The sequence below is a fragment of the Castanea sativa genome, chromosome 4 (genome assembly GCF_040712315.1).
Source record: "Castanea sativa cultivar Marrone di Chiusa Pesio chromosome 4, ASM4071231v1".
NCBI lineage: Eukaryota > Viridiplantae > Streptophyta > Magnoliopsida > Fagales > Fagaceae > Castanea > Castanea sativa.
In genome coordinates this window covers 25,400,107-25,459,537 of record NC_134016.1, presented here as the reverse complement: position 1 = coordinate 25,459,537, position 59,431 = coordinate 25,400,107, and the positions used below count along the sequence as shown (strand labels likewise).

The 59,431-nt window shown below is 35.5% G+C and overlaps 4 protein-coding genes across 6 annotated transcripts; all 4 read right to left on the bottom strand.

Annotated features, from left to right (window-relative positions):
- Positions 1-8,750: 8,750 nt before the first annotated feature.
- LOC142632189 (uncharacterized) lies at positions 8,751-9,548 on the bottom strand. The gene has a single exon (XM_075806603.1). It carries the CDS (start codon positions 9,402-9,404, stop codon positions 9,015-9,017), a length of 390 nt encoding a protein of 129 aa, XP_075662718.1. The 5' UTR covers positions 9,405-9,548; the 3' UTR covers positions 8,751-9,014.
- A 2,135-nt stretch (positions 9,549-11,683) lies between these two features.
- On the bottom strand, positions 11,684-31,648 carry LOC142631780 (uncharacterized). Of its 3 annotated transcripts, none has more exons than XM_075806092.1 (11): positions 31,247-31,648; positions 30,240-30,308; positions 29,812-29,907; positions 29,463-29,587; positions 28,809-29,004; positions 28,267-28,442; positions 27,745-27,874; positions 18,903-19,063; positions 14,421-14,512; positions 14,154-14,268; positions 11,684-12,018 (listed from the first exon to the last, which is right to left on the bottom strand). In XM_075806092.1, exons 1-11 carry the CDS (start codon positions 31,562-31,564, stop codon positions 11,787-11,789), a joined length of 1,710 nt encoding a protein of 569 aa, XP_075662207.1. In that variant the 5' UTR covers positions 31,565-31,648; the 3' UTR covers positions 11,684-11,786. The 3 variants fall into 3 exon arrangements, with proteins under 3 accessions (XP_075662207.1, XP_075662208.1, XP_075662209.1); XM_075806093.1 differs by having other exon boundaries at positions 14,421-14,503; XM_075806094.1 differs by lacking the exon at positions 30,240-30,308.
- A 3,466-nt stretch (positions 31,649-35,114) lies between these two features.
- Positions 35,115-37,864, bottom strand: LOC142631978 (uncharacterized). The gene is made up of 7 exons (XM_075806381.1): positions 37,438-37,864; positions 37,127-37,337; positions 36,117-36,187; positions 35,948-36,025; positions 35,547-35,634; positions 35,316-35,371; positions 35,115-35,230 (listed from the first exon to the last, which is right to left on the bottom strand). The coding sequence occupies exons 1-7, from the start codon at positions 37,739-37,741 to the stop codon at positions 35,148-35,150; spliced, it is 891 nt and encodes a 296-aa protein (XP_075662496.1). The 5' UTR covers positions 37,742-37,864; the 3' UTR covers positions 35,115-35,147.
- Positions 37,865-48,960: 11,096 nt separating this feature from the next.
- On the bottom strand, positions 48,961-50,875 carry LOC142631250 (nudix hydrolase 4-like). Its single transcript, XM_075805373.1, has 5 exons — positions 50,127-50,875; positions 49,870-49,966; positions 49,672-49,755; positions 49,448-49,576; positions 48,961-49,355 (listed from the first exon to the last, which is right to left on the bottom strand). The coding sequence occupies exons 1-5, from the start codon at positions 50,501-50,503 to the stop codon at positions 49,257-49,259; spliced, it is 786 nt and encodes a 261-aa protein (XP_075661488.1). The 5' UTR covers positions 50,504-50,875; the 3' UTR covers positions 48,961-49,256.
- Positions 50,876-59,431: the final 8,556 nt, after the last annotated feature.

Genomic DNA, 59,431 nt, shown 5'->3' with positions numbered 1-59,431 from the left:
AGTGCATCGAGGCAAGAAAAAAGGCTAGAGAGTGCATCAAAATGACTTAAGCTGAGAAAAACAAGGAAGGTAAAAGATCCCCAAAAAAAGTTCATTCAATCAAGAGATGAGAGAGATAAAAATAAATAAAAAATAAAAAGAAAGAAGGAAAAAGAAAAGAAAACAAAGCCCGCTAGGTTGAAAACTCGAAAGGGCAGCCTAAGCAAAAATTAGGGCCAAAGAAAAGAAAAAAAAGGGGTCAATCTCCCCAAGTTGGAAACTTGAAGATGCAACCCAAAAAGAGAAGAATTTTACAAGATAGAAGTCTAGAGGTATGATTCAAGATCAATGAGCATAAAAACAAATGTTGATACGAGTGACCAATGAAGACTAGTGAGAAGGTGACAAAGAAGAAATGGAAAAACTCCTCCAATACTTGATTTTTGAGTAATGTATACTTGGGGGAACATCATAGGGAATTTTGAGCATTTTTATATCATACATTTCATAACCTAAACCTGGCCTATATTACAACCCGTGAGTAAAGACCTCCTTGAAGTCTTGCTAGTTGTAGGTGCATCTTAAACTCTAATAATATTTTCTCTTGAATTTAAAAGGAAAAATGCTTAAAATTGTCAAACTCCACTAGATGATATGTCTGAGGCCAAAAAATTCAAATTCTCAAATCCTCAAATGACTTAAAAGAACTTTCAAACTTGGAGCACTCTCCTTGTTTGCACCCAACAATGTGATTCCTAAATATTATCATATTTCATTTATTGATTGCTTTTGGAGACTTACTCTGACAATGTTCAAAAGAAAGAAGCAAATTTTGATTACATGAGTTTAAAGATCTTGATCCTTCATAATCATAGAGATTTGTTTGGTTCTTAAACACTATGATTTTCCAAAATGGTTGTTCAAAAGATCACATCTTGTTCCAAAAAAAAAATGAATTTAAAAAAAAAAAAAGAAGAAAAATCTCATTTCAAACAAAAAATTCATTATTTTTCAAAATCCAGTTCTCCTGAACTACGTCTTGACCTAATCCTTTATGAGATAGGTACATAGGCAGCCTTTCAAAGGCCCAATCCCAATCGCCCAAATAGCCTTCGGGTTTAGATTCAAAACAATGTGACAAAATCATTTGGGTACATGTTAGGCTAAACCCATTTGTTTTGCATTGAGTATGCTTAAACTTGGGGCATTGGCCTATTTATATTGTATGTGGATATGTCTTTCTCGCATGAAAGCATATTTTCATTTGAGGCATCAATCCTTTTTTTTTTTTTTTTTTGCAAGCATTGCACACTAGGGGCATTGGCCAAAAATGTTTTCATGATAACTGGTATTTAACAAGCTAGAGAAAGAAAGCCATTATGTAGGAACCAATGATGGCAGACCATGATCTTCTTTCATGTTCCCCAATGGTCGCAACATCAAATGAACTCAGCTTCAATCTAAGCATGGAATATGCCTCAAACTAGGTTCATTGGGTATACTTCATTTCAATGAAAAAAATCATTACTAATTGAAATTATCTTTTTACAGGAACTAAGCAAGGACTTATCCAGTACTCCGCATCAAATTACAACCAAAGTTATTCTCATTCAAAGGATAAGTTTTCCAACGAAAAAGAAAAAAATCATCATAAATAAATCTTCATCACTTTTACTCCATCTTCATCTTCATCTTCTTCACTTTTTGATAATGAATAAATCTTCAAATATAAAAACTAAAAAAAAAAAAAAGATAATATTTTCAAAATTAAAAAAAAAAAAAAGATTTTCAATTTTTTCTATAAAAAAAAGAAAAAAAAATTTCCATATCTTTCAAAAAAATAAAAAATAAAAGAGAGAAGAAAAGAAAAGAGAGAATTTTCAAAAAGCCTTGGGACTAGGGGCATTGGGCTTGTACTTCTAAGGCAGCTTTCCAAAAAAAAAATCATCAATCAAAATTTTTAATTCCTTAAAAAAATTCAAGATTTCCAAATTTTTCAAAAAAAAAAAAATCATCAATCAAAATTTTCAATTTCTTCAAAAAAAAAAAATTCAAAAGTCCCAGAAAAAAAAATCTTCATTAAATTCTTCTTCAGGAACAGAAAGTTATGATCTTCTTCCATATTCTCTAGTGGTGCAACATCAAGTCAACTATCCACCCTCAGCATTCATTGAAGTAAGGAATATGTCCCAAACTAGGGGCACTCGCCAGGTATGCCGAATTCTTTTCAATGAATAACTCTACTACTAATTGAAAATATTTATTTTGTAGGTACTAGGGTAAAAGGCCCACACACATCGGCATGAATAATACCTTCCAAAAATCCTTGGTTCTCTGAAAACATAAGGCAATATCCAAAACCTTTGGTCCTCTGAACACATGGGCCAAAGCCCAAAATCCTTGGTCCTTTGAAAACATGAGCCAAAGCACAAAAATTCTTGGTCCTCTGAAAACATGAGCCAAGATCTAAAACCTTTGGTCCTCTGAAAACATGAGTCAAAGCACAAAAATTCTTGGTCCTCTGAAAATATAAGCCAAAGCCTAAAAACCCTGGGTCCTCTAAAAACATAAACCAAGATCCAAATCCTTGATCCTTTGAAAACATGAGCCAAAGCCCAAAATTCCTTGTGCCTTTGAAAACATGAGCTAAGATCCTAAACCTTTGGTCCTCTGAAAACATGAACCAAAGCCCAAAAATCCTTGATCCTCTAAAAACATGATCCAAGATCCAAAACCTTTGGTTCTCTGAAAACATGAGCCAAAATCCAATAAATCCTTAGTCCTCTAAAAACATGAGCCAAGATCTAAAACCTTTGGTCCTCTGAAAACATGAGCCAAAACCCAAAATTCTTTGGTCCTCTGAAAACATGAGCCAAGATCTAGAGCCCTTGGTCCTCTAAAAACATGAGCCAAAACCCAAAAATCCTTGGTCCTCTAAAAACATGAGTTAAAGCCCAAAATTCCTTGGTCTTCTGAAAACATGAGCCAAAATCCAAAACTTTTGGTCCTCTGAAAACATAAGCCAAAGCCCAAAGACCCTTGGTCTTCTAAAAACATGAGTCAAAGTCCAGAAATCCTTGGTCTTCTGAAAACATGAACCAAGATCCAGAACCTTTGGTTCTTTGAAAACATGAGCCAAAGCCCAAAAAATTCTTGGTCCTTTAAAAACATGAGCCAAGTTTTAGAAACTTTGGTCCTCTGAAACACATTACCAGAAACTCCATATTCTCTTGACCTCAGGTAAGCATGTCTTGTACTCATTCAAAGAAAAAAAATTGCATGCATAAACGACATTTGGACCTGATCCTCCCACCAAGAGGTACGTAGGCAATCTCCCTCGAGATTCAGTCCACATTTTGATCCACAATATGACGGTCTGCATTTTTATCTACATGCATCATACATTCACCACGATTAAATACTGATTGCAAAGTCAAATGTCTCTTTCATACATTGACATTCGCTTTTCAAGCTCTACCAATGAGGGGCATTCTGTTGACACCCCATTTTGCAACCCACATTTAACCTCACAAAGAAGGTAAAAGGGTAATTTCACCTTGGAAATATGCATCTTGATTCTGGTCATTAGATCATTAATCTCATTTCACCAAAATGATCTTGATATTGTAACAATCAAATTGACTAGTCATAAGCTCTAATCGGACCATCAAATTGAAAGTTATCAACAAATCATGTTTTAATGGCCGAGATGCATTATCACATATTGAATCCGACTATATGTGATTATGAACAATTGATTCCAATTGGTTATAATTATAACCAATTTGAGATTAATGATGTGTCATAATTTGACTGGCTAGGACTACATTTTATGATAAGGTTGCACCTACTTAATTAATTAGATAGTCAAACATCAATTATTCAATGAATCATTTGTGCAACTATCTTTAAATTAAGGTAAATTTGGAGCTAATTAAGTCTGAAATGAGAGTGATTGAAGCCTATTAATGTTAATTGGAAACTAATTTGGGACCTATTAATGTTAATTGTGCTGAAATTATTTTCTAACAAATGACATCTGCTCACTATTTCGTTGATATCACTCAAACTATTTTGAATCTATGAATGAGGTTACTTTTCCCAGAACCTAGACATCCGAGGCTTCAATTTAAGCACAAGAAGGAGACAATTCCGATCATAATTGAGTAAGATATGATTTTTTGAATTTGGCTTTACAAGCTGTTACAGTAGCTACGGGAAAACCGAATTTTACTTGCTCATCACTCCCACTAATCTTTACATTTAGTGCACCCGATTTCCTCAAAGTCTAAAATAAGGTATAGGTTCATGATTCTTTGGCAACTCTCATTAAATGGCCTTCCATTCATATTTTCTCCACCATTACTATATAAACCTCACTCTCCTCCATTCCAAAGGACACAAAACTCCTTATCTTCTCCTCTCTTGAGTTCTAGTGAAGAAAAGTAGTCTTGTTATATCTTGGTCATCCTGAAACTCAAAGTATTGAGTGAGACTCACTCTCCCTCTCCTAGCTCTTCTTTTCCTCCACCCTTAGGACCTCTACCAAGAGTCCCTTCCTCCACCATATGGATCTTGCATGAAAGTATAATCTCTTTCCCTAACTTGTTTTTTATGTTATCATGATGAGAATTTAAAATTAAAGCCTGATTGTAATTATTTAAATTCCCTTGAATATGTTTGAATGTTCTTAAATGTTCTTATGTGTTCTTCACCTGTTCTTGATTGTTCATCACATGTTCATGCATAACACTAGTTTTGATCTTAAATCCACATCAAAAATATGAAAAAGATGTTTGTTTCATAATTCTTTCAAATCCTTGAATCTAGGATATCACCATCCATACACATTCACTAGAATTTATTTTTCAATCCAAATGCAACGCTCACTAAATTGAATTAGGGTTTATCACATGCACACACATTAAATTCAACATGCAAATTGATTGATAACATTTTGGATGATATGATATGAATGTTGGCCACCATAGTCTAGAAGACCGGTTTCACTGAACAAGGTGGGTGCTTAACACCTTCCCACTTTGTAACATAGCCTCCGAGCTTAGATCAAGGGTTGATAGATCAATGTTTATCCTTGTAATTTTCAATTTCTAGATTGTAACTAGGAAACAAAGCCATGTACTTTATCTTAGATTGTATCTAGAACCAAAACCATGTAATTTCTTATAATCAATGTAAATTCAATTTCAAACTAATAAAATGATGAATTTTTCAATTTTGGTTTTCTTATTTTTTCCAATAATTATATAAATGGCAATTCCATTGTAAAATTCTTAATCTAAAGAAGAAAATATAATCAGTTGAACCTCCATTTTGAGAGGCAATAAAACGACTCCACTCATTTACATGAGTTTGACATGACACCATAAAAAAAAGGGCTGGGGGTGTGGTCTCTCACACAATGATACTTTATACCAACCACAAAACTCCCTAATTTTCTATACTCCAGTCTAGAGCAACTCACCTATTCCTTCGTGAATAGAAAATGCCAGCTTTCATCTTGGCGCAAGATGGGCATTACATTAGTTAAGGGCTCATATGAATTATTGGGCATAGACCCAACCTTATTAATCTTATTGTGGAGTTTTTTTCGTTTCAAGATCTCTAACCCAGAAAACTCAACCAGAGGTGCCTCATCGAAAACCATGAAAACTAATTTCTCCATGTCCCTTTGAGTTTTCTTAACATATCCACACATGCACATCGCTCATCATGCCCTTAAATAGGGTCTCCAACATCCCTTGTCGATGAACATAGTAAATGTTCCTCAAAATGAAAGGACTCCAACAGTCCACCTACGAAGACACCCAAACTCATATCTAATTTCATAACATGCTTGTTAACTTGTGAATGGATTATAAGAGTTACACATGGGACTACCAAGGGTAAGTTTTGTGCAAAAGTAGCTTGTGTGTAAGATGTGTGTAATAGACATATGTGTAATAAACATTGCACTTTTGGGGAAATGTTTCACATATCATGAATTTTTGTGCAAAAGTGTTGTGTGTGCAATAAGCATTTGTGTAATAAACATTTCCCTTTCCTAAAATTGTGAATTTAGGTACACTAATTACAAGGTGACCCTTAAGCATGTTGTGGATTTAGGTGTGTCTTGAGTTTTCCATCCAATTTTTATCCTCAACACAACATTAGAGTCTAGGTTACAACGTTTTGCTCTGACCACAGGGGCGAAACTATGCATAACATAGGGGGCCATGGCCCACACAAAAATTTTTAAAAGTTGATTTATAGTGGGGTAAAAACAAGAGATATCATATTTTTTTGTAAGACCTCCCCCCCCCCCCCCCCTCCTCCAAGAAAATAATTGCTCTCCCCCTAGTTGTGACTTTTTCGTGTCTATCTCTTACTCTCTCTCTCCTTCCCAATTTGACTCCAATTCTTTTTGAGCTTCGACTATTTTTTTAGCTTTTTTTTTTATATAAGTTTCAACATCTTTTCCTAAAAGTTTTTACAACTTTCACTTCCCTTTCCTATAACTTAAGGGTTTACTTGGTTGTGAGTATGGAAAAGTAGGAAGATAAAAAATGGTGGGAGGATGGAAAAGTGGGGGAAAGAAAATATTTAGTTTTCCCTTAATGTGTGTTTGGTTGGAGGAATGAAAATCTCTTTTGTGTGGTTGAGGAGAAAAGTGGGTGCATATAAAATGTAGTTTATATAAATTTACTCTTATACTCTTTTACATAATATGTAAAATAAATTTGCTCATATTTTTTTGTAATACCTCCCCCCCCCCCCCCCCTTCCTCCAAGAAAATAATTGCTCTCCCCCTATTTGTGACTTTTTCGTGTCTATCTCTTACTCTCTCTCCTTCTCAATTTGACTCCAATTCTTTTTGAGCTTTGACTTCTTTTTTTTCTCCTCCTTTCTTTTTTAGTTTCAACATCTTTTCCTAAAAGTTTGTACAACTTTCACTTCCCTTTCCTATAACTTAAGGGTTTATTTGGTTGTGAGTATGGAAAAGTAGGAGGATAAAAAATGGTGGGAGGATGAAAAAGTGGGGAATAGAAAATATTTAGTTTTCCCTTAATGTGTGTTTTGTTGGAGGAATGAAAATCTCTTTTGTGTGGTTGAGGAGAAAAGTGGGTGCATATAAAATGTAATTTATATAAATTTACTCTTATACCCTTTTACATAATATGTAAAATATATTTTCTTTGTACTCATTAAATAAGAAGAAAATATTAATTATTATTAATTAAAATTAATAAAATAAAACTATATATAACATAATATATTAATTATTTTTATTTTGTACTCATTATATTATTTTGATTTGTTATCTATACTATTAATAAAAGGATTTTCTTTTTGGGTTTCATCATTTTACGTATTAAAATATCCTAACACAAATTCTTAAATTCTCTAAAATACTCATATCTTTTAGTTAAATAATTTTAAATTTTAAAAACACAAACAGGTTAAAAGAGTAATTTACTTCTTCTTTTTTTAAATCGTAAGTTTTAGGCTTTTTTCTTATCTTCTCCAACCTGAATTACCATTTTTAATTTTAAATTCAAATTTTCAAACTTTCATCAAAATTCACGTAGAAAAAGATCCTAAAAATTAAGACACTATCTCTATCTCACTTTTAAACATTATGACACCAAAAAAAAAAACTCATCGCATGCCCAAAGCGTGTGTGATAAGACTAGTTATATATAATAGTATATATGTTGTATTGTTGGATGAAAAAAAGAAATTGGCAAAGAACAAACCTGGACATGTCGTTGTTTCATGTGGTTGAGGTTGTGCAGAAGAAACAAAAGAGAAGCAAGGAGAGAGATATCTTATATGTCTTTAATGTGTTGGAGGAGTGTAGGTGATTTGGTAATTGGGTAGGCAATAGGCTTTTCATGCCTATGATGGATTTTTTGTGGACTAGGTGAAAAATGTCTGGGCCCCACCAAAAAATATCCTCCCATTTTCTTCTTACCAAACACCCACTACCATTTTCTCTCATTAATTTTCCATTCACCCTATTCTACCTCCACCAAACATACCCTAAAAGTCCTCTTTGTTTCAATGTTCTTCTCTTGGCTTACCTAGTGCTCTCCTTTACAAATATCTAATTTGGCTCTCTTCAATACCTATCTTTAGCTTACCAAATACCATTTAAAAGTGGTATGAAACTTTGAATAAAAAAATGGTATTGACAACATAGTGTTTTTATTTGAAAGTACAGTTCTTTTTTCTTGCAGTTTTTCTCCCTTTCTATTTCTATTTGTTTATCTTATAATTTATGGGTTTTTTTTTTCTTTAATTGTTTCAACCAATGGGTAGGCTTTATTCACTATTTTTGTCTAGAATTCCATATTGGCTTCTATTCAAATTTGTGTGTTTGAAATTTGGAGAAGCAAATGTTTTTTTTTTATTTTTATACAAGATAGAATTCTACTCTAACATAATCTAACTGTATATGTATATAAAGCTCTCTCCTGGAGACTTGAACCTCGGCCTTTGCCTCCCATTCCCCACAAGTACTTATACTTGTGGAGTGACCATCGCTCTCCCTAATTCAAAATTGCTTATATGAGAGCCACTTCCTAATTATGATTGCAAATTTAATACTTAGGACTTAAAATTTTAATACTTCAAATATATATATATATATATATATATATATATATATATATATATATATATATATATATTCATGAAGTCGTATGTATATATGATTATATATATATATATATATATATATTCATGAAGTCGTATGTATGTATGAATGTATTTGATACTTTGATTTTTTATTGAGTTACGAATTAATACGAGACTATAAAAGTATAAATCTATAATACATGTTTAGCTCCTCTAGTATTAACGGCACATTACGGAGTAACTATTCGATTCCACAATCTCAAGCTTTTCATGTTCTTTATTTTCACAAAAACATGAGAAAAACTCACCTCCAATTCGGGGTTTCCATTTCCACAGCTTCCACACCAACCCAAAAGCCCGAAACGAAATCCCACTTTCCCTGTCACTCCTAAATTCTAATCTTTCTGCTTCTCGACTTGATACTTCAACTCCTCGACCCGAGCCACGAGCTTGGTGACCGAGTACAAAAGCCAGTAAAAGAGTAACGCTGAAGCGATCAAAATCCCATTCCTCTGGCTCTTCATGAGAGACTTCTGGTGGAGAAGATGCTCTGCATGAGTGCAAGCATTAAGGGACACACATGAAGGTCTCATTTCGTACTTCCAGTAAATGTCCAAGAGCAAAAAGAGGCAGAATGGGATCACTGAGAAGAAGGGTTTGAGGAGAGCTTTGGTGACAGAGACGAGGCCCTTGCGGAGAGGGTCGAGGCCTGGGAGGGTCAGCAGGAGGATCATTATGGTCTCTGCAGCCGCAGCATAGCCTAGGACTACCCATTCTAGTGCCATTTTAAAGTGTGTTGGGTAGAGAGAAGAACAAGGCGTAGTTGAGAGTGTTTGATGGGGAGCTTCACTCAACTATGAAGGAGTAGAGAGGGATTTAATAAGGTAATGGGCTGTTGGAATTGCCGCATTTTCTATGACTTTTTGGGACTGTTATGTAAATGCAGGGAAAATAACTTTTCTTAGCACTGAAGGAATGCTTTTAGCAAGTGAGAATATAAGAAGAATCAAGGAATTTTTGTCATGGATTTCTACGTGTGAGAGCAAAGAAAACAAAAAGATTATTTATTTATTTATTTATTTATCCGTGAGACATAAGCAAGAGATATAAAATTGGTGTTTATTTTTTTAAGAAGAGGATTTTGGGTGTTACAACCACATATAATCGTTGAATTCGAACTGGGTGAAGATTTTAAATGAGTTTACATAAATTCCTATAAATAAATATTACTGTATTTGATGTAGATTTTAAGTTAGGCATAAGCTAAAGAGGATGTTGTAATTGATTTGATAATAACAAATATTGGATTTTGGCTTGGTAATTTGGTGATAATATTTTTTGAAAATTGATTAAAACTGTTAGTTTATTTTCTTAATTCATACAACACTAGATTGGAATCCAACAAATATTATTAGAGCCCAAGGTGGTGTAAGATAAGGTGGCAAAGTCATCATGGTCTCTTTCGCAAAACAAGCGAAAACTAGTTTTTTTCGCAATTAAAGTAAGGACAGGGTGTATGTACTTGGAGCCCTTCACAAGTATAAATTGCAAATGCAAGCCATAAAGCTTACACAGACAATCCTAGAAAAAGCTCATAGGCAAAAGGGAGTTAGTAAGACTTATTCATTGCCCCACAAAGATGCAATGATTCACATGTGAGTGAGAGATTCAGAGGTATGCATGTGTGAGCATAGTCCTACATTAAATAATAATGAAAAGTTAGAGTAATTTATATAACATTTCTGGGCCGAAACTTTTAGGCTTATGTTTTTAGGTTTAGTGTTGTTATATATTGTTATATTAACCATTCAATTGGAGAATCCCCAAAATCAAGTCTTCCCAACAAATAACACAACACAAATCACTTTCTAAATTCTGTAACTCTCAAATCATTATTATATGAGAGGCTTTGAATTAATTGTTTGATTTTCTGACAATTACTTTCTCATTCTAAGCAGAAAAATTTCTCTAAATAGAGCTCTCTTGCTACCATATTGTTTTTTATTATCTTAGTAACCAACTTTGATTTGCTGACAATTACTTTCTCATTCTAAGCAAAATTTTCTCTCTAAATAGAGCTTTCTCTTGTTAGCATTTTGTTCAATGACTAAAAAATTAATTTATGAACAAGCTCTGGGTGAAACACTGAATTTAATTAATAATTTCTTGCTTTTTTATACTTAGTTACTGCCCAAAAAAAGGAAAATGAATAACAAAGATGCACAAAGACTTGAAATTGAAACAATTTCATAAATTTAAGATTTTAATTGTTAAAATTAAAGGCTCAAGACTTAATCTAAACTATATTATTTTTAGATGCATTCATTTCAATGTATTAATCTGGTTTAAGGAATTTATTTCAAAGTTTAAAAGTTACTAATCTCTTATCATCTTTATATTTTACAAACATAAACAATATAAAGACATTTTCTAATCAACAAGTTACCTTTTTATTCATTTTAGTGACATTATATATATTATTTACAAACATTGTGTAAGGGTAACTTTTACATAATGGTACACAACCTGACATATAGCCACTACTTGCTGCAACTCAAATACTAATTTAGTACGATGGAAAATGTTCCATGACTGTAAAATACTTTCAAGTGGAAATATTTTTTGGAAAATAAATTATTTTCAAATGTTTAGTTGCGATCTTAACAATATTACGAAAAACATACGACACCAGAGACCAGGAACATTAGTGGAAGGAGTGATGGTGGTTGGGTGGTAGATAGTAGAGGGTGGGAGAAGGAGGTTCAGTTGAAAAGTTTTGTATAAGGCTGAAAATGGTTTGCTGTTTTCCGTAAATTGTTTTCAACCATAAGTACTGTTATTTTACGGTCAAACAGAAAACTATTTCCGGTTGATCAACATTTACCGTTGCCCCAAACGCCTATAAATGCAGAAAATATTTTCTAAAAATCAATTTCTACACTGAAGTCAAGACTTGGGCAATACAGAGATCCATGTTCCCACATCAATTGCATTGACATATATCGAATAAGCAATAGTAAGCATGAAAGAAGAAGCAATAAGACCATGTCACAGTTCCCAAGACTTTTGAAGACAAAAAGGGATGATGCAGGAATTGATACATAACTTCAAGTTCCATTGTCTATTACAGTATAGCAAGCAGATAAAATCTTATCAGTGACCTGAGCCTAAAAAATTCTGTAATTACGTTCTTTTTGTTTTCTGCAGGCACTAGGGTTATCGTTTCTTTTTTGTACAGATGTGCAGTCATCAGTCTTTCCAATCAAGGTAAATATACAAGTAATAATAAAAAATATAAAAATTGAAAATGCCAATGAGGAATCTAGCTTGCTACACCTCCGCAATGATGAGGATGAGTCAAAGCTGACTGATGCAAACCCTTCTTCAGATCGTCTTTGCCTGTAAATGAGCAAAAGAATAAGATCCACAGGAAGAATAAGGGGCTGGAAAAGCTTGAACCCAATTCTGACAGTGATGAATATAAGCGTAATTGAAAGGGAGTTACCCCGAGCACACACAATGGAGCGGTAGACAGTCAAGTGAAATTCAATTCACGACATAATTTGTTCTAGGACTAACAGAGGACAAGCAAATTCTAGAACATATGATAATTGTATTTATCAATGCCATTGATTTTTTTCACGATGAATCCTAGTTTTGAATACAAAGATCCTCATCATGCCTAATTATGGTTACAGGTTTCCCATTGACCTTCTGGAGGGTTGGGTGGGGAGGATGGGCATGAGAACTTCAATACTATTTTGTACCAATCTGAGTATTGGTAAGGCCTGAAAAATGCTGGGTTGCACCGACACGCCGTTTTTGGCGACGTGTCGGTGTCCGACACGTGTCGGACACCGGAACCGCCACGATTCGCCGAACTCCGGTGTCCGAGAAGTGTCCCCCTTTTTCTTTTCTTTTTTCGTTTTTCCGACACGGAGCCGACACGGCGCCGACGCGGCTCCGACAGTCCGACACGCCAGCAGTGAAAAAAAAAAAAAAAGAGAGGAAAATCACAGATTTTTGAAATATGGACTTACCCCCACCGTTGATCTCATGATATACCTAAAACAAAATGATGAAACCCACAACTTCATTCAGTCATTTGCCCCGAAACCCACAAGCTCTCAGCCTCTCACTTCTCAGTTAAGAACCACCAACCCTTCCTCTGATCTCCGCCGCTGACCTGTCTCTCGCCGGAGCTAAATCGGGCCAATCGGCGAGCTCCATACGTCGACGCCATCCCTGTCCGCCTATCCCTTCCGATCTCTCTCTCTCGGCGTAGACAAGTCAGGTCCGACACTTCTCTCTTTTTTTTTTTTTTTTTTTTTGCTGTGCTCTTTCAGATATTTGACTTGTTTGACTGGTTGGGTGAATGAGATGGGTAGTTTATTTAACTTAACTTATCACGTTTTTGTTTTTTGTTTTTTGTTTTTTTTTTAAACCCACTCTCACGGTCACACAGTGACCGTGTGTGACCGTGAGAGTGGGATATTGTGATTATGTTACATTATTTGCCATATTGTTACTTGTTAGTTGTTACTGCCATAAGTTTAATTTATTTATTAAAGTTGAATTACTGTATTACTGACCGTGTGTGATCGTGTATATTATTGTATTACTTTGGGTATTAATTTGCTTATTTGTAGTTGTTACATAATTTAATTTTTAGATATAAATGTATTTTATGTCTAAAAATATTTTTAAAAAAAATGCCTAAATATAAATTTTAATTAATTATTTAATTGCCGTGTCCATGCCGTGTCGTGTCCTTATTTTTCAAAAATTTCCGTATCAGAGTGTCCGTGTCCGTGTCCGTGTCCGTGCATCATAGGAAAAATGGTTATAGGCTTCAAGCAATAAATCATAAATCTGTCAAACAGATTAGAAAGGGTGGCTTATATAAATATTGCTTTTAGTCATCCAACATAATCGTTTAGGGGTCATTTGGTTAGTGGAATCTTGAATTTCCGGGAAAACTCACATTCTTGGAATCTTGGATTTCCAGAATCAGATGCCTAAGAACGTGGGACTCCCATGTCAAGGCTTTTGTGTAACATTCCACTCAAATCCTCAAGAAGATAAACATTCCCGCATTTAGTAAAAAGTAAATCATTTTCAAGAATGATAACCTGAGTTTAAAAAGATAACAAACTCAAGACCCCTCTTTTATTCACTAACTCATGCGTGAGTGAGTGTGTGAGTGCGCGCATGTATGTTTTTAGAATTACTTGCAGTCCCTAAAGAAGTAAAGATACTTTCAACAAAGACATTCCTCGATCCCAAGTAATAGATATCACTTGATTATCAAGCAACATAAAACAATTTTCAAGAAACAAATTAGCTTAGTATACTAGATCATAATTTTCTACAAGAATGTGGTACATCATAATTCTTTCTTATTTAAAATATGACTTTACTATTTATTGATGTCTCAATTCCAAACAATTTAGCACTTTTCATTGATTAAATATACTTTTTGTGATTTACTTTCAACTTTTTTTTTCACATCCAATTGGCAAAGTGAAACATACCCCAAGAAATTCTTAATTGATTTCCACAAAGATGCAACACCTTTGATCCCTGGGCTTGAAGCATGGTTTTTAAGGTCTCTAATTTTATGTTTATCAAAGTCACCATGCATTGTCCCTGAAAAAGGTAGAATAAAGCAGACATATAAAATTCTGAATGGACATTCAATATTAACTCACTTCAGCCATCCAATAAACATTCATCAGAATGTTCACCTACAATCTAATCTTAATCAAAAGATCTTGATTTAAGAAATATGATGACATTACCATTTGTATTGGCAGAATCAGAATGGAGTCTGCTGGATGCTCTAAGTGAAGCTAATTCCTTAACAAGTGCACGTTCTGTATCACTGCCATCACTTTTTTTATCAGTGGGAAAATTTATTAAAAAAAATTAAAAAAATCAAGATGCCTCCCAAAATAGATGTGTACTCAGATAGAAAACATCAAGAACAGTTTGTATCACTGCCATTACCATCCAACTAAATTTCAATTGGAAGGAAGCATCACAAGATAACAGAACAAAATAGGATTATGCAAGTAAAACTTTAACATGTAGATAAACAGCCACTTTATGCTTCCAGTAGACTTCATACACATTGCAACTCAACATCATTCCTAAGGTAATTCTCAGTTTGGCCTTAGCAGTTATATTAAGAAAATGAGTTTCTTCACAAGATAATGTCATTGGAGCCAAAAAGCGACTAGATTTCTAGTTTTATTTAGTCTATTTAATCTACTTGCATTACAACATTCATTCTTTCCATATTTCCACCCAACATTTCTTGCATGAATATCAGTGATTTAGATGGCCTTGTAAAGTGGATTTGTATTTATGATGGCATCAATCATCATAACATAGGCAACTTCAAAGAGACTGTGTTGACAGTATAGTTTGCAAAAGTGTTCCTTTGAAAATATAAACACAACCTATAATTTGGTCATTTATTTTCTATTAATTATCCAAAAAAATTGAAAATGGTCATCTCCTTCTTTAAGAGAGGACAGCCACCTCGGATGAAGTATTGATAAAGATAATTCTTTACTACAACATAAAAAGATTTAAAACAGATATTAAATAAATTTTTAATAATCAAATAGCATGATGACATGTTCATTGTGTACAACTGAGGGACAAAAAGTACTAGGACCCAGCAGATAATATACATAAGAGACATTGCAATTCATCAAGACTAATGAGTCCGGTACCAATTTTTTGTTCAGAAGGAAATCAGCAATTTCAGTTTGACCTTTATTCAATTATATGATCACTGTAAAACAAATGATCCAAAATGAATGTATTTTATTTGAACTTTTGCATTTTGCAATTTGATTTTGTCCACCATGGCCTGGCCATACATTCCGGTCAAAGCATTTGTATTGATCTTATTATTTTCTCACCTCCTCCTACCCCTGCTGCATGTATATATCGTATGTATAAGTTATTGATAAATATATCAAAAAAATACGAAAAGCCAATTGCCATTTTGACCTAGCCGAGCATGGAGAACCTAGGGCTTTAATGTAGGAAGTTGATGTTTGGATAGTATTCACCAAGAAAAGGGGAGGAAAATATAAAAAATAAAATAAAAAGGAGGAATTTTGTGACTTTGCCGACACCTAGGCTCCAGTAATATGTTCCTATTACTATTTTGTAGAACCCGCTACAAAATAAATTTGTACCTGGTTAACTTATGATGCATCTACTGGTAAATTATCATTTTGAAACTACTTGCCCGTTTGGATCCCCGTTTTGCCTTGCGTTTGCGTTTTTTTTAAAGACCAGCGCTTGGTGCACTGTTCATGGGACATGAACAGTGCACCAAGAAATATAAACAGTAAAAAAAAGAGTGAACAGTGTTTTTTTACACATTAAAAAATTATTTTGCTACAGTGTTTTCAGTTTTCAGTTTTCAGCAATAAGTTCTATCCAAACGGACTCTACACAGCTTAATCCATCACTGATATCAATAAAAATCATTATTTAAAGGAAACTGCAAAGTGCAAGGCATTATGCACCTACAAAACAAAGCATAAGCATCAAGAAGATGTGACAGTGACAAAGAGGATGAGGGGGGAACAAAGAAACACGTGCACATACATATATGATGGATAAACTAGTATCAATGGGCACAGTTTCCAAAAGATAGCTCCTATTACCTCATTCATTATAATCTATGAAATTTGCACAAAAACATATATAAACCATTAAAACATATACCACAGAAGAAATGTGTTTTTTCTATAAGTAATATAAAATTCAAAACACTGTAGTAAAGAAAAAACAGAAAGAGAAAGAGAAGATAAGGAATAATAATAATAAAATTACACAGGCCTAGAGATTATTGACTGACAATCATCTAAAAAGTCCATGAAGGAAGCCATGGAGACAGAATAGGAGATGGAGCTCCACTCGTAAAGGGACTTCAAAAATAGGAAGTTAATATATGGTAATGATAACAATTCCCTCTAAAGTGCAATGATTTCTCTTGTTCCAAATGCCCCACATGAGATATGAAGGAGCCGTTCCCCACACTTCCAAAGTACCTTCCCAAGACTCCAATGTAGCATGTACAGAACTGGGCATCACCCAACTAACCCCATATATGCAGAGTGATACATCCCACAAATCCCTAGCAATAGAACACTGTAGAAGATGATCCACTGACTCTCCATTGGACTCACACATGCAACACCAGTCTGCAATTGTAATTGCCCTCTTTCTTAAATTATCAGTTGTCAAAACTTTTCCTAGTGCTGCAATCCAAATGAAGAAAGCAAGTCTAGGTGGGGTTCTAGCTTTCCAAATGAACTTCCAAGGGAATTGGGTTGATCTGACATTCCCTAACTTAAGGGCTTTATAAAAGCATTTTACTTGAAATTCTTTCTTTGGTGATGGTAGCCACACCAATCTATGACCCCCCGTATGGATGACATTCTGCATATAGGTTATCTAAAAAATGTTCCAACAATTTACTCTCTCAATCTTGAGCTTCTCTAATGAAAAGCAACTTCCAATGTAACTGTCCATTAACCCACTCCGAATAGCCTGATATACAAGGGCATCTCTATCTCTAGCAGATCTGAAAACTAAGGATACTTGTCTCTGAAACTTCCCTTGCTAGTCCAGTGATCCTTCCAAAAAAACTTTAAAGCCCCTACCTCAATGCGCGTATAAGAGACAAATCTCTTACAACAATATCTGATATATTTCCACAAACCAACCTCATAAGGGACTTTGACAACACCTAAACACCAATTACCCATATCAGTACTATATTTACTATCTATCACTTTCCTCCAAAGTGAGTCCCTTTCTACCACAAAATGCCACAACCATTTATCAAGTAAGGCTTACTTAAAAATCAAAAGTTTCCTAATACCAATACCCCCTTTTGAATTTGGGAACACATTTTAGACCAATTCACCAAATGGAATTTATGCTCACCACCAATATTACCCCAAAAGCAAAAGGTCAGGTCTTAATGCAAAGGCAAGTGCCTTCCACCAAAAGCGGGAGGTGGCAGGTTCGAGTCTGGAAATCAGCCTCTCCAAAAGAATTGGGGGTAAGGTTGTCTACCATCACCTCTCCCAGATCCCGTAAAATTGAGAGCTTTGTGCACAGGGTATGACCAATACCACCAAAGACAAAATCCCTTTGTATTTTTTCCAATTTATGAGCCACGCTAACCAGTATGGAGAACAAAGAGGAAGTAAGATGGGAGACTAGAGGGCACACTCTTAATTAGTGTGAGGTGAACTATTTGTAAGATAAGTTTCTTCTAACACAACAATGTCTATTCAATCTTCTCTAGGATGCCATTCCATATACTACTACCTTTGAAATGAGCTCCTAAGAGAGTCTCAAATATTTCATTGCGAGAGAACCCCTACATCCCAAAGTGTTAGTTAGAACCCTTTTCTCTGTGACCACCCCTACAGGTACCAACTCAAATTGGTCAGATTTACCCAAAGGCCAGAAAAAACCCTCAAAACATAACAAAATACATCTCATATGGCCGATTCAATTGATATTCACATAACAAAAAAAAATCAGAGTATCAACAGAAAAAAGCAAGTGTGATATTACCAGAGTCTCAATATTTCCTGAAGGTACAGAACCTCCTACCATCACTCTAGACGTCAATCCACTTAAATCCTTCATAACTACAATGAACAGCAATGGGGAAAGAGGATTACCTTGATGCAGAACTCTACTCCTGTCAAAGACAGTTTACCACACCTTCATAATAAGTAAACCAAAATATCCCAGTTGACATGGTCATATGACTTCTTCAGATCTACAGAGAATTCTAGGGATTCCAAATTGCAAGAAACTATCCAAGGATTCATTAGCTATGAGCACTGAAACCATAAAATATCTACGTTCTATAAATGCATTTTGAATGTCTGAAATGATCTACCCTAAAACTTGCTTCAGCCTATTTGCTAGACCTTGGCAAGAATTTTGTAGACACCACAAAGGAGACTAATACATCTGAAATCTTTCAATTCAAAAGCACCATATATTATATGGTTAATAACTAATTCACTATAAAATGTCTTAAACAAATAGTTAAAGCTGGACATGCAAAGCATATGCTCATGAGTTGGGATGAAAAAGCTGCTTCAATGATAAGTTTAGTTTAACATGTTATGCAAGAAGTACATATCGATTTAAAGTCAAATACTGTCCAAGCCAAACTAATTTATAAAATTTTGAAGTGTAAATAGTGAAAGGACACCGACCTGATATCTTTTGGGATCAGAACATTCACGATAAAGTGATGATCACCTCTAAAAGACGGTTTATTGATGTTTGGAACGCCCATGCGTGACATTTTAACTCTCTCTCCAGGCTGAATCCCAGAAGGAATTTGAAGATCTCTCATACCCTCAACAGTTTCTACCTGAAGTTACTTCAAGATTTCTATGTCAAACGTGTATTCATATTTTGGGCACACCAGTACCAATAGCCATAGTGCTCTGGAAAATACTACAAAGATTCATGCTTATCAGGAGCATCCCACAATTCAAGGATAACAGAAAGTAGGAAAAACAATGCATTATCACACCAAAGCCATAAGTACTATTGAAGAAATGTAGAGAAGGAATAAACTTTAAAAAAAAATTAACAATAAAAGAATGGATCATACTCCAACGGATATTAAAAGTAAACATCACAATCCACACACTTTTACTGGTTGGCTGAAATAAGCCTTTCTTCTTCCCCTGTAACAGTTGGGCCTTTTTTTTTTTTATAGGAACAATATGTCACTTCAATTTCCCCATTTCATGTAGTAAAAGTTACCATAATCTAAAAATAAAAATATACTGGACACAACTCTGCATTTTAGTCTATTACTTTGAATCTCTACAATAATATGGCACAGTGACAGCATAAATTTCCAATACAGCACAGTGTAAGCAACTTATTTCTCTTGACATTAAGCAGTAAAAGAAGATGATATGTGACAGTTTAAATAACAATGGAAAAAGATGTTAAAAAATTAAATATTTAGCTATAAGGTGAAGTTTGCTCCACTTTGTTGGTCTATCACATAACCAGTAGGCCTATAAGGTAAAAAGTAGGAGGTACTCCTTTCCCTTTCCTTAAATAGGCCTAATGGCTGGTGAAGGCAAGATTTGATCTAATCTAGGTATCCAATGCAAGACCAAGATACTTCACCAATTGAACAACAAGCACCTTAAGTTTGCTACACCTAATTCTACTTAAATGTCTACTACTTGGATAGCCCTATTGGCAGCCTCATAAATTGATAATATAACAGCAAATGACTGATTCTTTCATACCATTGTGATCATTTTAACATAACACACCAGGGGCATTAAAGCATGGTGACTAAAACCATACAATTACCTAACGCAGGATGGTTTCTGTTAAGATTAAAATTCTCTAACTGTTAGGCTTTCTAATCTTCCCTAACATGCATTTTATTGCCCTTGAAAAGTCATTGATGTGTAATTAGGAGTATGCTGTTATGAGTAGAAAAATGAAAAAAATAATAATAATACATTTAGGTTGCATTTGGCATTGGCTTAAAAAGCCAACTTTTTTGACTATTTAGTTTATTTTTGCTACTATTCATGAGTTTCATTGTACTTTTTGGTACTATTTATAGGTCTCACTACTATTTCAGCTACTTTACAGCTTCTACAGTACTTTCAGCAAAAAGTTTTCAGTTTTAGCTAAATTTAGCTAACGGACTCTTCAACTAAATTATGTATTCCACCACTCCCCCTCAAGCAAATGCAAAGATATTTCTCATGCCCAGCTTGCTTAAAATAGTATGAAAACTCTACTTGAAACTCTTTCAGTTAAGACGTCAACTAGTTGGTTCCCAGTTTTCACAACTTGAGTACAGATTACGCCATCATCTAGATTATCCTTGATGAAGTGTCTATCAATTTCAACATGTTTGATTCTGTCATGTTGTACAAGATTATGAGCAATATCAATTGCTACCTTGTTGTTGCAATAAAATCACTTAGTTTCCATAGCATTAAACCCCAATTATTTCAACATCACCTTCACCCAAAGAAGCTCACAAATCCCATAAGCCATAGCTCAAAATTTGGTCTCTGCACTCAATCTAGCTACAACTACCTGTTTCTTACTCCAAATGACCAAATTACCCCCAAAAAAGGTACAGTATGCTGACATAGATCTTCTATCAGTAATAAATCCATCCACATCAGTATAAGATTCCACTGATAAGTGACCATGGCAAGGAAAAAGCAATCCTCTGCCCAGAATTGATTTCACATGCCAAAAGAATATGGTAGACAGCATCCATATGGGATTTTCGTGGTGCATGCAAGAATTGGCTAACCACACTGAAGTAAGCAATATCAGGATGAGTGTGTGACAAATAGATCAATCTTCCAACTGAGCATCAGTATCTCCCTTTATCAGCTAGTACACCCCTCGGATCATCAAATCTGTGATTCTATTCTATCATGGGTCTTACAGGCAAGCATTCATATTTCTTCTAAGAGATCAATAACATATTTCTGGTGAGATATAAATATACCTTGCTTGGACTCTGTTACTTCGATAACCAGAAAGTACTTCAAAACTCTGAGGTCTTTTATTTCAGATTCATGTCCTCAGGGTTATCACCTGTTACCAGTAAAACTGTCTTTTAATCTTCCGCTCCTCTTTCTCGCTCCAAACTTCCAAAAGCCAAGACTGTAGTACTCAAATACTTTTTTTTTTTTGATAAGTAAGATGTTTATTGATATCAAAAAATGAAACACCCTAGTACACAGGGAGTGTACAAGGGTTAAACAATCAAGAACAAAAATTACAAGAATCTAAGAAATCAAGAAAAGATAAAAATGATTGGTTCCGCAAAGCAGTCAACCAATCTCTAAGGGTTCTAAAGAAAAATAGCTTCAAGTCTGAAATTGATCTCTCCTTATCTTCAAAGCACCTGCTATTTCTCTCTCTCCAAAGACACCACAATATGCAATGTGGAACAATCATCCATATATGCCCATTTCGATGACAACCAAATCTGTCTTGCCAACATGCTAATAGCCCCACTACAGATTGTGGCATCACCCAGCTAACTCCAAACAATCCAAACACCATTGCCCACATATCCATTGCAACCGGACAATGGAGAAAAAGATGATCAACCGATTCACCATTGCACTTGCACATGTAACACCAATCCAATATCCAAATCTTCCTTTTTCGTAAATTGTCAATCGTTAAGCACTTTCCCAAAACAGCAGTCCAAACAAAGAAAGCAACTCGAGAAGGAATTTTCTGTTTCCAAATACACTTCCAAGGAAAGCAAGAATCATTAGAGCCCACTAAGGGACTATAATAATCCTTAACCAGAAAACCCTTCTCTCTATCAAGTTTCCAACACATCTTATCCTCACCAAACCCTTTCACCGAAGCACCATAAATGGTATCCATAAAACCAGCCAATGCCTCTGATTCCCGAGCATGCACACCCCTAAAGAAACTTACATCCCAAAAGAGGACTCCATTATCAAGCTTCATAAGCTCAGCCACACTAGCCTCCTTGTCTCTGCAAAATCTATACAATTCCGGATAACTGACTGCAAGGGAAGTCTCACCACACCAATGGTCTTGCCAGAATTTCACTCTTGACCCATCCCCAACATCATATAGATGTGGCAAGAAAAAGAAGGCCATCCCTGACGAATATTTTTCCACAAACCCACACCATATGGACCATTAACAAGCCTAGTACACCAGCCACCCCCTTCACAGCCATATTTCACCTCTATCACTTGCCTCCAAAAGACAGTCCTCTCCATCCCAAATCTCCATAGCCACTTTCCAAGCAAAGCTTCATTAAAAAGTCTTATCTTCCTTATCCCAAGGCCCCCCGAAGCAATGGGACTGCATACAGTAGCCCATTTAACTAAATGGAATTTTGGTTCATCTCCAATGCCACCCCATAAGAAATTTCTCTGTAGTTTCTCAATTCGGTTAGCCATAGCAGCAGGAATAGGGAATAGAGATAGGAAATAAGTAGGTAAATTAGATAGAGTGCTTTTAATTAAAGTGACTCTACCTCCCTTGGATAAGTACAGACGTTTCCATCCTGCTAATCTCCGTTCTATCTTTTCTAGAATTGGGTTCCAGATTGCCTTATCCTTGCATTTAGCTCCTAAAGGAAGACCCAAATACTTCATTGGAAGAGTACCTTGTTTACAGCCAAGAACAGTCAACAATAAGTCCAAATTATGCACCATACCAACAGGAACCAACTCTGACTTGCCCAAATTAATCTTTAGACCAGAAACCACCTCGAACCAAATGAGGATCATACAGAGAAACAGAACCTGGTCCAAATCAGCACCACAAAAAATCAAAGTATCGTCCACAAAGAGAAGGTGAGACACCACCAATGATCTTCCCTCTGCACAACCCACACTAAAGCCTGACATGTGACCATCATGGGCAGCCTTTTCCAACATCCTCCCAAGGGCTTCCATAACCAATACAAATAACAAAGGGGATAATGGGTCACCTTGTCGTAACCCCCTAGAACTCTCAAAAAACCCACAAGGAGAGCCATTTATCAGAATAGAGAAACGAACTGTAGATATACAAAAGAAAATCCACTGGCGCCATTTAGTAGAGAAACCACCCTTTTCTAACAGCTGCATAAGAAATCTTCAGTTTACATGATCAAAGGCCTTCTCAACGTCTAATTTGCAAAGTAGTCCTGGCAAATCAGATTTCAATCTACTGTCAAGGCTCTCATTAGTAATAAGTACAGGGTCAAGAATCTGCCTATTTCTCACAAAAGCATTTTGTGAGGCTGAAATTATATCTTCTATGACTGTGCGAAGCCTATTGGCTAAGACCTTAGCAATGATTTTATAAACCCCCCCAACAAGACTAATGGGGCGAAAATCCTTAACTTCAATTGCTGCATTTCTTTTAGGTATGAGAGTGATGAATGTTGCATTCAAACTCTTCTCGAACTGACCTTTAACATAAAAATGATTAAAAACAGCCATAAGATCAGGTTTGAGAATTCCCCAACAAGCTTGGAAGAAAGCCATAGGAAACCCATCTGGACCAGGCGATTTGTCACCATTAAAATTCTTTATGACCTCAAAAATTTCTGCCTCATCAAAGGGTCTATCTAACCAATCTGCATTATCACCGAATATCCTTGGAAATACCAATACTTCTGGAAAAGGTCTATCAACTTGCTCCTCAGAGTATAGTTTCTTATAGAATTGAGTAATACAATCAGCAATCATGCCTTGATCGGAAGACAAATTTCCATCTACCATAAGGCTCTCAATGCCATTATTTCTTCTATGGAAATTAGCCATTCTATGGAAAAATTTGGTATTTGCGTCCCCCTCCCTCAAGTGCAACATCCTAGACTTCTGCCTCCAACTAATCTCTTCTAAGAGAGTGAGCTTTTCAATATCCGTACGGAGATTAGTTTGTTCTAACTTTTCCTCAGCTGTTAAAGGCTGAATCTCTTCTCTAACATCCAAATCATTCAATTTGTTCCATAGATGCTGTTTCTTAATAGTGACATTACCAAACTCCTCTCCGTTCCACTTTTTTAGATCCAATTTCAAAGCTGCCAACTTCTTAGCTAGTATAAAACTTGGATTGCCTTGGAACAAGTAAGATGCCCACCAAGCCTTCACTTTGTCAACAAAATTCTCCAGCTTCAACCACATATTCTCAAAACGAAAAGGGGTTTTACCTCTCCGATGACTTCCCCCCTCCAACAAAATTGGAAAATGATCTGAAAGTACTCTTGAAAGCCTTTTTTGGGAGAACAAAGTGAAGTGATCTGCCAAAAGTGGAGTGAAAAGAAATCGGTCTATTCTAGAAGCGGAGGAAGTATTGGACCAAGTATAAAGGCCCCCATCCATAGCTATATCCATCAACCCATGGAAAGAGATAAAATCTGAAAACTCATACATAGCCCGAGTACAGCTTGCAGCCCCTAATCTTTCCGAAGGGAAGCGGATTATATTGAAGTCGCCTCCTAGACACCATGGCACATCCCACCAACTAATCAGCCCTGCCAACTCCTCCCACATTTTCCTCCGCCTCTTATTTAAATTAGGCCCATAGACACCTGTAAATGCCCACTCAAATTGATCCCAACATTTTTAAATTTACACGAAACAGAAAAATGCCCCACTGCTTCCTCTACTTTTTCCACCACCCTTCGATCCCACATCAAAACAATACCCCCAGAAGCACCTTCAGAACCCAGGTAAAGCCAATCTACATATGGGCAACCCCATATACTTCGAACAATTCCTCTAGTGATCCACTCAAGTTTGGTCTCCTGCAAACATACTATATCAGCCCTCCATGAACGCAATAAATTACGAATCTGAAGCCTCTTCTCAACCCCATTCAATCCTCTGACATTCCAAGAAATTATCTTCAACTTCATTTAGAAACAGATAATGCCCGCACCCTACTAGTACCATTCCGCCTAGAAGAAGTAGAACCATAATTAATTGAACTGAATAAACCTTTAAGCTCTCTGATACCTCTCACTCCTGAACTCTTCAAATCACATGCTTTAGTCTCCAAAGCAGCCCTACGTTGCAATTCAGCCTCAACAGCTAGCAAGAAATTTGTTGCTTGATTTTCCAAACCTTTTAATGATACGCCCAGGAAGTTATCAAACCCATTGAATTTACTTTGAAACCAATCAGAGTAAGATTCCTTCTTTACTGGACTCTCCAGACCCACAATTTCCTGTCCTTCCATTCCCAATGGTAGAGAAAAGGCCAACGGTTCCACCGCTATAGGTGACAAACCCCCTTCATTAGGTAACTTAGCAACCTCCAAATATGTGTACGAAACCCAGTCCTCCACAAGTACTTCATCCCCTTCAAACTAAGCTGATGACACCTCCAAAGAGTCTGAACACTTCAATGGAACCAAAGCCAACTATTTTTGCACTTCTAGAACCTCTGTGACTTCACTCGGTGGCAGAGAAATTTGTATTGGAACCGCCACTCTCCTTCCGTCTCTCAATTCAAGCACCCACTAGTCTGAATTCCCCCATTTCTTGATAACATTGTCGGAATGCTCCTGAAGTAACAATCGGATGTCTCGCTGCAAATTATCTTTGCCATCAGAGGTGGTTGCTTGCTCATCGGCCTCATCGGAGCCAAGAGACTCAGTATCGGCCTTGTCGGAGCCAAGAATCCCAATATCCGCATCAATATCGGCGTCATCGGCGAGCTTCAATGACTGGGCTATCGTCGGAGAGCTACAAGGATCGTCTTAAGGGTGAGTCGGCTTCGCAATCACTGCGTTACTGCTTTGGGGATCTCGCTCATAACTTACCGAGACCGATGGTAAAAAACTCCCAGAGTTTTGAGTCTCACCAGTTGATAAAGAACGAAAATGAGTTTGTATCGGTTTGGGCCGCCAAACTAGTATGGGTTTGGGTTTGGGCTTGGGCTTTGGTTTGAAGAGAGCTATAGGCTTAATTGAAGGATTGGGCTTTACAACCTCCTGAACATTGGACCACTGAACCTTCCATCTACCATCCGGCCCACCCTCCAATCTCATGGAAATCTCTAGCGATACAACTCTGCCAGCGATATCTTGAATTTCAAACGGAAATTTAGCCTCAGACCTCGCATGTTCTTTTTCGGCATTTAATTCACGAGTATCATGGGTATGATTGCGCAAGTTTGTTGTGTTTGAATTTTGAAAATTTGACATTAATGACTTTCCTTTCTTGCTACCACCATCCCCTCTCCGATCAGTCTCCGCCGTTGCCATCAAGAGAGACTTGGACTTCTCCACTGTCTGTTTCAAGACAGCTTGTGGTTGTGTGCTGACTTTCGACTCAGGAACAATGACTTTCCGCAAGTGTAGTCCAAACCCTCTCCACCCACTACCCAATTTACCTTCTGGCACCACGATAAAGCCTTTCCGCCAGCCATGGACAAGTTCCGAGATCATAAAAAATCTGCCATGGGAATTGGAACCTAATTGCAAGATAAATACTTTGTCACCCTCTCTAAAGGTTCGTGCAAAATTTCCAGTAGTTACATTAGACATGAGATCCTCCACAATAGTTAGCAAATGTTTTGCACCCTCTTTGCCCATGAAAACTGATCGGAGAGAATCTCGATTTCTCTCAAAAATGCGTAACATATAATAAGTTCCTCCCTCCTCAATAGAGAACTCAAAGGTCTTGGACTCAACGAAGAAGAAAATGGAACCTCCCATATCAACAGGGCTTGGACTCAAATACTATTAGGGCTTCTATTCTTCCTTAACATATATTTTATTACTTTTGGATAGTTATTAATTTACGAATTACAAGTACGCCCTTATGAGTGGCAAAATAACAAAACCATACATTTATACTAGATTATGTTTTCCAATCATTTCAACTCCCATTTGCACTCCACCCCCATTTACATTTCAACCTAGCCCATAATGGGAGTTCGTAGGATCCCTCATATCATCAATAAACCTAAAGTAGTGTTGTTAAGCAAGTTAGCAACTCTTGCATTTAGAAACCCTATATAATTCACAAAATATCATTTCAAATCATTACTTGTTTCTCAACTCGAGCATCATCCAGGAGTATAGAAAGAATAGAATGGTTCATTCATGTAAGTGGAGCCAAAAGGTTTGAACAACGAAATTGGAACAGAAATGATTATATTGTTCACCCAATATCCTAGTCATCGACATTCTGTAAATCATGAATTTCCCAAACACTGACTTATTATCTCAATTTGCTAAGTATAAATATATTTTCAAAGTTATATATGGGAAAACTTATGGATTTCAATCAACAGAATTTTTTATATAAAGCAACCAAACAATGTAATCAACACTTTGGCATGCAGAGTAAAAGTTGTCCTTAGCTGGTGATAAATCATAAATGTTAAATATAATGAAATCAACACACAAAAAAAACAAAAAAACAAAAACAAAAACAAACAAACAAAATAAACTATTGTGAAGCAGAAAATCAATCACCATAAAACTTAGAAAAATGACAAAATTTGCTCCATGTCTAACAATAGTAGTAACTATTTTTACCTTTTTTACAGTCCCTAGTATTGCCTCAGTATAGTCAATATTAATTTTTGAGTACAAATGAAGACCATCCCTCCAAATTCCGTGCTTTTTATTTACATGGACGACCAAATAGAGATCACCAGCTATGCCCCTGTCAGAAAAAGAAAATAAAATAAAATAAAAGGAAAGAAAGAAGGAAAAGAAGGAGAAAGCGGGAAGGGAGGGGATGGAAGAGCCAAAGTATATTCAGTTGCTTTCATGATACCATATTTTCCCTTATGTTTGGAAGTTTAGAGGGAAAGGAGGAGAGGAGAGGATTGAAAAAGGGGAGTACCCTCCTCTTGCAATGTGGGCTTATGCTGCTGTATCTTGTCTCCACTTCCCAGGGACTTAAATTACACCCAAGTAACAAAAAATTACTAATTTAAGATCATCCCTTGGGGCAAAATGCATTCAAGTTATGGAAGTAAACAGCCACAACTATGCCCTTTAAAACACATGCGGGGTGGGGGGGGGGGGGGGGGGCTTCATTTGCTTACACACCTTTTCTTATCAAGATTTCCCTCTCCTTGAATTTGCATTGTGGCTCCATCACTAACACCAGGTGGGATGACAATTTCCATATTACGCTTTGACTGCACTTGACCACTGCCACCACAGGACTGGCAATAATCAGTGACTATCTTGCCATCACCTCCACACTTCAAGCAAGTTGATACCTAAAAGTCATATAATAACATTCATGCAGCATACTACATATGTCAACTATAGGAAGTGAATTAAAGAATAAACGGCAGGAGAAAGATTAAACGATCGGCCCATCCTTTTGTGCCCATAGCTGATAATATCAGCTCATATAGAACTTTTTGACATAAGAGAAAAGTAGCATTAACCTAATAAAAATCCATAATATAAACTGTAATTATTTAGCTATTTAATTATAAAACAAGTTTTTATTAGAGTATACACATCATATCATAATACAAGCTGGCTATATGACTATCTTCATTGCAAAACAACAGAAGTTCTAAAATTGTATTCTATGTCCTCACAAGTAATTTTTTGGTTCTAAAAGTTCATTTTACCTGCGACATTACTCCAAATGGCGTTCTCTCACTTTTCATTACCCCTCCTCTACCACCACATGCCATACATGATTTTATGGAACTACTAGACTTCGCTCCTGTTCCATCGCACTTATCACATGTCTCAGAACAAGGAACTTCTATTTCCTTCTGTCCACCAAAAATTGCTTCCTCAAAGCTCATATAAAGGTCATACCTGTATTAAATGTACTTTAGCATGAGTAAATTCTAAATTTAAAGTGGCTCATAATCCAAGGATCGAAATATGGATTAATGAATATGGAAAAAAGAAATTCCAAAGAGTGACAATTGTAAAGATACAAAATACATGCAAACTTTTCACTTATGTATATACATTATTGGAAAATATGGTTTTGGAAAGAAACCAGAAATTCACAGGTGAATTACAAAAATCCAGCAATCCCATATTAACATTTCAAATGCAAATTATGCTGCATGGAAAATTTCTTTTGCGTCTCTGTGGCTATGCATAGCTGTACAGTGGATTTTGTTAGAAACAAACATGGAGAGAGTAGCCTTTTAGTATATATGTAAAGTGCTATTAACTTCCTTTTCTCATTTTAATATCGAGTGGGGGGACTAATTTCATAGCTTCAAAAGCAACTCATATCAATTTTGCAGGCAGATAGTTACCGAATGTCAAGAGCCTGGTTTCCCCTGTTTCTAAAGTTGAAATTGATGCCTCCTTGTTCACCCATTCCTCCGAAAAGCCCATCAGACCCACCAAAGAATGCATCGAATATTACAGATGGATCCACCTAAAAACAAAAATAATAATTAAATGAAACAAGAAAGATGCCTCGTGAATTACTTGAAATGAGGGGGAGAAGGGGGGGGGGGGGGGAATCAAAAATAAAAACCCCATATAAGAAAGTGCCAAAAGAGAACATATAAGTATATATCAGAGAACTATAATAATGTAATCAAGCAGATTTGCTTATTTGGACATTGTGGAAAGTGGAAGAGTTGCTTAGGAACTTACCCCCTGTGAATAATTGCTTGACCCACCATTTTCCCCCTGTAAACCTGCCTCACCAAAGCGATCATATAAAGATCTTTTCTCATCATCTGATAGGACCTACACAGATGCTTTATTACAGCATGAATGAAAACCGAAGGACAAAAAGATAATCCAGCTACATATGATCATTAAATTTCGTAAAAACTACACTTTAATCTACTTGATTCATCATCAATTCATACATCCCAGCAGGAAAAAATTTATTGATCACACATGAAGGACAAATTCAGAGTAACATAATGAATGGATGAAAAATTGATTCCCAAAAACAATGTTAACCACAGAAGCTGATCTTCAAGATATGGTTCTAGGATGAGCAAATACAAATGATTGCAGAAAAGGATTTTATATATATTACAGAAAAAGCAGTATGTTACGAGTAGAATTACCTCGTATGCAGCACTTATCTCTTTAAACTTCTCTTCTGCACCAGGACCCTTATTCAGATCCGGATGATACTGTTCCAAAGGATTTTTTTTTTTTTTTTTTTATAAGTACAATTTAAAAAAAAAAAAAATGAGAACTACTTTATGTTCACAATTATGAAAACAAAGTAATTAAAGAATACAAAACAATTACATAAGAGGTCCTAAAAGAGTTTTGGAAATCAAAAATGGAATGGCATGAAGTACATTTACATGTCGTTGATATAATTTTTTTTAAAGCAAAACCTAACTTGACAATCAGTGAATAGAAATGCAAACTATCCCAAATTAATTAATCTAGCGGTGCTACAAGCACCAAAAAAACCACATAACCTGGGTCCCTCTGCAATACAAATGTATGAAGGTAGTGAAAATTATGTGTAGGTTTTCGGTACCTATAGCACTTTAATTAAGCAGGGCTGGTGAAATGATGTGTGAAGCATATCTTTGTCACAAGATTAAAAATAGCTTAACAAAGGTTCTAAGAGCTTAAATGCATAACACCATGGAAAATCACATGTCCTAAGAGGATAACAACAACAATAATTCTAGAATCACAAAAAATTTCATAACTGCTGTGTCCACAAATTGTTAATCGTTATTAGTAGATAAAAAGCGATGTCAGTGATGTGCCCAGATGAGAGAACCAATAAAAACTTACCATCTCAACTGTTACGAAAATTTGTTTTGTTTGTAGCATTACTCAAACAATATCGACGCACAAAGAACAATCCAATATAAAAATAAATTGATTGATTTCCGTGTAATGCTTCATTATGCATCTACCAAATTCCTTATGCACATTTGGTCGCGCTAATTGAAATAAGTAACACAAGAAATTCAACTACAATACTAAAGGAACCACTAATTAACACACAGAAAACACCTTAGTCAAAACATGAATTGGGCAAATTAAATACACGTTTTGGCAAAGTCAGGTACAAGCTTAAAAAAAAGGAAAAGGCACAAACCTTTCGAGCGAGCTTTCTGTAAGAGGCTTTGATTTCTTGCAAAGTGGCATTGCGACCGACATTAAGAGTGGAGTAGTAGTCGGTTGCTGCGGTGGCGCTGGCTCGGAGCGAAGCGCGGCGGAGTGGTGATCTCCTGGGGAGGAAAGCAATAAAATTAGGGTTTGGAATTAGGAGGGTTTTGTTGAAGAAGGTGGAAGCACAGGATGATAAGGTGTTACTGTTAATGGTTGGGAATTTAAAGAAGGAATTGGGAAATGGAGGAGGGAAGGTGGAGATAGAGGAATGAGGGGTGTGGGTTATGGCTATGGGCATGAGCATGGTTGGAAGTGGGAAGTGTGTTGATGTTTGATGAGGTCTGGTTTTTTATTGGGGTTTTGGTGGGGTTTATGTTTTGTTCTCTGCATTCTCATTCTGCAATCAAATGTGGACATTTATTATGTGCTATTTTGATAATGCCATCAAATTATTTATTAATTATTATTGTTGTTGTTGATTTTTTTTTTTTTTTTTCTATGCTTTTTGAACTAACGATTTTTATCCTTTATTTATCCCTTTTTGTGGAAGGAAAAAGTTTTGTTTGAGTCAAATTTCATGGGCAATGCCAATAATATATACCACAAATACAATTTAAAATAATTTGATATTCATACTTCAAGATTTCTTTTCTTTTATTTTTCCTGCTTTCGGGTGTAAAAGTTGAAAAATCAATGACTTTGTTTGTGTCTTTAACTTTAGTATTCTACAAGAAAAATAAGTTTAACAGGAAAAAGAAAAAGTAGTGTTCCATTTGTTTCCGTGAAATATGTTTTCTAGCGTGCTCTGTTTGATTGAGTTCCTTCTTTTTTTTTTTTTGGTGAGAAATTGTTTTTATTAGAATACTCAGTATTTTAAAACACAGAGAGAGAGAGGAGGAGAAAGTCTTAAAAAAACTTAACAGTAGTGTATATTTAAAATGACCTAACTCTTGAATACACAGCACAAATTTTAAACCTTTTTAACCCATACTTTCTCACCACTACGTAGTGTTTGATTAAGTAGATAGAAAAATAAGACGATGAAGACTACTAGGTGGATATAAAAAATTTTACTTTTCCAAATGATACTAGTATCAATTTGTTTTGCTTTCATTTCAAAAATTATTTCTATATATATATATATCATTAATGTCCTTTTTTCTTTTTCTGTTTTTAATTCAAAGGATCTAAAGTTAAAATTTTGAGATTTTGGAATTTGGTTGCTATCATTCTACCATCTAGCTTTACCTATATTATTATTATTATTATTATTATTATAAGGCTAAATACTAGTGCACACTTGGTTGTTGCACACAACCGTACACACATACAATTTGCATAACAATCATGACTACTGTTCTATGCAACAGCGGATGTGAAATAAACATTGCTCAGGTAACATAATACTAAGTGATAAATCTGAAAAGTTACGAATTTTTGTTTGTATACTTGTATTTTTTTTTTTATATAAAGAAATTACTTGGTGGTAGTAATTAATTTTGTTGATTAATCTTTTTAATGCCTGCTAAGTTATTAGCATAATATGCTAAGCATATCTTTGGTTATGTAATTTGGATAAAGCAAACTTCTTATATGGTTGAGTCTACTATCACTCATAATGTAATGTTGTTATCTTCATCTAATAAAGGTTACCATCTTCTTATAAATATATATATTATTTAAAAGTAATATTTACCTCAAATGGCCCCCATAATCCCCTTACTACAATGAAACTCTCCCTGTTTTTACTACACATGGCATTTAGGGGAAGAGATAGCATAACAACATTTTCTAAATATGCTCATTCATGCACCATTCTTTTAAATTTACAATTGTATTTTTTTCCCTTTCAAATCCATCGTGTAGGGTTCTGCGAAAATCATCACGAAGTGAGATTGTAGTATTTTCTTGCAATCGAAAGTTTACAGAACATGCTACTTGGTTAGGCTAGAAGTTTGGTTGTTTCCATGACTCATTTTAAGAATGTAAAGTTATAATTTACAACTATATTTTATATTGGCTTTATTCCATGACAAAAAGTGTTGCAATTGATTTAATTTTGTTTCTTGTATTTTGTGGAATTTTATTGTATTGAGTTTAGTATTAAGTTGGTGAAGAATCAAGCTTAAAATGAAGAATCAGTGCATTTTCGCGATTGGCTCGTGAGTAGCTCGCAAGAGGAGTATTCCGCGAAAAGGGCACGTGAGAAGCACATGCTGGAAGAGGAAGAGTCGTGCCAACCTAGAGGATTTTGCGAGTGTCTCGCGAGTAAGGCCTTTCCGCGAGATACCTGCGAAACTCTCTACCTGGAGGATTTTTAAGTTTGACTTTCTTACCCTTCACCCATACTTTATAGACCCTCATTACCCACAAAAGTGTAGAGGAGGTCATTCAGAGAAAAAAAACCCTAAACAGGTTTTCTACAACACACACCCATCTTTTAGAGAAAGAGCTACTCATCCTTAGTGAGAAATTATTGTAGCCTCTTCTCCTTCCCTCTCTCATTGTCATACCTTGACAGAAAATTTGTACCCAAACACAACCCACACATTTTCGAAGTGTAGAGAGTGTTTTGGAGATTGGGAAGCTTTAGGGATTTGCCAAAAAAAGCTAGTGAGGCTTGGCGGATGCAATCGGGATCCGAAAAGCTAGAGAAGACATGATTTCGTGAAGTCCATTGGTAGCAGGAGCTTGGAGAGCTCAAGTACATTGGGTAGACTAGGCTTGGAGGGTCTTTTGTTATTCGTGTACTCCAACTTTATTCTCTAGTGGATTGATTTACCGCTTAGAGGGCGGCGGAGAGGTTTTTCGCCAAATTCTTCAATTTTCTCTTCGATAACACATCGGCGTGTTATCTTGTGTTTGAATCTCTCTTCCCTACTCTTTTAAATTTTATTTTATTGTTGTGATTTGTTGAATATGGCTTAGAGTAGTTGTATTATTTGTTCACTCGCATTTACTCTTTTCCGCACTTTGTTTAAGTTAGAATAAAATCAACCGAGACGTAATTTTTTAATTTGAGGTCTAAACAGCTCTTGTGTTTTTAACACAAATTCGAGCTTTCAAAGAAAAATAAAATTTGTTGACCGTAGATGCCAATAAATGATTTCAATTCTCTAGGACAAAATGTCATTGGGTTAATGCAATCTGTTTATTTTTGGAATATATTATAACATACACAAATGCATATTGGTAATCATATTCATACAAGCCGTGCACTAGAGGACTTGTAGAACACAGTATCTTCTAGTACCTCCCCTGTACCCGAACTACTTGCCATATTTGCCTGTTCAATGCTTTGATTCATTTCATTTCAATCTCTCTGGTCTGCAAACGGCCTGACAACATACTCATTGCCCTTTTTTTTATATATATAAAAAAAAATTACAATATAGCTTTTCTTTTATGGCAACTTCAGTTTACCAAATAAATGTAGCATTCCATGGACGAAAATTGCAAGAGATGGCATGCATCATTGCCTTTTTTTTGTTGGTAATGGTTACCATGGTACATCCAAACGCCAACTCTTGTGCCCTAACTAAGCCGCACTACATCTAAAATTCTGCATTCAAGACTGCTTCAACCTTAACGGGAAATCATATAGCCTACTAGGTAGATTTATGACAGTCATTTGGATCCGTGAGTAGATTTATGGGTCATTGCTAGCATGCATATAGACGCGCGTTTTTGTGAGGATAAAATCAACTAGTATCAATTTAGTTGAAAATCATATGGACAAAATACCAGGACCTAAACTTTTGTTACAGGAACAATATCGTTGATACTTCCTGATCTTGGCGCAATCACAGCCAGCCAGTTCTATACTTCAATTGCACGTGTTTTCTCTATTCTAGCTAATACTTCCTGATCTTGAACAAAGAACATCCTCATCTTCGCGCAATCACCTTGTTTGTTCGTTGAAGCTCATCTATTAGTAGATGTGCCACAGATTTGTACCCCATCTCCCGAGCTTTGATGTCAATACAATTGTAAGTAAGTCTAGCAATTACAATGAGAGATATACTACACATTTAATAGTAGAAAATTAGACAAACCTCTGAATATTGCAATGCCAGTTGGAACCATCTTTCGCTTCCTTAGGCACAGTGAACTATCCAAAACAAACATGAAAGTCTTCATTCAGTCCATAATAAAGGCTTATATAATGATTCTGTAAAACCATTTGGATATGATCATATTGGCTAAAATGCGATGACAGACAGCAACAGATTGAGATGACTAATAATTGAAACTTGAAGGCAATTTTCATAGAGGGACTCTCGTACCTGTTACATATCCAATAAGGGTTAATTCCTTTTTCTTCCACACAATGTGGGCACATCCATTTTTTGTCCTTTCTCACCTCATCCATCTCTAACAAAGCATTAAAACATAAATGTTAAATGTAATTATTGCAAAGTCTCTGGGGTTATATAATTTTATGGTGATCTTGATGACTGCTTCATGTGTAAATTCAACTCATTATGATTTCATGATTTGTGGGGCTAATCTAATGTAGTAATGTTATATCCATTGTTTAGTCGCCGCCCGCCGGGGGGGAGGGGGGGGGTGAAAGCAAAGGATATTCACTTTAGATAAAAGAGTTTCATTTTAATGAACTTCTAAATTTTTTACTTTCATCTGATTTATGAAACTTTTTCCTTAATTCTTTATATTTGGGACTTACCTTCACCATACCTAACCATGAGACAGGCTCGACAGAGAACACCATTGCTAGAATGACAAGCTGAACAATCTGTCTTCCCTGATTGGAATGTGTTCCAGGAATGTCAAAGCCATTGAATGGAAAGTTTACTGTTTAGAATGCAGAAAGTGATTTCAGAAATAATACTAACCTATGCATGGCTCATCCATATCAAGATCACTACATCTCTTGCAATCTTCTTCTCCACACAATTTCTTCTGCCTGCAATTATGTATTTTTGGATTCACAATGACATATAATCTCCAAACACCATCATTTTAGACAAAAATATACTGCAAAATTAAAACCTAGGGACACTAAATCTGAAACCAACTATGCATAACATTTCTCCTAATATTCCCAAAATGTCACAACAAATTTTGTAACTATAAATGACGTGCATTTTAACTCGGATGCTATTATAGTCTCCGTAAAAAAGTGCCCAACCAAATACATGGTTAGTGCTTTTGGAAATAAAGCAATAAATTAATTTAAATTGTCAGAAAACGAAATAGTCCACAACAATGAGTAAGGGAACTAATTGAGACCATACGAAAAAAATTGAGGCAGTTCAAATAACAGAACAGAATTAATTGAAAAATGAGAAGTAATGATTATCATAGTTATGTTAACAGTATATATCCCAGAAAAAGTCATCATCCATATTATCCATAATACAAAAATTAAACCTGTAAAAGTGGCAGCAAATTCCAAAGACAGATTCTAAATGTAACTCCATGTTATACTAATAATTCCAAAATGTCCCAACAAATTTTTTAACTCTAGTGACTTGTGCATTTTAACACAGAACAACTAATTCTAATGACTTGTGCATTCCAAGTATTTCTAACACATATTCAATTATATGTAAAAAAGTATACAATGAAACACACGCTAATTAGTTTTGAAGTTTGAACACTAATCAAAATCAAATCAATAGCACAATAATAAATAAGGGAACTAAACTAAATGCAAATGGTCCCTCTGAAAATTTTGAGGCAATTAAAATAACAGGAAAAAGAGAGAGAAGTAAGATGGTCATCATGATTGTGTTAATAATATCCAAGTAAAATTCATTTCCTCCTATCTTATCTATGATCCATTATACAAAAATTAAAATTGATAATGCAGAGACAGAGACTATAGGGGCATAAACAAAACCTGCAGAAGTGGCAGCAAATTCCGTAGACAGGGTCATAGAGACTGCCCCTTCCTTTGCTATCGCAGCGGCGGGCAGAATATTCCGGCGAAAGCTGAAGCTCCAAACCACCCAGTTCCACCAAAGGCATGTTGGCAGGTCTCCTCTCTTCACTACTAGGAGTAGTACCAAAACTCTCTTCACTTTCTTCTACACTCTCCTCTGAAACACCACCTACTTTCCCAACATTCCCGTTAGTACAAAACCACCCAAATAGTTATATTACATGAACAACTCAAACTTCATTTTCTTTATAACAAAGAAATCTACGCACCTTCTTTTCCTCTCAAGCGACCAGACCGGCGCAAAGAAACGCTGTTCGGTCTCTTGTTGGCGGTGGCAGTTGAAGAATGCCTTAAGCGATGATCGGAAGGCTTTAAGCGATCTGAGCGACGTAATGGCGTGAGTGTGTAGTCCTTTTTACTGTATTTTCTAAGATTGGTGGGTCTTACAGAGGAAGCGATTAAGCGGAGCTCGGAAGCAGTTTTGTGGAGTCCAAGTGAGGCCATGCGAGCCTGATTTTCCAAGATTCTTGCATTTCGGAGGTCTTCGTAATCACTTGTTCTAAGCCTTCCCATTGTTGTGGTTGGTTCAATCGAATGGGAAGATAGGCACGGATTCAGACAAAGTTCAATCGAATGAGAAGACGGTGCTGGTTGGTTAATGGGGGCAAATCAAGTTTAAACTCGATTTTGATTGTGGGTCTTCTAACCCTGCAGGTTATCCTTGGGATAATTCCCAACGGTCATGCATTTTAAATTTCAAATTTCGAAAAGCTGATAGTGTGATTGGGTAACGTGTCTGTTTTTATTTTTGTTAGTTAAATTTTTTTTTTGGGCAAAAATACATTTTTATTGGTTACATTTTTTTTAGAAGTGTTACTTGCAAGGTATTTTTACAACAAATTATATATGGTTAGTTGTTATTGGTTTTAATTTAAAAAAGTGTCAATTGGAGGATCTTGGGTTTAAAAAGTATCCATTTACATGGAATAATAAGAGACCAGGAGAGGCAAATACAAAGCTTAGGCTTGATAGAGCTGTAGCAATAGTGGAGTGGAAAAATAAATTTCAACTTAGCTCAATTACTCACTTAGAGCACTTGCAGCAGTGGAGCTAAATAGCTATATAGCAATTTTAGCTCCACCAAAACACCAAAAAGAAGCATGCAGCAGTGGAGCTAAATCTATAGATGTGCACTGTTCATGAGAGCTAAAAAAAAATTAATTTTTTATTTTGTGTTCACATTACCTTTTTATTGTGGTGTTTATATTGTAGTGAGATGTATTATTTTATTGTGGTAGATATATTATTTTATTATGATGTTTATATTATTTTATTGTGTTGAAAGCTAAAATAGATCCACTGCTGCAGCATGTGTGTAGGTAAAATAGATAAAGTAACTTTTGGTGGAGCTAAATTGCTAAATTTTTAGCTCCACTGCTGTGGATGCTCTTACCCCCTCATGCTTCGGACCACTTGCCTTTAATCCTCCAAACAAACCAATTTAGGAAGAGTAGTATGCAGAGAAGGATCGGGTTTAAATTTGAAGAGGTCTGGCTTTTATGGGAGGAATGTGAGGAGGCAGTCGAGAGTTCTTGGGAGGGTGTTGTGAATGGTGGCCACGGGTTGGAGGGTATCAAGGATAGAATTCAGGTTTATGGAGAGAATTTGAGGATGTGGGGGCTGTCCAAAACAAAGCCTAATGTTGAGGAAATAAAATTAGTTCAAAAGAAACTTGAAGTATTAAACAATGAGGTGGTAACTAAGGAGTCTAGGGCTGAATTTTTGGAAGTAAGTAAGAGCTTAGATGATTTACTGATGAAGCAGGAGATTTATTGGGCTCAAAGATCGAGGGTTTCCTAGCTAAAGCATGGGGATAAAAACACTAAATTTTTCAATGCTAAAGCCTCACAGAGAAGGAGGAGAAATCATGTTCAGAGAATTAAAGACAGGGATGGTAATTGGGTGGAGGAGATAGAAGACATTGCTGGGGTGGCAACTAACTATTTTGATAGGTTGTTTAATGCAGGTACATGTTCTCGGATGGAGGAATATCTTGACACAGTGATGAGCAAAGTGACCCCTAATATGCAATAAATGTTGTCCAGTGAGTTTACTACTGATGAAATTAAGACTGTAGTGTTCCAAATGGGACCAACAAAGGCACTTGGACCTGATGGTATGAATGCGCTTTTCTACCAAAAACTTTTGGCTTGTTGTGGGTGACAGTGTTATTGCTGCTGTTATGGATTATTTGCATATGGGTTTTACGACGCCTGATATTAACCATACTAATATTGTATTGATCCCTAAAGTAAAGCAACTTGAAAAGATGTCTGATTTTCGACCTATTAGCCTATGTAATGTCATTTACAAAATTATTTCAAAGGTGTTGGCTAACAGGTTGAAGCAAATCCTCCCTAGTGTCATCTCAACTACTCAGAGTGCTTTAGTTCTAGGCAGACTCATAACTGATAATGTTTTGGTGGCATATGAGTTACTACACACTATGCATTCCAGGAAGAAAGGCAAAAAAGGTTCTCTTGCTTTGAAACTTGATATTAGTAAGGCGTATTATAGGGTGGAGTGGCCATTCTTAAAGGGTATTATGACCAAGTTGGGGTTCCCAGAGGTATGGATTAATTGGGTAATGGGATGTGTTACTACTCCCTCTTTCTCTGTTCTGATTAATGGGAAGCCTTTTGGGAACATCACACCTTCGAGGGGAATTTGTTAGGGTCACCCTCTGTCGCCATACTTATTTATGTTGTGTGCAAAGGGTTTCAATTCACTACTTCTTTGGGCTGAAATGGAAGGTTGTATTAAAGGGGTCTCTATATGCAGAAGGGCATCATCTGTTACAAATTTAATATTTGCAGATGACTCAGTTATTTTTTGCCGAGCCACTCTTGGGGAGGTTGAGGTCATAAATGAGGTTTTGAGAACATATGCTAATGCATTGGGCCAATGTATTAATATGGAAAAATCTTTGGTATTTTTTAGCAGCAACACTCAAGCTAATCATAAAGTTGGGATTATGTCTGTACTTGGAGTGAAAGAGGTGGAGCACTTTGAAACATATTTGGGATTACCTACCCTAGTGGAAAGGGCGAAGTATTAGACTTTTTCCTATTTGAAGGATAAGGTGTGGAAGAAATTGCATGGTTGGAAAGGTTGCTTGTTGTCAAAAGCCGAAAAAGAAGTACTCATCAAGGCCGTTGCTCAAGTTATCCCGACATATACCATGGGTGTATTTCAGCTACCTGTGAAATTGTGTGATGAATTGAATACTCTTTGTGCTAAATTCTGGTGGGGACAAATGGGGAATGAAAGGAAGATCCATTGGAAGAGTTGAACCTCTCTCTCTCTCAACCAAAAAATGAAGGTGGGATGGGATTTAGAGATTTGAGATTATTCAACCTTGCAATGCTAGGAAAACAAGGGTGGAGATTGATACATGAGAAGGATTCCCTCCTTTATATATGCTTTAAAGCCTAGTATTTTCCTCGGTGCCAATTTTTAGATGCAGCTATTTCTCCTAATAGCTCTATTGTATGGAGGAGTATAATGGCTACCATGCCAATTTTAAAGAGTGGCTGCTGTTGGAGGGTGGGTAATGGTGATGATATTCGGATTAGGAAGGATAAATAGATCCCTAATTATCCATTTAATATGGTGCTACACCTAGTGGCTGAAGAGGTAGAGGATTGCATGGTTTCTGATCTTATAGACCCGAACTTACACGGTTGGAGGCGTGATTTTATAATGGAGAGGTTTCAGATAAATGATGCCAATGCAATCTGTAAAATCCCATTAAGCTGAAGAAGGGCAACGAATTCTGTGGTTTGGCTGCATACAAAAAATGGGGTATACTTAGTTCGGTCTGGCTATCATAAGGCTAGGAAGGTGATGACTACTGTGACTCGGGCAGAGAGTTCAAGTAGTGCAGAGGAACAGCAGATATGGAAGGTTCTTTGGGGCTCAAAGATTCTTACTAAATTGAAGGTATTTGGGTGGAGAGCTTGCCATAATATTCTTCCGACTAGAGTGAGCCTTGCAAAGCGAAAAATACTAGAAGATGACAAGTGTCATTGTTGCAAAAGGTTTGCCAAGACTGCAATACATGCTGTGTGGGATTGTGGAGCTGCACAAGACATTTGGGTTGGGAGTATTACTTCACTGCAAAAATGGTCCACAAACTGCCATGATTTCAAGTGTTTATTTGAGTCCTTGATGGAAAGATAACCGAAGGAAGAACTGGAAATTTTTATGGTGCAAGCGTAGCTGATATGGACCCAAAGGAATGCTGTGATACATGGTGGACAATTGAGGGAACTGGGTTGGCTGAGCAAGATGGCCGAAGAATTTCTTGATAAGTATAGGAAAGCACAGGTGGTTCTTACTCCCTCGAATAGCCTATCTGGTAGTTGTGTGTGGCGTGCTCCACTAGTAGAGGAGTTCAAATTGAACTTTAATGCTTTTCAGACCAACATTGCTCGGGCTTTGGAGCTATTATCAGGAATTCTTTAGGTGAGGTTATGGTGGGTATGTCAGTAAAGGGCCCTTATGTGAATAGCAGTGAGGAGGCTGAGGTTATGGCATGTCGAAGAGCTGTGGAATTCTTAAGGGAAGTTGGGTTTTCTTGGCTGATTATTGAAAGAGATTGCCTAAATGTGATGAGGGCTCTATCTGTTTCGACAGAGAACAGATCACTGCTTGGCCACATCTATGAAGACATCAAGTTCAATCTTAGAGGAATGCAGGTCCTATCCATTAATTGGGTAAAGAGAGGTGGAAACATGGTTGCTCATACATTAGCAAAACATGCTAGGGATTTAATTGATGATTTGTATTGGATTGAAGATACCCCACTGCTTGTGGCAAATGCTTTGTATTATGATTCTTTACATATCAATGAATGATTAATTGTTTTGCCTTAAAAAAAAAATTTACCTTTTTTGCCTAATTGGACCACCAATAAGAATCTATCACTTAGGATTTGTTGTGAAAATAGTGTATAACATTTATCTTACATTTTGGGTAAGTTTACAATTTTTTTGAGCTCTAATTTTGATTTTTAAAATTTTGAAATTATTTTTAATGTCATCTCTACTGTCATCTCAATGATGGAAATAACTTACATAAAAAATGGAGTGCATTACTAGCACACCAAATCCTGACATGACCATTAAAATAATATTAAAAAATTTTATTTGACATTTAAAAATATCAAAAAAGTATTTCAAATAAAATAAATAAAACCACTACAAAAAATTTAATCAAAAAAATTAATTTAAAAAAACACTCTAGCTAATTAAATTATTTTTTTCTTTACATTATTTTGTCAAAAGAATATAGAGTCTTTTGGCTGAATATTGCAAAAAACTAAGTTTATTGGTGATATAGCCATATAGGTACTATTCAAAGTTATTTGAAAAATTGAGGAAAGAGAGTGAATTTCGGCAACACTGTTGCCGAAATTGTAACAAAAAGAATGAGAGAGGGAAGATAAGTGATGTGATGGGAGGGGAGAGAAAAATTTGAATTTCGGTAATCTCATTACCGAAATTCTTGCTGCCCTACCCAAGTGAGTGTGAAGTGCCCGAAGTGCTGGTGCTAGGTGGAGTGCCCTAAGGGAAACCAATTGTGGCAACCAAGTTGCCGAAATTGTAGGGAAGGGAGAAGAGATAAAATATTAATTGTGGCAACCAAGTTGCCAAAAATGGGAAGGAAAAAAAAAAGAATCGTGGTAACCAAGTTGCCGAAATCTTGGGGAGGAATTAAAAAAAATTGTGGCAATTGATTTGTGGCAATGGCATTGCCGAAAATGGGAAGGAAAAAAAATTGTGGCAACCAAGTTGCCAAAATCTTTAGGAGGAATTTTTTTTAAAAAAAATTGTGGCAATTGATTTGTGGCAATGGAATTGCCGAAATTGAAGGGAAAAAATGCAGCAATGGAGTTGCCTAAAATTGGAGGAGAGAGAGTTGTCTGAATAAAAAATAGATTTTGAATTCTTATTCTAAAAAGTACACATATTCTTATTCTTTCCGTGTCTCGGTAGTTTTTTTTTACCGAAGCAGTTTGGTTTGTGTGTATGTCATGTTCTTTCATTTCGTATTGTAAAGGTATTGTTGGCATGATTTGCCCTATGAAACAAATAATGATAGATTCAAGTACATTGATTCTTATTCTCAAAAAAAAAGTACATACATTCTTATTCAGTGCTAGATTCCTGTCCATGCATGAAAGAAAATTATGGAAGAAAAAAATGATTGATGTGCACACTGTAAACAAAAAAAACAAAGAAACTGAGATTCTTTGCAGAGATTCATTGCAAAGATTAGTAATTTGTTTGTATCAAAGTGTCCTATCTTGGTCTGTGTTGTGTTGTATTTGGTCAATTGGCGTATCTAGTTATATAGTTTAAAATCTAAGAATTTAACTTACATGAAACTTGCATCCTATTTAAACAGTACTAATGTTACTGAAGTTTCCACGATTCTTATTTTCTACTCTTTTTCCTCTAAAACTTCATCAACCTTCTTCTCCACTCTTATTCCCTCATAATTCTACCAACCATTTTTAATTCATGCATGCCATACATTCTACAAGCAACTATAAGGAACAACACTTGCAAATATCTATCCGCTCTTTATCTCTTACAAGGTGAGTTACATCTCTTAAGTAGTTACTTTTTTTTTTATTTTATAATATTCATGTTGATATATTTTAGGGGCATAGCTAAGCATGAAAATCTTGTTTTTGTTAAATTATTTGTTCACGCAAATCTTGTTTTTGTATTATGTGTTTTGCTACATGAACTGATTTGTATGGTATGTTTTAAATAATTTGTCCATGAATTCTTGCCTAAAATTTCATATAGCAAAAATATATTTCAAAATTGACATAAATTTTCCTTAAAGAAATACTTACTTTGCTAGCCTATAATATACATGTATGCTATAAGGGGGGAAAAAAAAAGGAGAGAAAAATATAGGAAGAGAGAGGAAATACTGTAGATACAAGAACAACATTTGTAATTTGTTTTTAAAAGAGTGAAATATAAGAATAAACCTCCTCGGCTTAAGACCGAGGACAGTTTTCACTATTCAAATTGTTCCAGTTTCCTCCTATTGTGATTTTAGTCCAACGTTATTGCTAACAAAACTCATTAAAACCTAAATTTCTAGCTCACTCTCTAGAAATTCATTGTATTAGGCTTTTTGGGCCTATCCCCTTCCCATTTGTGGGCTTAGGTGCAAAACGCAACCTTACACATATCGTGCTGGTTTGGATCCAGCTTATTATGCTGCGTCTGTGTTTTGTTTTGTTTTTTTTTTCTTCTGCTGCAGGGGGGACAAGCGCGCATTGTGCGCGCACTGTTCATGTACGTTTTTAACAATTTTTTATTAAAAATGGGTCCCGCAGTACTATTTACACATTTAAAAATTATTTTGCTACAGTGTTTTCAGTTTTCAGCAATAAGTTCTATCCAAACGGACCCATCATTTGCAATTGCCCATGGGCTAAAGATTTTTGGTTGTCTCTTCCTGGAACTAGATCTCTTGATTTTTTCTCTGTGGATTTTCAAGCTTGGCTAAAGGTTAACATCACTAAACACCAATTCTTTCGCCCCTCTTCAATCCTAGGGCATTTTATTTTTGCACAAGGCATTTGGCAATTATGGCTTGCTCGAATTAAGTATATTTTCTCTCCTCCTTCGAATTCTCTTAATCATCTTCTCCACAAAACTTTAAATCTTGCTTTGGAATTCTTCTACATTATATCTCTGGGAAAAACTAAAACATCTACATGTGTGAAATTTATTACATGGCAACCCCCTCTTTTTTTCCTTTTTTATCGCTAAACACAGATGGTAACTCGTTAGGTAACCCCAGTATTGTAGGGGGAGGGGGGATGTTATCCGTAATCACTTGAAAAAATGGGTGGTAGGTTTTTCTTGTCACATTGGATTTGCTTCTAATAATAAGGCTGAATTGTGGGCTGTTAGAGAGGGTTTAATTATTGCTTGGAACATGGGTATTGAATTTTTAAATGTTAATGTTGATTCCACTTTTGTTCTTACATGTCTAACTTCTTCTGGGAACTTGGCTTCGGAATTGTTTCCCATTGCAGGATGCTCCTCAACAGGGAATGGGTGGTCCGTCTACATCACATATACCGTGAGGTAAACTCTGTAGCAGATGATCTCGCGAAGAGGGAGAAGATGCAAGCTAGCTTTTTGGAAACGTTTACTGATTGTCCATCTTTTGTGTTCTGTAAGTATGTATGGGACTTTTTGTGTATAGAGACTTCATGTGAGTGCCCTTTAGTTCCTGTAACTAGACACATTTCATAGGTGTCTCTTGGACAAATCTGATGCACTAGCTTTTTTATATAAATAAAATTCTCTTCTTGCCAAAAACAAAAAAACAAAAAAAACAAAAAACAAATGAACAATTGGCATTGAGTGATAGAGACAAATTAATTAAATCATTCAAGCTCCTTATAAGGACAAGATACATGTTGCTCCTGTTGCCTCTTCTTCGGACTAGCATGCTCCGATCCTTGTCTCAGAGAGATTATATTATGGAAAAAAAAACAAAAAATTATCCAATTATTTTTGTCTGAATTACATGGAATATCCCTACCTATTTTTCCTGTATAGTATAACATAGCTGAACTGTTGAAGTCGTACTATTCACAATAGTTAGGGTTTTTTTTTTTTTTTTTTTTTTTTTTTTTTAGATAAAAGGGGAGTGTATTATTTAATTATACAATAGTGAGGTTTTTATTTGTTCTTATCTTGACAGGCTAAGAGCATTCGCATCTGGAAATGTCATCCTATCCTATTTTACCATTCCAAAAAGCTACTTTATCAATTATATAATACCATTTTACAATACACCCAGCATCCCAACTTTTATTTTTCTATTCTACTCATTAAAATAATATATATTATCCACTAAAATATATAACCAAAAAAATAATCTCCTCTCTCTAATTTTCTCTCTCTTCCTTCCTCCCCCGTCTCTCTCTCTCCACCGTGAACAAACCCAAACCCCAACCACCTTCTCCCCCCAGCAACAATCACTTACCCATCCTCTACCCAGCAACAATCACCCACAACACGGACCCAAATCACTGCTACACGACCATCCACCCAGCAAATCACAACATCAATCCCAAAACAAAAAATTGAAGAAAAACCCACCATCAATTCATGCCGATTGCCACCACCACCAAACCCAGAAACCATAACAAGAACAACCACATGAAAATGGACACCTTGCCATCACCACGCCATTGGCTAGCAACCACCACCACAACCAAACTCACCACCAACAACAACCACCAAGAGGAGAGGAAACACAAAAAATTGCCAAAAACCACCACCAACAACCACAATCACAAGAAACGGCCACCATAAAAAACACCAAGAAAAAAAATTGAAGAAACCCACCACGAGGAAACACAAAGACACCAAAACTAGGTCACAAAACTACGATCGAGGAAACCACTTCAAACCAAACAATTGAACTAAGAAGAAAACCCAAGCCGTCGACTCCACACGTCGACTCGCCGACTCGAGGAAACTACTTCAAACCCACCACGCCGACTCGCCGATCTCCACACGCTGATCAGCAAATCCAAGCCATCGATCAGAAACCCACGCCGTCGATTTGAAACCTAGGCCTTCGAAAATACCCAGAAAAATGCCATCACCGCCATGAAAGAGGGACTAAAGGGGATCTAGTGGCTGCTCGTCTCGAAAGTCAAGCTCACGCCTTCATCGAACCTTGCTTTGACCAATAGCGAGTCAGAGAGTGAGAAAGGGTAGATGAGAAAACAGAGATGAAGAAAGAGAGAGTTGAGAAAGAAAGGAGACATCTCAGCCTAGAGAAAGAGAAGACAGAGGAGAGAGAATAAATGTGATTAAAAAAAAGATACAATAGTGCTACAGTATCATCCTACATTTAGGATGGTACTATAGCAACATTATAAAAAATTTTACAATTGTTCCCATTTGACAGTCTGGATGTAGCATCATTTTAAGGGTTTGATGGTAAATCAAACCTACACTTCCCATTTTGCAATCCCAATGGAAATGCTCTAATATACTGTCTGAAATTCTGAATTACGCAATCAGTCACAAGCAGATTCTAAAATAAAAGAGGTGATAGATAAGATAGAATTTGAAAGAAAGCCAAATAGATAAAGCGGATAGAGGATAGAGTTTGGAAAAAAAATCCAAAGTCTGTTGAGAAGATAAACACTAGAAGACAAACCAAAGTTTCTCAAATATCTTCAATTACGTATTATTAACAACTAGTCATCATATTGGGAAATATTTTATTAAAATTGTTGTGACTGAAAGCTATTCCACTTGCGGAGTTTCAATATATGTTACTTCTCTAACTCAAACCTAACCCAAAACAGGAATTTGATGTTAGATAGGAATATCTATAGGCACTAGTTATTCAACAAAGAATTCGATTATATATATTTGCTGAGTTTGCACTCCAAATTGCTTTTTCAATCATCACCCGACAGTTCTCAAAAAAAATCATCACCCAACATAAAGTCATAAACAGGGAAGATGTCGACGAAAAGACAAGGCTCACCTCATTTATCTGACTGTAATTAAGATTAAGCATTGCTATGATATAGACCTGTATTTCATACAAAACAAGTTTACTCATAATTCTGGCAATAAAAACAAAAGTATGCTTATGAGCTATAAGATGTTAAAATGACATTTTAGGCAAAGGTGATTGCTAACCTATCACTGTCTTGCCCCATTATTCACCACGTCACCCATCATCTTCGAATGACTGAAAGAAACCATTAGTCCACTATAGAGCCCATCGGTTTACAGTATATCTACCACTAATCATTACCAATAAAACGAATATTCTTCTCAATCAAGCAAAAGCATATTCGCCTCAATCAAGCTAGAGATATTACTTACTCGAGTTTGGTTTAGCGGTTTTTTCATGTCTAATGTGGTCCATGGAATCCTATGTTCAAGTTTCCTAATCAAAAACTTCATGCCACACCTAAGATATTTCTCCCCTTAACTAAATTGCTCGAGGATTAGCTCTTGTCGTCTCTGTATTCCTTGAAAGAGAAATGAAGCAGATATGGTATCTTTTTTATTAATTAGCCATGGCATGTACTAGAAGTGAAATGGTTACCGACTCCCTTTTCAAGAGCTACACATGAATGAACATGAATTCCGCCAATGGTTTCAATATGAGGATTCATTTCCATTAGGCCAATGCAAAGGCACTAAACCAGTGTTTCTAGCCAGATAGTTAAAAGTCTCACAATATACTCATCCATAGTAGCTAGGAGTTCAAGTTCTTCATGTGATCTAGACAATTATTAACATGTAGTCGTGTGTCCAAGTCTTGAAAATTTAACATATAATTGGAGAAGGTATATTTCTATGCTAACCATTTTTGTGAACCCTCAAATAAATATAGCACCCTGTTATGCCTATGATCTACAAGTCCAACTATACTAGTAAATTAAAAGATTATAACTTGGCAAAAGGATTTCGATGCTCAAAGTAATTAAATGGCTATCAACAGTAACCAGAAAAACCGTCTGGAATCAATTGAAACGATGCTGTTGTCCTCACAAATCTTTCCTGCAATTTTCAAGGAGTCCGTACCATAATCAATGATAACATTGTACATTTGTGGGAGTGCTCTATTCTTAACTTTCTTTATTCAATTAGTAATATGAATGCAATCGACAGAACTCACAAAACACAGATTAAACATCATAATAATAAAAGAATCGAAGTTGATTGAATTGAAAGAATGGGTCAAAATATGTACATCTCAAGATCGCTGTTTCTAATCCTTCATCTACATCCTGTTAAGTTTCAATCTTGTCTCAATCGAAAAGTAACTCAAAAATAAGAAAAAAGGGTACTAAGAATTTATAAGGGCAGCAGCAATACAACTTTTCTTCAAACTCTATTTTGTTAAGTTTTGGAGTTTCGATGATGCTGAGTTATCTGTTGCCCCCATCAAAATTAAGAAACAAGGCAATGTTTTCTATGTACGAGTTGTTTCCTCATTTATCAGAATTTTTCATTTGTCTACTAATTAACTCATCTAAAGCAGCCTTCATCCACCCTTGTTGGCATACTTCTCTAGCTTTGGTCGCCGTCATCTACACAACACAGCACAAAATATATTTAGAACATTGAAATGGTGGTAATCACAAATCATTGAATTTGGCAATGTAAATAGCAAGATACATACCCATTCTCGTTTCCTGATATTTTGCTCTGGCCATTGCTTTAACTCCTTGTTGACAAGCAAAGGGAACATGTAACCATTATGCATTATGTCACATCTTTTGCTCTTGTAAGGCCACATACCCAATTTCTCCTGCAAAATACATTTAAACAGTTCAATTAGAACCAAATGTTGGCAACAAACATTTAAGACATAATTCAATGAAAACTTGCTATAAAGATACTTACTTCGAGTTCTCCCCGAACGCCGGCTTCCTCGAAAGTCTCTCTTAGGGCAGCATCTCTTATATCCTCATCCTCTTCCCATCCTCCCTGTAGTGATAGAGAACGTTTAGTGAATATTGTAAAATTACAGGTTATCACAAGTGGATTAACAAGAACAAGAATATAAAACAACCACATACGACAGGCCAAAGCAAATAGTACCTTTGGGAATAACATTCCTTTACCCTTCTGTGAACTAATCAGAAGAACTTCTAATTCCTCAGATTTATTGGTTTTTCTGTATCTATAAGGAATGCATCTGCACATAAAATTTTCATCCATTAGACATATATCCACCCAAAAAGATTTTCCCAAATCAAAGATTTCACAGAAATAGTCTCCATTTATATAAACAAAGATCCAAATTTTTTTTTTTTTTTTTTTTGGAAAAAGAAGAAAGAAGAAAATATGTGACATACCCAACAACTTGGCGATACCCAACGGTGTCATATCTCTGCAAATGCCTTCCTGTACGGGCAACGAGGGAGGCCATGTTTGTTTTTCCTGTAAGGGAGACCGTGTTTTTTATTCCTGTACGGGCATTCAGGGAGATGATGTTTTTTGTTTTTGTGTCAAGGGAGAGCATGTTGTTGTATACTTTCTTCATAGGCAACAATTCTAAAAGATAAGAAAGCAAGACAAAATTTGAAAGATTTTTTGAAAGAAGAACACCCATTTTCACACGCACAACGATTAACGAAGAAGAGTAGCAAAAACAATCTCTCTCAAATCTAAAATTGGAATTTGTTTTGAGGGAAAAGAGAGGCTTATATAATTGTGAAGTGTAAACAACCATTGCCAAGTCCCTCAAGGCCTCACCTATTTAAGGATAACAGATGAAACTGAGGGAGTAAGAGTGTTTCGGAAAACCCACGCGTTCAGATAGTGATTGTTGAGAACGGGTTTATATGAGAGGTGCGTGTGTTCTCACTCTCGAAAAAGAGCGTTTTGGAACTGTTGAAGCACTTTAACATAGCGCGTTGTGTGACGCGTTTTTGTCGTTTTTAGTAGTGAGACTGTTAATTGTTAAGTCACACTCGGTTTTTGTTTGATTAAATTGTGTGGCCCAACTCACATGAACACCATGGGGACACGGTTTGGAGAGTGGACAATGAGGACTAGGATGGATTGACGATTGAAATTGGTTTTGTCACTTGCAACTGTGATTATTGTTTTGTTGTGTGTAGGATTTCCTTCTTTAGCGTCCCACCCCCACCTGGTGAACCCATTGCCACGCTCCTAGCTTACTCTTGTTTTTAAGTGCTTAATTTGCTCAATGTCGTTGAAAAATGTGGTTTTTACTTTTGAGATTGGACACACACAATTTTTATAATTCTTTTCACAATTATTGTTTAGATAGGATGAGATTCTATTATATGGTTTTCACCCTACAATTAATCACTCTTTTCTATTACATTAAATCACCAATTGGTTTCTCTTTTGTGTTGAATGTATATATCTTATTTGGTTTCTCTTTTGTGGTTGCATTAATCAATGAGCCACATAATTGGACTGTGTGAAAATAATTCCAATCACAACTTATAACCATTGTAAAAGATCATGAAAATTTTCCATGTTTTTAACAATATAAAAGAAAGAAGGTGACCTAAACGTATGAAAAATCACTAAAATATAGTAGAAGTTAAGATTATTAATGATCGCAGTAAGAATATATCCACCACAAGGATAGAAGGATTGTTAACATGCACAAACACTCCTCTCTCTCTCTCTCTCTCTCTCTCTCTCTCTCTCTCTCTCTATAGAAAAACAAAAATATTTTATTCTGATAAAAAATAATACAAGAAGAGAAGAAAAAATAATAATTTGGAGAGATCGACTAACTCTTAAAGAAAATACAAATCCAATCTACAATTTAAAATTAAAAAACACCAGTACAAGAGCAAAGTCTTTAAACTAAACATGAATACAAGGCTAAATAACATCAAATTCGTGCTCTCCAAGAATCCACCTTTAAGGCATCGATGTCTAAGGGAACACACCAAATCTAGTAAAGAAATCTAGCACCGCTATGAAAGCATAGGGACTCAAAAGTCGAAACCACTGGTTATTTGAGCTCCAAATCTTTAAATCCAAACTTGGTGCAAGGGGGTTCAAATTTGTACCAGATATGAACCGTAACTATTGTTTATCTCAAGATTCATAGAGAATAAGTACAAAGAAAATCTCCCATTATGATTGCAAAAAACCCACAAGAGGGACAAGAAAGCCCTATGGTAAGGCATAGAAAGGCTCGCATCATAGTGAAGCTAGGGTTGTCCCTTGCGCAAGTTAGTACATGCATTAATTTACATCAAAAAAATCGTCTCTCTCTCAAGAGTGAGAGAGAGATTCCAAAAATTTGTAATTTATTCACATATCATGCACAAACACTTATCAAATTAGCTAGAAGCATATCTTTTTTGCTAAAATTCAATTGTTTTTGTTTGTTATGAAATTAGAAAATACATATTATTAATAGAATATCTATTTAGACTATCATTAATGGAATAGAAATCTTTATATCCATTTCTCAAAAAAAAAAAATTTCCTCAAAAAACAATACAAACTACACTATAAGTAAAAGAAAAGAAATAATTACAATGGTAAGGAAAAAACTCACCGTGAAAAAATATGAATTAGGCATAACATGTATACATAGTCTAAAATCCTTTATATTAAAAGAAAAAATCATGTATATAAAATTAAAGACTAAAGAGACTAATACCTTAATTATTAAATTTATCTTTTACGTAGAATTTTATTTATAAATTTAAAAAAAAAAAAAAAAAAAAAAAAGCAAACTTTAATGAATCCCGTGGAATGCTTATGTAAAAGGCTAATAAATAGATAATTAAAGGTGATATCAAATTTAATATTAAACAAAAAAAGATTAAGAGAATTAAAAAGAAGGTTGAAAACACGAAACTTGAAAGTAGAGAAGGAAAATGAGAGGCTCTGCCACCGTAAGCCACCATCAACGGAAAGGCAAACTAGAATAATGGATTCAACATCCATCGAAGCCCTCCTGGGTAAGCTAGCCAATGGTGGTCACTGTGAAAAAGTCCCAAATCAAAGCAGCGAGCTGGTGCCTTAGTCAGTCATGGAGACCTGCTGGTTTTCTATATTCAAAGGGTTAGCTTCTTATCTCTCAACACACACACACACACGCTCTCTTTCTAGTTTGGGTTTTCTATGAATTTCTCTCTGTAAAAAGCTGTGAAGAATGTAGAGAGGGTGAGAAAATTTTCGAAACTTGTGAAGTAGTAGAGGATTTGAGTTCGTGACCCGTCAGGTAAGATGGGTGGATTTGCTTGATGGAATGTGTCGTGTTGTTGTCCATAATTTTTTTTTTTTTTTCCTTTAAATCCGAAGTCTCTTCTGTTGAGTATTTTGGCGAGTAGATATAATAATGCAGTAATAATTAATAATGTGTGGATAATGTATTTGTTTACAAGAAGGGAAAGGAAACAAGATTTTTTTTTAAGAGAAAAGGAAAGTGGGAAACAGAATTAACAAAAGGGAAAACAAAAGCAATAAAGAAGGAAGTAAAGTGATTTCTTCAACTATTGCAAAATGAGAGACCAAAAGAAAGATGATTGCAATATGCAAAGAGGTATTAACTATTGCAAAAAAACATGAAGCAGGAATGTAGTTCTTAATTGTTACATCAATTAGTTAAGAGTATGAAAACTAAGGTTAAGTATCAAAACATTTCTTGTTAACAAAAACTGCTTCCGCATAAAAGATTTACAAATATACCTTATAATAAAAAATAAACACTTATTATTTCACAGCTCTAGCTTACTAAAAGGCATCATATTACCCATCAAAAAAAAAAAAGGCATCATATTAATTTGCATAAAAAAGAAGGAGGTTTTCTTTTAAAAACTAAAAATAAAAATAAAATAAAACTTGCTGGAATTGTACAAACAAAAAGAGATAAAAATTGGATTAATGGTAGCTATTAATTTAGCTCAACTAAAAATTGAACTGTGCTGTGAAAAAAAAAAAAAAAACAAAACAAAAAGAGACCAACACAACTCATGCAACGACTAACCACCATAGCCGAAAGCCTCATCTGTCTTCTAATTATATGTGTTTATCCAGGAGAGGTTAATGAGAGGAAACCGCGGCCTGGGTGTTAGTGACGCGCGTAATGGAGCGTCTGAAGTGGGTTATGATGGAATTGTCAATTTAAGAGCGCGTGTTGACGCGCTGGGGTTGTTTTCGGCATTTTACGCGGACTTCGAAGACGTAAGTCGTTAAGTTGGTGGTTGCACTGTAGCTATAAGATTTTTTCACTCGCACTTGGTTTTGTAGCTTTTGGAAAATTTGCTACCAAACTCGGAGTTGAACTTGAAGGTTGAAACTCAAACTACACGCGCCGCGGACACGGTTTTGTTTGAAAACTGAAAGAGATAAGATTGACGTCGTGTGTAGGATGTTCCTTGTTTTTCTTGAATAAAACGACGCTAATAAAGTGTAATTAGAATTTCCATGTTACTTCAACGCAACTGCCTGTTTGATTCACTGAGGAGAGTATCTTCTAGAAGCATGTTGTGAAGTGTGTATTTCTCCGAAAAAGTGGTAAGGAACAGTGGAACACATCGCCAAATTCTTTTTTATTTATAGATATAAAATATTGCGACTAAATTTTTTTTTTTTTTGAAATAGTAGACTTAATTTTTATTCAGAATCTTTTTGCATAATGAAAAGGAGAACATATGAGTATTCTTCTAATCGAATAATGACTTTTTTATTCTTTTTTGTAACACTAGTAACAAAATTTCATAAAATTTGCCAATTTTTATTGAGAGATTGCTATTTATAATTTGTAATTAGATTGAAGAAGGTAGTTGCCATTTAGCTGAACAGACGCTGGCAAACATAGTCCTTCGATGAAATCTTTGTAAAAAAATTAGCCATTTTTTGCGACCTTTGGTTATAGTTTAATTTGGATTAAATGATCACCAATTGGCTCGAGTGGGGAGTGGTTGGAAAGGTTTCCTAATGAATTTTGACTAATAAGAATTTACTAAAAAGAAATTTTGAAAATGGAAACTTTATGTGTGAACTGTGAACACGATTTTCCCACTATTTTCCAAAGCCTCAACTACTCAAAGATAAGAGCCGAAAGAGGAGAAAATTAAAATGAGCCTAGAACCTTGTAGAAGCTTCTAGAAGCTTGTGGAAAGATAAGCTGGAAATCATGCTAATCCCCACCATGGGTCTGCCTCACCGGTGGGAATGAGCCTAATTCTCCCTTTAAATATCCACCCCTTTCCCCATTTGTAGGAGATCCAATAATTCTCCAATCATCACCAATCATCTTTTCAAACTTATACTAGACTACAAAAATTCTCTTTTCCTAAAAATTCCAGCACATATTTAAGCCTCCATTATCCTCTTAAATACCCCTATGTAAGCCCTTTTGCTTTGGTAGTCAAGATTTCCATTTGAGGAAATAAAGTTCATGTTTTTCTTATATATAAAACATTTATGTATTGAAGCTTATTTAATCTACGGGAGATGTATATTTTCTAATGCTTTAAAGTTTAGATTACATGCTTTGTTCTTACATTATTGCTTTACATTTTGTCAACTATGTCTTCTTTTATCATTTCCTAGATCTATTGCTTTGAATAAATTGTCCATCTATTTTTTTTTTAATGTAAAAGACTTCGTCTTTCTTATATCTATGGGTTTATATGCAAGTGTGAAGGCATATGCCTTTTTATACACAATCGTCTATTAAAATACCCATAGATTTGAGCGCACCCATTCTTGAATGTCCATACTTTATGCTTATAGTCAGGTCCAGAGCTAGGACTTGGAGTTAGGGGGGCAATTTTATTATTAGTTATATGCAGTGGCTTTAACTTCCAGTTCTATTGCTTAGTCGGCAAAGGTTTACTTTTATTATTATTTTTTTCATGTGTGTGTAAAGTGTGTCTTTTGTTGGTAAGGACAAAATTATTTTGTTTAAAAATTTTTAAAGGGCTCAGTTGTTTGTTTTTGGTAAAATTGGTTGATTAGTCTCAAAGTGTTTTTTAGCTTTGCTATTGCCTATTGAAACTTTTTGTTGTTGGGCTTGTATATATATATATATATATTTTTTTTAGATTTTAGATCTATGAATTTTTTTAAGGACTTTAAAAGGAGGAAAATACTAGATCTACAAATTTTTGTTGTGATTAGTGGTTATTAGTAGATAAAAAAGTGATGTAAATGGTGGACCTAAATGCAAACTAGTAAGAATTTATTACCTCAATAGTCTGTAAAAATATTGTAAAAAAATTTGTTGAAAGTGCACAATTGTACCTGGACCCAAAAACATGTGTTGGGCTCAGGCCCAATGAGCCTTATGCTATAAAATCTGCAGAGTATGGATTTGAAATCTAGGTTCGGGATGTTGAAAGTTTGATTAGCAGACTAAAGTGCCTCAATCTACGCAAATGATAAACAAATATGACAAAGGGATCTCCTCGGACGTAAGCCGAGGACGAGTTGTATAAATATTCTCTTTCTATGCCCAAGTTTACAATTCTTAGTTCTTGTTTTTATTTTCTCAGTAGGAAATGTCGATCCCCTTCTCTTTCCTTTCTCGTTTCATTATATACTTCTCCTTCACTGGTTCATCCACGTGTCATATAAATCTTCTCCCTGGATACTTGTCACTTCCACCGCCACCTTGAAGTCTTCAAACAGATAGCAGGGAGGCTGCCTCCTACTGTTCAGAGGTCACTTCCCTATTAATGCGGCCAGGGAGGTAGATGCAAGGTCTTTAATGTGGTGGTAGCAACCTTTTCCTTAGATATTTCTCTCACATCCTCGCTTCTAGAGGGTGCTTGAATCACCCTCCTACCCATCAGTTTTTTCAGAAGCTTACCTTTAACCCGTTTAGCAAGTCCTAGGGCCATCGCTGGGCCTGTTCGAGGAGACATTCCTCCTCGGACAACTCCTCGGACCTTTACAATGCAGATTGACTTGTGGGCCTAGAGGCCCTGATCAAAAACAAACTGGTACCAGCCAACCAAGCCCAAAGTCCAAATGTTTGTTCAGGAGTTTTTACCCCCCCACATTTGTAACTGTAGCATTTCTCTTATAATGATCAATAAGGAAGATAAAATGTAATTTTATTGAACGAAATTGCTAAAATTAGTACCTAAATATATAGTTATATAATTATATTATTTAAAAAAAAAATTAGGGGGCCATTGCGCCCCCCCCCCCCCTCTCCCCACCCAGTCCATGAATGGCTCCGTCCATGCTTATAGTTCTTGTTGCTTGGGTGAAAATGTAGATTTGAACATAGTATGGACACTCAATCATGGAGGTTGTTGCTTATAGTTGTTGTTGCTTCTTGCTGTTACTAAGTTACCATCATACATATCTAAACTAATGTTTTAAATAGATGAGCGTATATGCTTTATTTCCTTTCACGTATTTATTTAAGTTTTTTTTAATATGATCCTTGTATGATTTCTCATGGGTGAACGTCATAAACACTATTCTACCAAATAATAAAGGGCTTGATTCAAATAAACTTTTTGAAAAATATGTTTTCAAAAGTTTTATGAAAAATTATACTTTACCATCCTAAATTATACCTTATGTTACAGTTTGTACCATAAATTTTTCAAATGCACCCTAAAATATAATTCTTGTTACACATTGCACCCCGATGTTAAGTTTGCTATTAACTTGGATAGAAATTCAAAGTTTAGGATGCAAAATATAATCAGGAGTATAGTTTAAGGTGATAAAGTGTAATTTCTATTTTGTTTTTAAGGTATTGAGAAGAATGTAAATTAGGTCTTTTTACATGGTGCCGTATTTTTTCATCCAAGTTAGGTTGATTTTGGATAGCTTGGATAGCTTAATAGTAAACTTGATGTCGGGGTGCAAAGTGTAACAAAGATTATAATTTAAAGTGTGTACATAACACCACTAAGGCATGGGAGAATGTGTAAGTGGTTGAATTCGAACTCTACATGTGGAGTAGCTGTGAGGAAAGTGAGAGAAGGTGTTGGCTAAGAAATTTTTTCTTGGTCTATGCTAAAGACGTGACCGCCTTGGGAAGGAAGTGAAATTTATACCTAACATGGTACTCAAACACTCACCAAAAAAGGATACAGCAACCTTTCAAGGTCAGAGGCTACGAGGAAACTCCTTATTGGTTGAATGAACAATAAGTCACCTTAGAGACACATGTACCAATCACAGTACTCCTGATGTCCCTTTTGATGACCAAGACTTGTCTCCCAAGCAGTGGCAAAGCTACCTACCTACGGGTTCCAATGCCACGTTGGAACAGTTCTTATCCCATAATCAGCAGATAATATCATAACTGTGAAAAGATCCAAAAGAGAATATGATGACTTGACATCTGTTCTTGTACTTAGCCCCATTCCTAAGAGTATAAGAGGAACATGCAGCTATGCTATTAGGGTAAGAACCCAAATAGATATTTTAGAGATGAAAGTGGAGAGTTGATAGGAGAGAAACACAATTTCATTTTAATCTGATCTCTTTTTCACATATAATACAAGCTGAGCTAAGCAAGAATGTTATGTTCTTGCTCAAACCGTGGTTTTTTTATTCGTTCTCTAAGGTTTTCCACGTACACCCTGTATTATTTTAATAATCAGTTTCTTCTTGTTGTTTAGATGTATGTCTTTTTCATGTCCTATCATCACTTTCTTTATTTCTTGTTTGAACGTCATGTCAAAACTTACACCTTTTCGAGTTTTCTCATGTAAATGTATTGTTAGATAACTTATTTCACTTACATATATAAGCTCAAATCTAACTTGTAGGTATAGGGTGCAAAGTGTAATTAGAGATACAATTTAGGATAGTAAAATGTAATGTCTCCAAAGTTTTATTAAATATTTCATAAATAGCTCCTTAGGCTCCGCTTGGGAGGATGGAATAAAATGGAATGGAATAGAATTAAAAGAATAATTTTAGAATATTCTTCCCTTCATTTGTTTGAGAGTTTTAATGGAGGGAATGGAAAGTTCATTCATTTGTTTGGGAGTTTAAGTGGGAGGGAATGGAATAGATAGGAGAGAATATTCATTCCTCTTTATTCCCTTAAAACCTCAAATTTTCGTTCCCCCTGAAATTTGGAGGAATGGAAGGAAATATAATTAGATTTAATGAAATTTTTACTAAAACTCCAAAAATACCTCTATATATTCAACCCTTTATTTTAAAATAGGGGTCTAATAGTAATATTATCATAAAATGAGTCCATTCAATTCCCTTCATATTACTCCCAAACAAGATCGCTTACATTCTATTCATTTCCATTCATTTATTTTAAAACATCCAATCAAGGTTACTTAATTTTATTCCATTCCATTCATTTCCCTTACTTAAATACATTCCATTCCATTCCATTCCCTTATGATCATTCCATTCCATTCTCTTTCCTTATGAACTCCCAAGCGGAGCCTTAAAGTTATCCATTTCAAAATGGGTATTTTCAATGACTAAACAATAAGAGTTTCCAAGTTGATTCTTAAACAAAACCCTCCAAAGGAACATTTTTAAATAAATCTTTGATAGATGCACTTTCTAAAATCACTTCTTAAATTAAGTATCAAGAAGCCTAATTGGATCTTTTCATCCCTAGCTAAAAGAACTTCTTTTCGTAGAAAACCATCAAGACGTTTTCTTTGAAAAAAAACCCCTTTAAAAGGCTTGGAATTTAATC

Bases quoted from the DNA above. Each gene is read 5' to 3' on its own strand.
- LOC142632189 (XM_075806603.1), bottom strand. From the start codon at position 9,404: ATGGCACTAGAATGGGTAGTCCTAGGCTATGCTGCGGCTGCAGAGACC.
- LOC142631780 (XM_075806092.1), bottom strand. From the start codon at position 31,564: ATGCTCATGCCCATAGCCATAACCCACACCCCTCATTCCTCTATCTCC. The intron at 29,588-29,811 runs GTAAGTTCCTAA...TTTTGTTTTTAG, and splicing joins CAAGCAATTATTCACAGGGG to GTGGATCCATCTGTAATATT. The intron at 19,064-27,744 runs GTAAAAATAGTT...AAGTAACTTCAG, and splicing joins TACTAGGGACTGTAAAAAAG to GTAGAAACTGTTGAGGGTAT.
- LOC142631978 (XM_075806381.1), bottom strand. From the start codon at position 37,741: ATGGGAAGGCTTAGAACAAGTGATTACGAAGACCTCCGAAATGCAAGA. The intron at 36,026-36,116 runs GTTAGTATTATT...CATTCCAATCAG, and splicing joins TATGGATGAGCCATGCATAG to GGAAGACAGATTGTTCAGCT. The intron at 35,231-35,315 runs GTTTGTCTAATT...TTGACATCAAAG, and splicing joins TGGCATTGCAATATTCAGAG to CTCGGGAGATGGGGTACAAA.
- LOC142631250 (XM_075805373.1), bottom strand. From the start codon at position 50,503: ATGGTTGTTTACACTTCACAATTATATAAGCCTCTCTTTTCCCTCAAA. The intron at 49,756-49,869 runs GTACTATTTGCT...CTATCACTACAG, and splicing joins AAGGAATGTTATTCCCAAAG to GGAGGATGGGAAGAGGATGA. The intron at 49,356-49,447 runs GTATGTATCTTG...TGTGTTGTGTAG, and splicing joins ATATCAGGAAACGAGAATGG to ATGACGGCGACCAAAGCTAG.